Raw genomic sequence first — 70660 nt, 5'->3', positions numbered from 1 at the left:
TCTCACCCGCAGGCCCAGCTTCGCCACCCATGGCTTCGTCGCCACCGCCTTCCGTGGTCTCACCCGCGGCCTCTCCCGCGGTCGCCCCCGCGGCCTCACCCGCGGTCTCGTCGCCGCCGCCTTCTGTGGCCGCCGCCTCGTCGCCTGTGGACCCCTCTGCGGCTTCGTCTTCAACGTCGTCTGCACCCGCGGCTGTGGCTGTCGCTCCGTCTCGACGACGGCCTCGCCTCCCGCCTCTGCCACCTCATCACTCTATGGTGACGCATGCTAAGCACGGGATTCATCAGCCGAACCCACGCTACCACAACCTCAGTGTCACGGTCATCTCTCCGATACCGCGCTCGGTGCGCTCTGCATTGAGTGACCCGCACTGGCTCGCGGCCATGCGCGCTATGATGCTCTTGTCGCGAACAGGACCTGGACGTTGGTCCCTCGCCCCCCAGCGCCAACATCATCACCGGTAAATGGGTATTTCGGCATAAACTTCTACCGGATGGCACTCTGGACATGTACAAGGCTCGTTGGGTGGTTCGCGGATTTGCACAACGTGCTGGCGTTGACTTCTCAGAGACATTCTCCCTGGTTGTTAAACCCGCCACGATTCGTGTCGTTCTTCAGCTCGCCGCCTCTTGACATTGGCCAGTTCATCAGCTTGACATCAACAACGTCTTCCTCTACGGTCACCTTCAGGAGCGTGTTCTTTGTCAGCAGCTAGCTGGTTTTGTTGATCTCACTCGGCCTGATGATGTCTGCCTGCTCTCCCGGTCGGCGACTCTCCCATCTCATGGTCCTTTAAGAGGCAGCCCACCATCTCCCGCTCGAGTGCTGAAGCTGAGTACCATGCCGTTGCCAACATTGTTGCCTAGACATGTTGGCTACGTCAACTACTTGGCAAACTTCGGGTCTCGATCCCGAAAGCTACGGTGGTTTTGTGATAATGTTTCGGCCACCTATCTTGCGGCCAATCCGGTGCAGCATAAGCACATCATGCACATTGAACTTGATGTTCATTTCGTACGTGAGAAGGTTCAGTTGGGTCAGCTCCGTGTTCTTCATGTACCGACCACCCAACAGTTTGGCAACATTATGACCAAGGGGCTTCCAACTGCTGCATCCCAGGAGTTCCCTTCCAGTCTTTGTATTGCTGACGCCGACGCTTCGACTGCCGGGGGGGGGGGTGTTGAACGTGACATAATTGTATTACTATTCCTATCTTCTCTAGCCTTGTATAGTTGACTCGTAGAGATATGGTAGGACCATTTTCCTTGTCACGCAAGACATCCTGTGTATATATTGTGACCTACTCCATGAAATACAATGAGTTGCACCACATATCCTTTCTACACCTGGCATACTTCTGGATGAACAACAAGATGACTAGAGATGCTCTCGGGGTCAAGGGGGTAAGCCACGTTATGTTTTGTCAAAAATTTCTTTCAAAGTATTTGCCTAAATCTAGGGTTAAAACATTGGAAGTCTAGAAGCAGTATTGTCTGAATCACTGAGAACAATATTGATGAATATGAATTCAGCAATAGGAAACAATTGACGAGTGGGTGAGATGCAAAAAAGAACTCCCCTACACACAGGACATGCCAAGCAGCATACCGTACCATCTTAATCTCACCAAAAGAGGCTACCGTGCACTTGTGTACAGGTGCGAGCATCGAAAAGTACAAAGCATCCCCAACATAATAAAATTATCCCCATAGCCTGAAGCTTGAGGAAGTGCGGCAAAAGATGTTGAAGGCACTCCGGATTTTTTGTGTGCTTTTATAGCACGTACACAAGTTAACACCCCAGCTGCATTTATAGTACGTACATAACTTAGCCTCCTCTTGAAATCAGTACGCAAGTTAAGCCATTCACAGCTTGCACCAGGTGGGCTGAGTTGTTCGTTTATTCATCCCAAGGCCTCCAACGGCCTAAACAGTCCGGTGCAGGCAGACTGGGTTGAAAAGGTAGATAGGGCAAGGCACATACGAGGCGGCAGGCCTGAAAATCCTGCCTCAGTGCTACTTAAATTGGTGGATTCTGGGCAAGAATAATAATACTTGCGAAGCAGAAAAACCATACAAGATGAACAAACAAGAGAAGAATTCAGGAGTTTGATTCATCATGTGTTGATGTTGCGTGAGAATTGTCACTTCATACACTTGAACACTCCACCCGGAACCGGTATGAACGCGCATAGATTCACTGAAGGACATTGAGTCAATGATGGAAGAGACCTATCACCGGCTAGTACCCCTCTGTCTCATAATATAAGATTATTTTGTGATGGAAAAAGTAGTTAGAAAACAGAGTTTGTTGTCATGAGAATTCGATGACATCTCACTAGCCGAGCCTGATCAGGCGAGTGACCGTGACAATACGTACGGTAAGGCACGGCCATGCAACTGCGGATTCGATCAACCAAATACAAGGAAGCAAAAATGTAATAATCCAGAAACTGGACTAAATTGGTGATAGTTGATTTATCTCGCTGGGACAAGGATCATGCAAAGCGTGATGGTGCTTTACCATGTCTCCGTTGTTTATTTTTGCCTTAATTACGTCAGATTGGATCACCTCTGATCTCTGATCTAGTCACACGCATATATCAAATGCCATGCAAATCGTTACATCATCGGTTTTGTTTTGTTATACATGCGCGCCTTGCACGCTGACAGATACATATCCCCATTCAACTCATGTCATTGGACCCTAGAGCTGACAATATGTCATTGGACCCTAGAGCTGACAATAGGCATCTCTGCACAATCTTAAGCATGCATGGAACAAGTGGATGAATAACAATTGGGAGATATAGTTGCTTGCACGCCAGCCATCCTCGAGTCTCCTCCTGCGCGGTGTGGAAATATGAGATCCGGAGCAGTAAAAAGGATGTGCGCAAACTTCAGCTCATTTCATGCTCCCTCTTAGTGATCTAAAAGCTCTTACATTTCTTTGTAGAGGGTACATTTATTATCTATACGTTCAGCCCATTTCGTAGTTTTTTTAACGCAATACAAACATAGACGTGACACTCATACGCTGACACCGATAAACTCTACATCTATGAGCATCTATGAGATATTGAGCCGCATCACATCTTCAAATTGAAGAAGTCACACAGACCTCTCCATGGTCAAGATGAATGTCTCCTCTCACACTGAATGGACATCAGCGAAAAGACAGAAATAAAGTCAGAAAAACACGAGCACTAGTGCCAAGTGTAGGAGTTGAACTATGATGCGCTCGTTTCATCACAGAGAACCTAAACATCTGGTTCCATGTTCAAAGCTTAGATCTCGATGGAGAACCCAATCATGCTTTCTTGGTGACAACATGATCCACACCGTCAATTTTTCTTGTGACATGACAAAAAATAACTGGAGTAGGTGATCCGTCAATCACATTTCCACTCCACCTGGAATCAGGTCAAATCACTGTAATCTAGTACTCCTACATTTAAATCGACGCAGGCAGCACTTCTAGAGTTGTACTACTATTTTAGTGGTAGATACCTCCGTATCTAGACAAATCTAAGACAAGTAATTCAAAACGGAGGGAGTACATATGAACGAAGTCCGTGCCCAACTGCTACAATCTAGCACACGAAAAAGCAAGCAAGCAAGATTAACAATATGTCCGTCAAGCTTCTCCGGACGCCTACCGCCGGGCAACACCACCAGCCCCTGCTGCAGCTCGTTCCCGGCCTCCTGCTTGTGCTGCTCTCGTGCTCGGCGTCGGCGTCGACGGTGGTCACCCACCTGCCAGGATTCGATGGCCCTCTCCCCTTCTACCTCGAAACCGGGTAAGCATCATCGGCATATGCATGGTGTGCACCTACAGCGCTCTGGTCCGTCGTTGTTGGTGGTTCGACCTTGAAATGGTTTTGATCTAGGAGTTGCATGCCGTGCCTTGCAGATACGTGGGCGTGGAGGAGGAGACCGGGACGGAGCTCTTCTACTACTTCGCCGAGTCGGAGCGGAGCCCCGGCACCGACCCCGTCATCCTGTGGCTCACCGGCGGGGCTCGCTGCTCGGGCTTCACCGGCTTCGCCTTCGAAGTTGGTCAGTCCCCCAAATAGCCGCTCCCGGCTGGTCCTGTTTTCCACTGCAAGTATATATCTCTGCAGCTGCTCGATATGCATCCATGATCCATCGTCGTCTTGCGCCGCAGGTCCAGTAAAGTATGTGCTGGCGCCCTACACCGGCGGTTTGCCGCAGCTGGTACATAACCCGCTCTCATGGACCAAGGTGAGACCGACCGACGCTCATCAACCATGGCGCTCAACTGATTTTTCCCAGCGTGTTTCTTCTTCCTTCCAATATAAGTAGAGCTTTGTGGTTTACATTCGAAAAAGAAAGAGAGAGCTTTCTGGTTTACTGAAGATGGCAATCATCAGATGGCGAGCATCATTTTCCTGGATTCGCCGGCCTGCTCGGGCTTCTCATATGCTCGTGACCCCAAAGGCTGCGATGTCGGAGATTACTCCTCCTCTCTGCAAGTTCAAAGATTTCTGAATAAGGTGACGATCGAGCTGGCCCAGTGCCTTGTCAATAATTCACTACTATGTATGCACAAGAGCTTTGTGGGTTTATTACTCACCGATCAATGCCTGGTTGTCGTCTATGCGTGCAGTGGTTCACAGATCACCCACAGTACCTTTCAAATCCTTTCTATCTTGGAGGAGAGTCGTACGCTGGAAAGGTGATTCCACTTATGGCACAATACATTTCACAAGGTAATTTTCTCTTCCAAACACTACATAAACCTAATCAGTTTGTCTAATTCACATCTAGATATTTTCTAACAATGTCACATCTAACCTCTCACAAATAAGGCAGCAACAAGGATAATGAAAAAAAGCCGGGGAAAAGAAATAGACCACAAACATAGTGGAGATCAGGTTAGATGTGACATAGTTATGTCACATCTAGATGTGTCCTAGACAGACACAAAAACCTGTCTAGGACACATCTAGATGTGACATAATTATGTCACATCTAAACTGATGTTCACTCTGTTTGTGGTCTATTTTTTATTTTTTGTTGCGGCATTATCTATTTGTGGGAGCTTAGATATGACATCTTTAAAAAACATCTAGATGTGAATTAGACAAACTAAACCTAATAACACCACTTGATGCATTCTACGACCTCTTTATAAGGTTGGTAAAGTAGTAGGTACAGTTAGTTGTGCCAAGGAAACTAGAAAAGCAAATGCATTTTCACACATATTTCGAGTCACCAAGCACTCTTTCAATTTGCTTCTACGATGCTCCAGGAACTGAAAAAAGGGACCAGCCTCTCATTAATCTCAAGGCAAGCTATTTTCTAGCCTTCAAACTTTTGTTATTCTTGCAATGGCGAAATGAGGGGAAGGAGTGTAGGATCGTCATGACATGTCTCCTTCTTTCTTGTGTTAATGCACTTAATTATTTCTAGGGCTACCTGATCGGTAATCCTGTAGCAGACCCAAAGTTTGATACAAATTTCCGAGTTGAAGGGGCTCATGGCTTTGGGATAGTATCTGACCAAATATATGAGGTAATTCCAAATTCATTCGCCTCGACAAAAGTGCCGCCATAATTTTCTTTTTTGTTGTGTGTCGATCTAAAGAATTTGTACCATGTTTTCCTTTTCTTCCCGGAAGGCTGCAATGAAAAACTGCAAGGGGAATTATGTGATCCCACAGAATCAACTGTGTGCTGAGGTGCTAGAAACTGTAGACAGTGTAAGATTTATGTGCTGACATTTTTTTTCTGAACTTAACGCTATTCTCGACATGGGCTAATGTGCATCCCTTTTTTGCTGCAGCTCATCTCTGAAATCGCAGATGGACACGTCTTGTACAAAAAATGTGACTTCACCACGCCAAAGCCCATAGACGATGCTACAAGAAGAAAATTTCTGCTAGAAGAATCAATCGAGCCAAATGACGCGCCCGGCCGACCTACCGTCGATTGTTTTGTCAGTCTTTCGTTATCCTTGGAGTGTCAGTTTGATTATAAGATGGTTGTGACACTATTCTCATTCAAAAAACTCATCTGGAATGCCTTTCAAAACTGCAGACATACGGTTACTACCTGGCATACTTCTGGATGAACAACAAGATGACTAGAGATGCTCTCGGTATCAAATGGGTAAGCCACGTTATGTTTTGCCACAAATTTCTTTCAGAGTATTCGCCTAGATCTAGAGTTACAACATTGGAAGTCTAGAAGTAGTATCGTCTGAATCACTGAGAACAATATTTACGAAAACGAATTCGGCAATAGGGAACAGTTGGCGAGTGGGTGAGATGCAATAAAGAATTCCCCTACACACATGACATGCCAAGCAGCATACTGTACCATCTTAATCTCACCACGAGAGGTTACCGTGCACTCGTGTACAGGTGCGAGCATTGAAGCGACTTTTCTTATTCATAGTAGCTGGTATGGTGATTGTTTTTTCCAGACCTTGTAACCAACACCTTGTGTCTGCGTGGGCTCAGCGGAGACCATGATCTCCTGGTGCCTCAGCTCAGCACGCAGGCATGGATAAGATCCTTGAATTTCTCCATCATCGATGACTGGAGGGCATGGCATCTCGACGGCCAAGCTGCAGGGTTAATTCATCGGACTCCCTTTTTTTTGCACTTCAGCATGCACAAACAAGAGCTTCATGACATGTGCATTATCTTTTCTTATGAGCAACATACCGTTTCTATTTTGCAGATTTACCGTCGCATATGCGAACAATTTGACATTTGCAACAGTAAAGGTGATCTTGTATTCCTCTTTAGATCATTTGTTTTTGTCCACGGAACTGTTCTGTGGTAGCTGTAATAGAGCTCATAATCGCTTGTTTGTGCAGGGTGGTGGTCATACCGCTCCAGAGTACCAACCTGAAGAAAGCTTTGCCATGGCTCGAAGGTGGCTTGACAATGAGCCACTCTGATGCTTTTACCCCACATTTTTTCTCTCTTAACACAAATTCTTGTATATTTAATTTGCATCTCTCCACCTCTAATGATGCACTCAATAGTACTTGTCCACAAAAACGTCTTACATTTTGAGCCGGAGGTAGTACATCAAACGCTATTCTTTTTCTCTTCACTGCAAGAATGTTCTTGTGTGGGGAATAGATACAATTCCCTTAAGATCACTTACTTCTACTCAACCATGCCTTTATGGCAAGCCAAACGGGTGATATCGGCGTGTGAAATCATTTCGAGAGGTTGCAGGAAGTGGTATGCACGTATTTAGTGTGTAAACCCATGCTCTCGTCTCATCTCTCTGATTAGATCCAATAATGTCGATGTGCGTGTGTTATCCTTGTTGAAGGTGTTGGCTTGAAGCCTGCTTTCGGGAAGGAAATTCTCGTGTTGGCTGAACTCATCAACATCTGCACATGTGCGATAATTTTCTTCTTAAAGTCTGACTTTTTATCATTTGGTCACATTTCATAGGGTTTGTGGTAATGTTATGGAGGTTCTGCCGTTGGCAAATAATGGCACCCGATTTTTTTTCTTTATTTTCTGTAAGCAGATTCGTTGACACCCACGATTGATTTCACCTAGCATTGTTAAACTTAAATACAGTGTACTCAATAATAGTATTACTGTGTGATTTAAAAGAAGCTGAAATCATTCAAAGCTCTTCAACTAGGACGTCCAACCACTAATTAACAGATCGGATCCAATTCAAAGCGAGAAGCAAAAGCATTGTGTCTGCCTCTGCCTGGGCAGACGAGGAAGAAACTAAGAAAATGTCCTTGGAGCTTGCCCGGCACGTACCGCTGGTCAACACCACCCCTTGCCGTTGCTGCTGCTGCATCTTGTTCCCAGCCTTCTGCTGCTTCTGCCACTCTCGCGCTCGGCGTGGCCTTCAACGGTGGCCCTCTGCCCTTCTACCTCAAAAACGGGTGAGCAGCACTGCCAGCGTCGTTAAAATGGCGCGACTTTCTCAATGCCGGAGTCAAGTGGTCTAACCAACAAGGACGCACTAGAGGATCATGCAAAGCGCAACGATACTCTATCATGTCTCCGTTTTTCTTAATCTTTGTTACGTCGGTTGGATTACCTCTGATCTACTCGTCGTACGCATATATCAAATTCCATGCAAGTCGACTCAAAAAAATGACATGCATACCGCTATATCATCGGTTTTGTTATACTTATTATACATGCACGCCTTGCACGCTGACGGAGACGCATCTCTATTGAACTCATTTTTGCACTATCTTAAGCATGCGTGGAACATGGATGAGTAGCAGTTTGGGAGCGATATAGCGTGGACGTCACCCTCGTGCGCGGTGTGAAAATGTGAGCCGATCACGCATGCTTTTTTGGTGACAAAATGATCCACACCGTCATTTTTTCTTGGCCAAGTCTAGCAAGCGGCCGGCTGCTCGCTTAGCCTACGCGAGCGGCCGCCCTAAACTGGAAATTTTGTGTCCCTTTTCTAATTAATCATCCTAATTAAGAAAACTTTTCACTTGGTCCTTAAATATCTGCACAGCCATCATTTTGGTGCATGCGTTTTATTCTTTGGTGTATTTAATTCATGGTTTCAAAAACTAAAAAAAACATAACTTTTAATCCGCATGTCGGAATTAAGATCCGTTTTCACCGCTGAAATTCTCGCGACGTGCTCTTCGAAACTAGATCCCGCATGGGGATGTTTTGACGAACTAGTCCTCCTGCCAACTAAATATCAATGTGTGTGTAACTAGACTAGATTGCCGCGCCAACTGAGCATATGTGTGTGCCAAAAAAGTCATGCCAACTAAATATCAATATATGTGCAACTAGACTACATTACAAGCCAACCAAACATCAATATGTCTGCAACTAGACTATATTACAAGCTAACTAAATATCAATGTGTGTGCAACTAGACTACATTACAAGCCAACTAAATATCAATTTGTGTGCAACTAGACTACATTACAAGAGAAGGTTGCACATCGACTTTCATCGAGGCAATAGACTAGTTGCACATCAAAGTAGTCGTGGTTGCTAGGTTGCAACCTTATACGAAGGTGCAGCTCCAAACATTAGTTTTGGAAAAAAGTTGCACGATGTAGTAATAAAGTTGCACAATACAGTAATAGAGTTGCATAATGTAGTATCAAAGTTGGCATAAAAAAATTCGTCAAAACATACCCATGCGTGATCTAGTTTCAAAGATCTCGTCGCGAGGATTCCAATAGTGAAAATAGATCTAAATTCTGAAGCACGGTTTAAAAGATATGACTTTTTAAAAATTTGAAAACCCGAATATATGGACATGCGCATCCATGGAATAATGCGGTGTCTTGCCCATGTGACCAACCTAGTAGTACATGCCACGTCACGAATAAAGACAAAATTTAGACCACAAAACTACATACATGCGTGTATAAGACCGTTTCCTCTAATTAGTGCGTATGCATTTTTTAGAATTTAGGTTTTTCTTATGACATGACAACAATAAATGAGTAGGTGATCCGTCAGTCACACCCTGGTCAAATCACTGTGATCTGATACTAGTTCATTTAAATCGACGCGAGCAGCACTGCTGGAGTTGTGCTACTGAACGGGCCCGTGCCTGCAACTACTCCTTCAAGCTAGCACCCGGAAAAGCAAGCAAGCAAAAAAGAAAGAACAATATGCCTGTCAAGCTTCTCCGGACGCCTGCCGCCGGGCGACGCCACCACTTGCCGGTTCTCCACCTCGTTCCCGGCCTCTTTCTGCATCAAATTTTCGTGTTTTGACCTTTTTCTGAAACCTATTCGAGATTTGATCCTAGTTTTAAATTTTTTCAAGATCTGACTCTTTTGCTATCGTCAGAGTCCATGATGATAGGGTCTAACAGCCTACCGCCAGAGACTTTGGCGGTAGGAAACATCACTAAGGTGCTTGGCGGTAGGCACGAGCACGCACTGTGTTCAATACTTAGGAGTTTTTTGGCGGTAGGGCATGCAACCATATCGCCAGGGACCTTGGCGGTAGGCTGTTATACCCTACCGCCATGGTTCCTGACGGTAGCAAAAGGATCAGATCTCAAAAAAAATTCAAACTAGGGTCAAATCTTAAATAAGTTTTAGAAAAGGGTCAAAACATGAAATTTAGCCTCCTTCTGCTGCTGCTCTTGCTCTCCGCATCGGCGTCGGCGGTGGTCACCCACCTGCCAGGACCTTCTACCTCGAAACCGGGGAAGCATGCTCTATTGGCATGTGCATGGTGCACCCACCACGCTCTAGTGTGTCGTTGTTGGTTCGACGATCTTGAACTGGGTGCAAGAGTTTCTCATGGCCGGCCGGAATTGCATGTCGTGCGTTGCAGATACGTGGGCGTGGAGGAGGAGCCTGGGATGGAGCTCTTCTACTACTTCGTCCAGTCGGAGAGGAGCCCCGGCACGGACCCCGTGATCGTGTGGCTTACTGGCGGGCCCGGCTGCTCGGGCTTTAGCGGCATGGTTTTCGAAGTCGGTTGGCCACAACAATCTTAAAGGTTTTTTTTAAAGGAGGATAACCTCAACCTTTACATCTAGGCGATGCATGCAGACATTTTATTAATTATTCACAAAACCTTACAAAGTAACACATCAGTAAATCTGAAGCCACCATTTGACAACATCTATTGCTACTTCTATCCACTTGTTGACGGGTCCCGGTAGTCCGAGCCGAATACTCAACAGATCTCGCACCAAATCCTAGCATCTAAAGCCGGAGGGCCCCACCAAGCCGCTTGCCGGGTCTGTTGCACACACCGGCCCGACACACTATCAGAGTCCGCCGCCGCCGTCTTTCACCGTTTCATCTTCAGAGCAGATACTGACGCATCATCCATGTCAGGCTTGCCGTGGACGCCACCACGACGCCAGACAACGCCACCTCCCTATGCACATCCATCAAGACGTATCCGACACTGAGACTCTGCTGCACCATGTCGCCGAGATCCACCGCCATCGACGCGGTAGATGCCACGTTGCACCACCTCCTGATCCATATCTCAAAGTGGGGCGACGGTTTTGTTTGTTCGTCATGGATATGTTTTTCCCCTCTCGCTCGTCGGGGGCGCGGCTGGTCGGCAGGGGCGCCATGCTAGGGGTAGGGCGCGGCGGCGGAGAGTTGCACGTTGGCGCTGAGTGGCGTGGGCGTGTGGCAGATGGCGTGCTCAAGAGGCGGCGACGTGCGTCTGGATCTGGCGCGGTGGCGACGTTGGGTGTAAGGACGTAGTGAGGAAACTCAAAGGAAATTGAGAGAGAGGGACGAAGAGATAATGGGGAGAGAAAAATGAAACAGAGAATGGGAAAAGAAACAAAGAAACAGAGAGAGACAGTTTTTCATAGCCAGAGCGAAAGTCCTCCCCAGCTCAAATGAGCTCGGAATGAACACTAAAATCCAAAAAAAAAACTGAAAATAATCTGATATTTTTGGCAAACTTTAACAAATGTTTTTAGTACTTGAAAATTTTCATCGTCAAATTACATTCATGGGAGTCATGGCAAAAACAAAATCAACACTCCAAAATGTTTTAATCTGATCACCAACCTGTACGTTCACTTAATAGACAAAAGATAGCAAATTTTCACACCGGTACCATGTTTCCCTATGGAGATCAGCCCGCTGGGCAGCACCTTAAGAGTATTGTCAATCAAGTAGATAAAAGCGAAATCACTAGTTAATGAGTACTCGTTACAAAGATCATTTCCACTTCTCAGGTTGCGATAAGTGGCGTGCTGCATGTGCGCCATTTGTCGCAACCTGAGAGTTTTCTTTTTTTCATAGATTCATTTATTTAAAATGGTTTATCTTTTAAATCGTGCGTCCAAATCTTAAACCGTTTTTATCGTTGGATTCCTCCAATCGAGATTTTCAAAACTAGTACATTCAATGTTGATAGGTTTTGACGATTTTTTTTCTCGATAAAAACCAGACGAGAAAAACAGTCGAAAAAACCGACGTGGGAGCACGGGTTTTCTCCCTTTCCGAAAGAGGCACACCCGTGTCTCTCGCGGAAGGAAAAAAATAGAAAGCGTGTTTTTTTCATTTCCGAAAGGCACGGTCGTGACTCTCACGAAAGCACAACCCTGCTTCTCGCGGAAGCAAAACCGTGGCTCTCACAAAAGGAAAAAAACAGAAAACATATTTTTTTTCCTGCCAGTTCACACCCACTCGCTCTGATCTAAGTCACACGCATATATCAAATGCCATGTAAATCGCCACATCATCAGTTTTGTTATATAGAAACGTGTCTCTATTCAACTCAAGCCATTGGACCCTAGAGCTGACAATAAGCATTTTCCCACTATCTCAAGCATGCGTGGAAAAGGGACTGCGACAAGGAGATCCGCTATCTCCAATGCTCTTCATTCTGGCCATGGATCCCCTTCTGAGGATGTTTGAGTGCGCCACCAGTCGTGGCATTCTAGAGCCCATTCCTCGAAATGTCGTTAGGATGAGAACAAGCTTATATGCTGACGATGCTGCCATCTTTGCCTCTCCGGATCGCTCCCAGCTTGATGCTATCCTCAAGATTCTGGAGGTGTTCAGCTCTATCTCGGGCCTCAAAATTAACCCGGCAAAATGTGTTGTCTATCCCATTCGTTGCCAGCAAGATTCTGTGCAGAATGGCCTTGCTGGGTTCGGTGGCGCTGTTGGATCATTCCCTTGCAAATATCTTGGGCTCCCCCTCTCTTTCAAGAAGTTGAGAAGGATTGATTTATAGTCTTTCCTTGAAAAGGGGGCTGCAAGGTTAAGCTGCTGGAAGGGGAAGCTTCTGAACCGGACCGACCGCCTTGACTTGACCAACTCTGTCGTCACGACAACCATCACCTTTTTCCTCACTGTTTTTGCTCCAAATGGTTGGTTCACTAAGAAATTTGACAAGTTAAGGCACAATTTCCTTTGGAATGCTGATGAGGAGGCACATGGTGGAAAATGTCTCGTTAATTGGAGAAGGATTTGCGCGCCCAAGAATGTGGGTGGCCTAGGCATCAAAGATATTCATGCCTTCAGAAGGGCTCTTCGTCTTCGCTGGCCGGTATGAATGGGATGATGTGGATAGACCCTGGAAGGGGACTTCGGTGCCTTGCGAGCAGGCTGACCTGAATCTTTTTGCGGTATGTACTACCATCTCTGTGGGTGATGGTCGAAGCACAAGTTTTTGGAACCATAGATGGTTGAAGGGACAGGCCCCCAAGGAGATTGCTCCTGATCTGTTCAAGCTGGCCAGATCTAAGAAGCTGTCTGTTTGTGAAGCTTTGTCCAATGGCGCTTGGATGAGAGGGTTGAGGAATATAAACACTCCCATGCTAATGGACTCCTTCATTAATTTTTGGTCGACTTTGCAAGGAACCGCGTTGCAGCCTTGGCCTGACTCAATTCGCTGGAACCTAACGGCAAATGGAGTATACTCTGCAAAGTCGGCCTATCACTTTCAGTTCCTAACTCGCATCCCACAGCCTCACCTTCAGCGAGTTTGGAGTATCAAAGCGGAGGGGGAGATCAAAAATTTTACCTGGACTCTGCTCCAGAACAGATTATGGACGGCTGACAGACTTCGGGCACGTAATTGGGGTCACAATGATGCTTGCTCGTTTTGTGACCAAACCTTAGAATCTGCCATGCACCTGATCCTTGATTGCCCTTTTGCGAAAAAGGTTTGGCTCAAAGTTGGTGCCTCCTACCCTGCGGCTGCTCAGGCAGCCTTGGGTGCGACATCCATCCTAGATTGGTGGAGTAAAGTGAGAAGCCTCAAGAAGAGGGGCAATGCTACCGATGATTGCACAGCGGCAGTGTATATTGCTTGGCACCTTTGGATTGAGAGGAACAACAGAGTTTTCAAGGCCTCGTCCTGCTCTACTTTTGATGTGCTGCTACTTGCAAGAGATGCGTTTGGCCTCCTTAAGGAGGCAGGGGAATAGTAGCCTGAGAGTGGCATGGTTGGATGCCTTTGGCTTCAGCATTTTTTTTCCTTTTTTTCTTTCTTGATGTAATCCTTTCCGGCTGCTGCTCCGGCAGTCTTGTACATTCTTTCCCTCTACTATAATGAAAAGGCAAAGCTCCTCCCGTTCCGATCAAAAAAAAAAAATCTCCTCGTGGCCTCGTGCACGGTGTGAAAATATGAGACGTGGAGTAAAAAAAGATGTACGCGAACATCAGCTTATTTCGTGTGCATTCGTTATCACCGTTGGGGCCTTGGGGGCCTGTTCAGCTTCTTATTCCTTAGCCTCTTTTAACACAAACGCAGACACTCGTACCGCAAAACTGGAGGCGTTCGTAGTCGTAGGTGCTTCTACCGCAAAACTGGAGCATGCTGCAGATATTGAAGCAGCGGAAGCAGCGGCTCTAGCAGAGGACCTGAAATTAGCGGCAAATCTTGGCATTAATTCGCTCCTGGTGCAGATGGACAGTTTAACCGTGGTGGAATCTCTAAACACGAACTCTGGTCATTCTATGATAGCTGGCCATTTACTTGATATTTGTCGTAGCCTTATATGTGGAAGTTTTCGGAAAGGTCTTAATCAAGCATTGTAATAGAAAATCTAACATGGTAGTGCATGTGCTAGCCCAAGGACCGTGTTGATCCTCCTAATCTGTGGTTGGACACACCTTCTAGTTTTATTGCTAGATTTTTAGCAGATGTTGTAACTGTTATTTGAATTAATAAAGCTAGGCATGAAGACCTTTTCGTCAAAGAAAAATCGCAGACACTCGTACAAACGCACATACACACATATATGTAGCACGCGCGTACATCTATCTCTATGAGCATCTATGAGATATTGAGCCGGCATCACATCTTAAGATTAAAGAAGTCATCACAAGTGTCTTCGTAATCAACGGGGACATCTTTTCCCCTGCTAAACAAGCATCGCCAGAAAAAGTAAAATAGATTTAGAAAAATACGAGCACTAGTGTCAAATGTAGGACTTAAACCCCGGTGGGATCAGTCAATTACTGAGGACATAAATGCACGAGTGCCAAACAACAAGTGAGTAGGTGATCCGTCAATAACATTTCCACTGCACCTGGAAAGTCAATTCACTGTAATCTGTAGTACTCCTACATTTAATTCGACGCGAGCAGCACTGCTGGAGTTGTACTATAAACGAAGTCGGTGCCTTCAACTAGAAGCAAGCACACGAAAAAGCAAGCAAGCAAGCAGGAATAGCAATATGCCCGTCAAGCTTCTCCGGACGCCCACCGCCGGGCGACGCCACCACTTGCTGGTGCTGCACCTCGTTCCCGGCCTCCTGCTTGTGCTGCTCTCGTGCTCGTGCTCGGCGTCGGCGTCGGCGTCGACGGTGGTCACCCACCTGCCAGGATTCGATGGCCCTCTCCCCTTCTACCTCGAAACCGGGTAAGCATATTGGCATGTGCATGGTGCGCCCACCGCGCTCTAGTGCGTCGTTGTTGGTTCGACATCTTGAACTGGGCGCGAGAGTTTCTCATGGCCGGCCGGAGTTGCATGCCGTGCGTTGCAGATACGTTGGCGTGGAGGAGGAGACCGGGACGGAGCTCTTCTACTACTTCGTCGAGTCGGAGAGGAGCCCCGGCACGGACCCCGTCATCCTGTGGCTCACCGGCGGGCCTCGCTGCTCGGGCTTCAGCGGCTTCGCCTTCGAAGTTGGTCAGTCCACCTCTTGCCGCTCGCCGGCCGGTCCGGTTTTCCACTGCAAATTAATACTACCTCCGCGGCTGATCCATGAGACCCATCCATGAGTTGATCCATGGCCGTCTTGCACCAACCGCAGGTCCCGTGAAGTATGTGCTAGCGCCGTACACTGGAGTTTTGCCGCGGCTGGTACAGAACCCGCTGTCATGGACCAAGGTGAGACCGAACGACGCTGATTGCTGAGCCTTGTTTCTTCTTCCTCTGTTCCTCGTTTATACTCTCAGGAACAGAGGAAGCATTTTTAGCTTCGTGGTTTACTGACAGCGGCGATCATCAGATGGCGAGCATCATCTTCCTCGATTCGCCGGTCTGCTCGGGCTTCTCGTATGCTCGTGACCCCAAAGGCTGCGACGTCGGAGACTACTCGTCGTCTCTGCAAGTCCAAAGATTCCTGAACAAGGTGACGATCGAGCTCGCCCAGTGTCCTGTCTGTCAATAATTCAGTAAGAGCTTTGTGGGTTTATTACTGGCCGTTCAATGCCTGGATTTATGTGCAGTGGTTCACTCATCACCCGCAGTACCTTTCAAATCCTTTCTACCTTGGAGGAGATTCATACGCCGGAAAGGTGATTCCACTTATTGCAACATACATTTCACAAGGTAATTTTCTCTTCCCAACAGTCTACATAATCCCTAATAACACCACTTCTCTACAAGGTTTGTAAAGCAGAGCAAGGCAAGTTGTGCCAAGGAAACTAGAAAACCAAATACATTTTCACACATATTTCGAGTCACCAAGCATCTTTAAATTTGCTTGTACTATCCTCCAGGAACTGAAAAAAGGGAGCAGCCTCTCATTAATCTCAAGGCAAGATATTCTCTAGCCTTCAAACATTTGTTATATATTCTTGCAATGGCGAAAGGAGGGCAAGGAGTGTTAATGCAATTAATTATTTCCAGGGCTATTTGGTCGGCAATCCTATAACAGACCCAAAGTTCGATAGAAATTTCCGAGTACAAGGTGCTCATGGCTTTGGGATAATATCTGACCAAATATATGAGGTAATTCCAAATTCATTCGCTTTGACAAAAGTGTGGCCATAATTTTTTGTGTTGTGTGTCAATCTAAAGAATTTGTACCATGTTTTCCTTTTCTTCCCGGAAGGCTGCAATGAAAAACTGCAAAGGAAATTATGTAATCCCCGAGAATCAACTGTGTGCTGAGGTGCTAGAAACTGTAGACAGTGTAAGATTTATGTGCTGACATTTTTTTTCTGAACTTAATGCTATTCTCAACATGGGCTAATGTGCATCCCTTTTGCTGCAGCTCATCTCTGAAATCGCAGACGGGCACGTCTTGTACAAAAAATGTGTCGTCGCCACGCCAAAGCCCATAGATGATGCTACAAGAAGAAAATTTCTGCTAGAAGAATCAATCAAGCCAAATGAAGCGCCCGGTCGACCTACCGTCGATTGTTTTGTCAGTCTTTTGTTATCCCTGGACTGTCAGTTTGATTAAAAGATGGTTGTGATACTATTCTCATTCAAAAACTCATCTGGAATGCCTTTCAAAACTGCAGACATACGGTTACTACCTGGCATACTTTTGGATGAACAACAAGATGACTAGAGATGCTCTCGGTATCAAGGGGGTAAGCCACCTTATGTTTTGCCACAAATTTCTTTCAGAGCATTCGTCTAGATCTAGGGTTAAAACAATGGAAGTCTAGAAACAGTATTGTCTGAATCACCAAGAACAATATTGACGAAAACGAATTCCGCAATAGGGAACAGTTAGTGAGTGGGTGAGATGCAAAAAAGAACTCCCCTACACACAGGACATGCCAAGCAGCATACCGTATCATCTTAATCTCACCAAGAGAGGCTACCGTGCACTCGTGTACAGGTACGAGCATTTAAGCAACTTTTCTTATTCATAGTAGCTGGTATGGTAATTGTTTTTTCCAGACCTTGTAACCAATACCTTGTGTCTACGTGAGCGCAGCGGAGACCATGATCTCCAGGTGCCTCACCTCAGCACGCAGGCATGGATAAGATCCTTGAACTTCTCCATCGTCGATGATTGGAGGGCATGGCATCTAGGCGGCCAGGCTGCAGGGTTAAGTCACCTGACTCCTTTTTTGCGCTTCAGCATATGCAGAACAAGAGCTTCACGTGCATTATATTTTCTAATGAGCAACACATCATTTCTTTTTGCAGATTTACCATCTCATATGCGAACAATTTGACATTTGCAACAATAAAGGTGATCTTCGTTTCCTCTTTAGATCATGCTTTTTGTCCATGAAACCATTATATCGTAGATGTAATAGAGCTCATAATCACTCGTTTGTACAGGGTGGTGGTCATACTGCTCCAGAGTACCGGCCTGAAGAATGCTTTGCCATGGCCCGAAGGTGGCTTGACAACAAGCAACTCTAATGCTTTGACCCCACAAAAATTTCTCTCATAACACAATTCCTTTTATATTTAATTTGCTTATCTTCACCTGTAAAGATGCACTCAATAGTGATGTATATGAAAGAGTAAATTCCTCAAAAGCACCACATTTGTGGCTTGGGTACTCCTTTACCACATTTTTTGTTCAAAATCACGTGAAGGATGTTGGACATCCAGAACCCAGCACGAGTGTGCACACAAATTTTAGTGTTGGGATATCAGAAGACCTTGATCCAATTGTTGAGGAAAATCATGAAGGAACAAAAGGTATTGATGAGATAACCATTAACTATATTGATCTAGGAGAATCATACAATAGAGAGACTACAATTGTCGACATTTATTTATCCTCTAGAATTGCAGAAGGCCTCGATTTGGATTGCGAATCTAAGTCCATGACAGAGTGCATGAAGCGCTCAGACTGGTCCAGATGGAACGCATCAATTGAGGATGAATTGTGCTCGCTCATACAAAGAGGGATATTTTCTGCAGTAATACCCACTCCTCAACATGTGTTCCCTGTGGGAGCAAAATGGGTTTTCGTTCGTAAGAGGAACGAGAACAATGAGGTGGTGAGATACAATGCGAGGCTTGTAGCACAGGGATTCACGCAGAGACCCGGCATCGATTATGATGAAAGATATTCTCATGTTATGGGTGGAACAACGTTCTAATATTTAATATCACTGGAAGTGAAATGAATTTGTCTATCCAGCCGATGGATGTTGTGACTGCATATTTATATGGGTCACTGGATTCGGATATTTATATGAAAGTTCATGAGGGAATGAAGCATCCGAATCCAAAGGCTAACCGCAACATGTATTGCGTAAAGCTTCAGAAGTCATTGTATGGCTTGAAGCAGTCGGGAAGAATGTGGAATAACCGACTAAGTATATTTCTTCTTTAGAAGGGTTACTCAAATAATAATGATTGCTCATGTGTGTTTATTAAGAAATCTAAAAATGGATTTTGCATTATTTCTATGTATGTGGATGATCTGAATATCATCGGGACTACACAAGAAATACATGAGGCAAATAATCATCTTAAGACGGAGTTCGAGATGAAAGATGTAGGAAAGACTAAATTTTGTTCGGGCTTACAACTTGAACATCTTCCTTCAGGAATACTTGTTCATCAGTCTGCTTATATCCAAAAGATTCTTGAGAAATTTAATATGGATAAAGCATATTCATCGAAAACACCAATGATTTTTAGATCTTTTGATAGAGATAAAGACCCATTTAGACTAAGGGTGATGATGAAGAGGTATTAAGACCCGAGTTTCTTACCTCAGTGCTAATGTATCTAGCGAACTGCACCGGGCCTGATTTATCATTTGCGTAAAGCTTCAGAAGTCATTGTATCTAGATTCAGTGCATTACCAACAAAGAGGCATTGGGTTGGTGTGAAGAACATTTTCAGATATCTTCAAGGCACCAAGGATGTTGGTTGGTTCAATCAGAAAAATCAAGATAAGACCATGATGGGATATTGTGATGCTGGATACCTATCTGATCCCCATAATGCTAGATCATAGACTGGTTTTGTCTTCTTGAGTGGAGGTACGACTTTCCCTTGAAAGTCGGCAAAACAAACTCCGATGGCTATGTCCACAAATCATTTTGAAATTATTGCTTTGTTTGAAGCCTCATGTGAATGTGTATGGCTTCGTAGAATGATAAACTTTATTGAAAGTTCAAGTGGGATTGGATCATTGGAATCACACACTATTATCTAAGAAGATAATGAAGCATGTATTACACAGATGCAAACAGCTTATATAAAGAGTAATATTACAAAGCATATTTCTCCTAAATTATTTTATCCCCATGACTTACAAAAAACTGGGGAGATAAACATTTTGCGAACAAAGTCATGTGATGATCTTGCTGATTTGTTTACAAAAGTCATTACCAAGTTCTTTATTCCACAAGTACATCGTCAATGGAATTGGTATGAAACGACTTCGGTACTTGCAAAGTTCAGGGGGAGTGTATCCCTGAATGATAATCTTATTGTGATCATTTTTTGACGAAAAAGCAGCAGATTGCTGATTTTCATTAATGAAGCGGTAGAAGAAAACAGTTACAAGGAACTGGAAGGAAAGAAGAACAGAGTCCATGCAAGGCGCCAGCAGCCTCGCCTATAAACACTGGCAAAGATCACAACTCAAGGTGGTTCAAAAAGCTGGCCATGGGGGCTAGACCCGCCTGTACCCACACTCTGGCCTCGTCTATGATTCTAGAGTGCACTTGGGACGCCGTGCAAGCTCTAGCATTGAAGATTTGATCGTTCCACTCTTTCCAGATGCACCAGGAGAAAAACAGGCAGGTGGCCCTCCAAGTAGCCCTATTGGCACGCGGCAGCGATCTTGTCTGGCTTCTAAAGCGCGTTCGTAGGCGGGTACCAGTGGGCATCGCCAGGTCCGAGAATGGGCTTCCTAGGGATTGCGCCGTTTTTTACCAGACCTGCATAGAAAATGGGCAGGCTGCGATGAGGTGTTGCGCCTTCTTAGGTGTCGCGCGGCATAGCGAGCAGATCGGGTCGTGAGGTATCTGTCGGCGCTGAAGGTTGTCCACCGTCAGGCATTTTCCCTGCAGCAAGAATCCAAGCGAAGGATGTGGCGCGCGGTGCTGCCTTGGCCAACAAGATGATCGCCTTGTCGTTGGTCGGGATGACTCCTTGGAACATTTTGTGGTAGTCCTAGGCCGCCGTGTACTTGTCATCCGCTGTCCACCTCCAGCGCAAGTTGTCCGGCATTCCCTTGCGGAGCATGATGCCCGCAGCCACCTCCCAAAGCTTGCATAGCTGGTGGAGCACTGCTGTGTTGGGGTTTGGCTTAACATAGCTCAACCATGCATTGCCCTCAAGCGCCGTCCGGGGTGTGAGCCGGCATCCGTTGGAGTGCGTGAAGAGCTCTGGCCACCGGTCAGCCGGCTGGCATCCTTGCGCCCAGTGTGAGCGCCAGAAATTAGTCTTCCTCCCGTCGCCAATCATTATCTCCGTCAAGGCTCTGAATATACACTCGGCCGCCGGATCGTGGGGCATCACCAATTATCGCCATGGCCTGGAGTCATATGTCCAGGGTGTCCACGGCCATCGAGCGCGCAGCGCAGCTCCTTGGTGCTACAGGTCATGCACACCCAGACCGCCAAATTCTCGCGGTATGCAGACCTCCTTCCAGCTAACAAGGCACTTGCCGGCCGGAGATGACTCGTCTGCCGCCCAAAGGAATCCACGTTGTAGCTTATCGATCATTTTAAGGAACCATATTGGTGGCGTGATCGCCATGATCCGGTAGATAGCCATTGCCGACTGTCTTGACCAACTCAATTCTACCCAGTAGCACAATCAGCTTGGCCTTCCATCCCCTCAATCTCTTTGCAAGGTAGTTAAGAATCGGTTGCAAGTCCTCCCTTCGCAGTCTTGCATCAGAGAGAGGGAGCCCGAGGTATGTGATTGGGAAAACCTTGGTCAGGCAAAGCCGTTTCCACGACTGCCTCCTCGACCAGTTCCTCTGTGCATGTGATCGGTGTGGCAGCGCTCTTCGCCCAGCCTGTCCGTAGACCAGAGACCGACTGGAAGAAATCAAGAAATGTGATGGCGGCGTGCATCTCAGATCTTGAGGGGTTAATGGAGAGCACGATGTCATCGGCATACATTGAGATTCTGTACGGCATATGAATCATGCCAATGCTCTAAAGGACCTGAGCGCGACTAGCAGCCTCGATGAGTCTAGCAAGGGAGTCCATGACAATGACAAACAGTAGCGGAGAGAGGGGGTCCCCCTGACAAAGGCCTCTGTGGTGGCAGATTGTGTCAGATAGATCGTCATTGATGCCAATTTTGGTTGACGCTGTTGCAAGCAGCCCAACTATCCAGTTGGTCCATCGGCGGCCAAAACCTCTCGCTCGAAGCAGATCGAGCAAGAACTTCCAGAAAGCGGTGTCAAAAGCTTTGGCAATATCAATTTTTAGCAGGATGGCCGCTGTTTTCTTCATCTTGAGTGTTTTGATCATGGCGTGGACGTACATGAAATTGTCTAGGATAAACCTTTTCTTTATGAAGGCACTCTGACAAGGTGCAATCAATCCATCAATTACTGGTTGCAGTCGTCTAGCAAGAATTTTTGCGATCAGCTTAGCCACACTATGTATCAGACTAATTGGTTTGAACTCTGTTAGCTGCGAGGCCCCTTCCACCTTGGGCAGCAGGATCATGACATTATTGTGATCATTGGATCTTTAATATTGCACTATTTTCTTTTATAAGTTTTTTCCTAAATGGTTTCTTATGGAAGGTTTTAATGAGGCAATAATAATACAGGCATTGTGATATGTCAGTTTCTTCTTATTTTCTCATTGAATTTTTGGAAGGAGTTTTTGATGGCATATGTACATATCTTCTCATATTTTTCCTACAAGATTTTTGGAGAAGACTAATCATGATGATCATCAAGATGTCGATGATGATGTTTACAAGAATAATTAAAGTAGAGATTAAGGGAAGTGTTATGATTAATTAATTAGTTTAATTAAATAGAATCTCTGCCTGTAGAACCGACAACCGGTTTCTCTCCCGAACGATCGCATCCTAATGTAACGGACGCGTCGTTCAGACCGTGCCTCTTGTAAACATCACGCCTGTGCGACGCGTCCCTTTCAGGGATATAAATTTGTCCATCATCGACATCAATCAATAGCGATTGTTGCTGTTCATTCACACTGTTTCTTCACAGAACCAACAAGGACGCACAAGAGGATCATGCAAAACGCAACGATACTCTATCATGTCTCCATTTTTCTTAATCTTCATTACATCGGTTGGATTACCTCTGATCCAGTCGTCGTACGCATATACTTCCTCCGTTCTTAAATATTTGTCTTTCTAAAGATTTCAACAAATGACTACATATAAAGTAAAATGAGTAAATCTACGCTTTAAAATATGTCTACATACATCCGTATTTTATAATACATTTAAAATGTCTAGAAAGACAAATATTTAGGAACGGACGGAGTATCAAATTCCATGCAAATCGACTAAAAAAATGACATGCATACGGCTACACCATCCGTTTTTTTTTTTTGACCTGAGGCTACACCATCGGTTTTGTTATACTTATACATGCACGCCTTGCACGCTGACAGAGACGTATCTCTACTCAACTCATTTTTGCACTATCTTAAGCATGCGTGGAACATGCATGGATGAGTAGCGATTTGGGAGACATAGCGTGGACGTCATCTTAGAGTCTCCCCCCTCTTGCGCGGTGTGAAAATGTGGGACACGGAGGGGTAGAAAACTCGCATGCACACGCAAATTTCAGCTGATTTCCTACATTCATTATCTATACCGTTTGGGGCCTGTTGAGCCAATCACGCATGCTATCTTGGTGACAACATGATCCACACCGTCATTTTTTTCTTGTGACATGACAACAACAATGAGTAGGTGATCCGTCAATCATTCTTGCTCATCCAGTACCACTAGTTCATTTAAATCGACGCGAGCAGCACTGCTGGAGTTGTAGTACTAAACGAGGCCCGTGCCTACAACTACTCCTACAAGCTAGCTAGCACCCGGAAAAGCAAGCAAGAAAGAAAGAACAATATGCCTGTCAAGCTTCTCCGGACGCCTACCGCTGGGCGACGCCACCACTTGCCGGTGCTGCATCTCGTTCCCGGCCTCCTGCTTCTGCTGCTCTCGCGCTCGGCGTCGGCGTCGGCGTCGACGGTGGTCACCCGCCTGCCAGGATTCGACGGCCCTCTCCCCTTCTACCTCGAAACCGGGTAAGCCTGTCGCTGGTTCGATCTTGAAATGGCCAGGAGCCTCTCATGGCCGTCCGGAATTGCATGCCGTGCATGGCAGATACGTGGGCGTGGAGGAGGAGACCGGGACGGAGCTCTTCTACTACTTCGTCGAGTCGGAGAGGAGCCCCGGCACGGACCCCGTCATCCTGTGGCTCACCGGCGGGCCCGGTTGCTCGGGCTTCAGCGGCATGGTCTTCGAAGTCGGTTAGCCCCTCACAATCTCAAAGTTTTTTTTTTGAAAAAGAGGATGACCCCGACCTACAGACATTTTATTGATTATTCATAAAGAATGTACAAAGTAATACATTAGTAAGTCTGAAGACACCATCTTGACAACATCTACTACTATTCAGTTGATGAAGGACTGTCATAGTCCGAGCCGAATACCAAACAAACCTCGCATCAAAGCCTAACATCTAAAGCCGGAGGCCCCCAGCTTGCCGGGTCTGGGGCACACATCAGAGTCCACCGCCGCCGTCTTCCACCGTTTCATCTTCAGAGCAGACACTACCGCATCAACCATGTCAAGCCTGCCGTCGACGCCACCATGACACCAGACAACGCCACCTCCCTGCGTACGTCCATCGAGATGCATCCGACACTGAGACTCTGTTGCACCATGCTGTCGGGACCCGCCGTCATCGACGCGGTAGATGCCACGTTGCACCACCTCCTGGTCCATATCTAAAAGTGGAGCGACGGTTTTGTCAGTTCGCCATGGATGATGGATATGCTTATACCCTCTTGCTCATCAGGGCACGGCTGGCCGGCAGGGGCGTCGTGCTGGGGGTGGGGCGCGGTGGTGGAGAGTTGCGCGTCAGCGCTGAGTGGCGTGGGCATGTGGCGGACGGCGTGCTCAAGAGGCGGCGACGTGCATCTGGATCTGGCGCGGTGGCGACCTCGGGTGTGAGGACCCAAAGAGAAAACTTAGAGAAAATTGAGAGAGAGGGGCGGAGAGATAGTGGGGAGAGAAACAAAGAACAGACAATGGGGAGAGAAACAACAAGAGACCAATTCACAAAGCCAGAGCGAAAGTCCTCCCCAGCTCAAATGAGCTCGGAATGAACACTAAAATCTGAAAATAATGAAAATAATCTGTTTTTCTGGCAAACTTTGACAAATGTTTTTAGTGCTTGAAAATTTTCATCATGAAATTACATTCGTGGGAGTCATGGCAAAAAAAAATCAACACTACAAAATGTTTTAAAAAATTGCATTTCAGAGCGTCGACTTTGTTTTTTTGCCTCGACTTCCATGAATGTCATTCATGATAAATTTTTGCAAGCATACAAAGCATTTGTCAAAGTTTGCTAAAAAAATATTTTTTACTTTTTACTATTTTTTATTTTACTACTCATCAGAGAGCACATGCGACTCAGTCAGAGGTGGGGATGTGAACTCGGGCAACGCAGGCGCCCCCCTCGCCGGCGCGGAGCAGATGGTGCTCGCGCCAGGCCATGGTCGACAACAACAGTGGTGGCGTGCAGGGTTCTGACATCCGGTGGTGTAGTGGATCTAGGGGTAGATTTGTCGTGGCCTTGAGGGCTAGACCGGATCCGGCCCGTTGAGGCCCACCGCTCCGGCGGCCTGTCTTCTATGGCAGACCCGGGGACGATGCTAGCTGGCCTCAAGGATCCGTGCCCCCGGCCATGGTGGGACTCTCTGCACGTGGGGCAACATCGGTGATGCCTGGTCCTAACCGATGGCAGTTCCATGCTGACATTGTCCGTGTCTTGGTGCATGGTTCTCGGACGCCCTGTTGCTTCGATGGTTGTGGTGGGTCCGTCTTGGATGCCAGGATGACGACCCTGAATGTTGAGGCTGCGCGCTTGGCTCCGCGGCAAGCAGCACGTCAGTGTGGTGGGGCCTTCTCTTGGCTATAGGGGTAGTGAGGGGAGGGGTGGTGGGTGATCCTTCCTCATGGTGGCTTCGGCGGTGGCGGCTCCTTGTCTGGATCTGGAGGTCTCGTGCTGGCAATGAGGCATTTTCCTCTGGTTGGGTTGGGTCTAGGGTACCTCAGATGGCAATGGCGAGGATCCAAGCAAAAGCTCCGCGCTTTTGGCACCGATGATGGTGATGCCTCGGGTGTCAATTACCTCTTGATGGCGTCGTTGTCGGTTTCTTCTTCGTGTCAGGGTTCCGGTGAAAACCCTAGCCCGTTGTTTTTTGATCGACGGTGGTGGCGCTCTGCGCCGTTACCCACCTGGGGGCGTCATCGGGGAACTCTGGCACCTTCCAGTTGCAGTGTGTCGGTGCCTTCGGGCTTGCTTTGATCTTGATGTCAGGTTTCGTTGTCTTTGGCATGAAATTGATTCGTTGGTCTCCTATCATTTACACGTGTCCATGTAGTCACCGTACTCGGTCCTCACTATCCACTGCAAGGATCGGAGCTTCATGGCCCGAAGCAAGAGGACAGATGCTTGCCCTCTTCGGCGATAGCTTGGTGTACTCGTTGCGTTGGGGTCCGGTGGTTTCCCAAGGCGGTGTGGTTAAGTTCCCCTTTGGTAGTCTAGGTTGCCTCATGTTAGGTTTGCCGACTCCTGTTTTCTTGCTCAGTTCCAGGTAGATGGCGTCCTCGCCATCCTCTCAGTTGTCTTTTTTTTAATCTTTTGACTTGCTTGAACACCACCACACACACGCGCCCGCTGTATCGGTTCGGCGTTTGGGCTTCATATATAAAGCGGGGCGAATGCTTTGTGCAATTTTGCTGATGGCTAGATTTCCGATATGGCGATATCCATCCATTGATCCATGATGTTCCTTTTACTGTCCATGATGTTTTTTCGCAGGTCCTATAAATTTTGTGTTAGCACCTTATAATGGTAGTTTGCCGCAGCTGGTCTCTAATCCCTACTCATGGTCGAAGGTGAGATATTCAGTCATAACACTGCAGCACTGGAGATGTTTCCTTTCTCTGATTTGTTAGCCTGTCAATACGCAGATCGCAAGCATCATCTTCTTGGATTCTCCTGTCGGTTCTGGCTTCTCGTATGCTCGTGATCCCAAAGGTTATGATGTCGGGGACATCTCGTCTTCTTCGCAAGTTGTCACATTTCTGAAGAAGGTGAGAAGAAACACTTACTGTTTTTCCAATAATTGTGTGTGGCAGTTGCTTACATCCTATGCCTATTTATGTGTAGTGGTTCAGTGATCACCCACGCTATATTTCAAATCCTTTTTACCTTGGAGGAAGTTCATATGCTGGAAAGATGATTCCAGTCATCGCACAATACATCTCACAAGGTAACTCTGGATAACACTATGCATATCCTATCTTAAATATAAATAAATCATGTCTTAACAAACGACGCATTGCGGACCCCTTAAGATAAGTAGTGGACGGACGCATTTAGATGGCTGCGTGCAAACTGCAGCAAGCCTTCCACTGTACCCCATTTTTTCATTTTTGTGAAAAAGGATATGGATCTATTCTAAAAGTTCATCAAAAGTATAAAGCATCTTCAACATAATAAAAATTACACTAAGGTCTCTGAACCACGGACGACCATTAACGCCACCAAAAGCTTATGCGCCTGTGTCGCAGCTCCCCTACTAGAGCCGGCCTGACCTTGTTGAGCCAGGAAGTCGTCGTGCATGTGACCCTAAGGACCTGCCTGTGTAGCTGTAGTCGTCACCGCTGAACCCTTGAATCGATCTGTAGCATTGGACACCGTATGTTGCCGTCGTGAACGCTATGCGAGAAACCTTAATATCGTCACAGCAGGAATCTACGCTGGAGCTTCGTCGATCCTTTCTGATGAGTGAACTCAAGGAGGATCGAAGCCCGGAAGACCATCTCGAAGGTGAGATGTCGCCATCAGCCTGAACGCCGTCCCTGCAAGAAAAAACCTAACCCAACGTACTAGCCGGAACGAAGGCATTGGGATTCCCCTCCCCCATCACCGACCGTTGGAGCACTAGGCAAAGGGAAGGAGAATCCACGGGCTGGACGGTGGAGCCAGAAGGGATTAGATCTGTAGTTGCCGCAAAGTGATAGAATATCTTAAGTTATCCGTGTTGATTAGCTTAGCCCCACCTTGCTATAGGTTAGAGCATCTCCAGCCGTTGGCCCCCCAGGAGGGGCTAAAAATCGCCGCCTGGGGGCGCACCGGCGCTAAACCGCGCACTGGAGGCGTGATGTCCCCCAGTCGCGGCGCCCACGTTTTTTGAAAAAAGTCAAATACGGCGCAAATACGGCTCAAATTTAACGCAAACATCGGCGAGTTCGTTCAAATTTAAACATATTTTACAAAAAAAACTAGCACGGGCTGCCCCCGCCGTCTCCATCGTCGTCTACCTCGTCGTCTACCTCGCCGCTCGCCGCCCGCCGCCCGCCTTTGCAGTTCTACATGCCGAGGAGGCGGTAGAACCGCGTGTAGTCGCCGCCGCCGCCGTCGTCGTCTCCGCCGCCGCCGTCCCTGCTGCATCCCTCCCCCGGTTGGCGCGGCGGGTTGGACGGTCCTGGGGCGTCGTTGTCGTCGCTGTCGAGGACCACGATGCCGTGCTCGTCGTCGCGCCCACGCTTGCGGGTGGCGATCTCCTCCAGGGCCCGGCGCTGCCGGACCATCTCGTCGCGGAGCTAGTCGTCCCGCGCCCACTGCAGGGCATCCTCGTCGGAGAAGCCGCGCCGGGCTATCTCCTCGTACTCCGCGGGGAGGCCGGGCTCCTGCTTGGGCTCGACGAGGACGAAGCGGCCGGTGGGGGGGGGGGGGCAGAGTCGCCGATGCGGACGCCGGAGCTGCGGGTGCGCGCGCTGACAGGCGTGTCCTGGGGCTCCGGCTTGCCGGGACGGAGGCAGGGAGAGCCCTACGAGCGGCCGAACAAGGAGGAGGACGCCCTGGGCCGCTCCATGCGCCTCGACGTCCAGGAGCTTCCACGGCGGCGTGAGAAGGACGGGGGAGCGGGGTACTCGAGGCGCGGCGTGTTGCCGCCCTCGATGTACTCAAGGACGGCCTCCAACGTGCGGCCAGGCATGCCCCACCACCGGCGCCGGCCCTCGGAGTTGAGCCTGCCGGAGGGCACGACGCCGTTGGTGGCCTCGAGCTGCTCGGCGTGACGGCGACGGAAGTAGGGCTCTCAGAGCGGGCTGTCGGGGACGTACCGTGGCCCCTCCCTCGCCACCCGCGGCAGGGACGCGCGGATACGTGCGATCTCCGCACGCCGCGCCACCCCGGTGGGTGGTGGTGGCACCGCCACGCCGCCGGCGCTGATCCTCCGAGCCCCGGGCACCCGCATGTCCGGCAGGACCGGGTACTCGGCCTTGAAAAGGACGCGAGCCTCGTCCTCGTGAAGATGGCGGCGCCCGAAGCCATTCGCCGTCGCCTGGAAAGCGCTCGACCATTCTTCTGAACTGGAGACGGCGAGAGGAGGAAGGGGGGGAAATGGGCGCGTTGGCGGTGGAGTATCTGTGCGTGCCTCCGGCGCGCTGGTGGTCGGCATATATAGGCGGAGGCGCCGTGTGGTAGGCTTGGCCGGCGCGTTACGCGTGGCTTGATGGTGTGGCGGCCGAGGGGACGCGCGTCGCCCGGCCTTCACTGCGCCCCCCGTGAGGCATCAATGGAGGCTGACCGGCGCGGCAGCACGCGCAGCGCGGCAGCTTTGGCATTGATTCGCCGCGGGAAACGAGGCGATGAGGACGACGAAACGGCGAGAAGAGAGTCGAGTCGCTGACGCAGCTGGCCCGCGGCTCTTCGCGCCAAAAACGATTCGCCCGGCGCCCCCGAGCGACCCCCAGCGCGCCGGGTTCGGATTGGGTCCGCCGGCGCCAATTTCGACTCGAGCCGGCGAAAACTGGGCCCTTGGAGGCGCGACTGGGCCGATTTTTTTACGCCGGCGGCCGAAAAATCGCCTGGAGACCTTCTTGAAGGCTTGGCTGGAGATGCTCTTAGGAGACACCAACATATAAACATGTAGGTTCCATATCTGGATATCCTTTTTCTCCAAAGTGAGGGTGAAAATAGAAAGAGGGTTGCTACATATGGCCGACTCCGTATAGAGTTAGGTCTAAAGCGGGTATGGAACCTGGAGCTGTACATTCACTCTATTTTGAGTGGTTTTGATGAGTGCAATGCTTTTCACTAAGGCATGACACCGTGGCAACGTTTGACCGTTGGTCACCACTGCTATCTTCATAAGGAAGGAGTCAATTTATGTCGGTCAAACATTGTCTCAGTGTCTTTTTTTTCTAACACAGTAGAGACGCAAGCGCTTATATACACGCGCATACATTCACTTCTATGAACACACATACGCACTCCCTACCCATATGAGGATCTTCTGTAGGCACCTCGTCGTCGACGGGAACGTCTTCTCCCACTAAATGCGCATCGCCGGACATCCTGAAATAAATCCAGAAATAAATGCGAACACCAGGACTTGAGCCCTGATGGGTTAGGAATACCACGGTCCCTCTAACCATTCAACCACAGATTGGTTCGCAACATTGTCTTGGTGTCATGTATCGGTCCAAAGTGGCAAGGGACCAGGTTTTCCTTACTTTAGAGTTTGGGGACCAAATCTAGACATGACAATCATTGATGGATTAGAAGAATTCTAGAAGTTAAATGTTGCTCTTTCCTTCTTTTTTTTCTTCTTGGATAAATCTTTATGGTCCCCACCTTTTAACTTGGACACATGCCCGTTCATGTTTTTTTCTATAAAGGGTAATACATCACCCGACCTATGCAACAAAGGCCGTTCATAATGTTCTTTTCGATTTTGCTTTACTCCAGGAAACGAACAAAGAAGGCAACCTGAGATTAATCTCAAGGCAAGTAATCCTAGCCTTGAAATGATCACTTTGTTTTAGATAGATTGTATATATAGGTAATAACAAAATGGGTATGCAAGTAATGTGAAATCGTATATTTTCTTTTCTTTGTTCTCTTAATTCAATTTTTTACAGGGCTATCTAGTTGGCAACCCTATTACAGGCTCCGCATTTGATGATTTCAACACCAAAATACCATATGCTCATGGTGTTGGAATTATATCAGATCAACTATATGAGGTAATTCCACAATAATACATTTTGACAAAGTGCAGTGAGAAAATCATGATTTTGTTTTCCTTTTCTTTCTCAAAGGCTGCAATGGCGAGCTGTGATGGAGACTATGTAACCTCAGTGACTAAAATGTGCGCGGGGGTTCTAAATACCATTCAAAAAGTAAGATTCTATTACTAGACTATATTACATTTATTTATTTTTGAACCTCGTAACTATAGAACAATTGTTCTACGGTAATTTTCATTAATCAAATATATACAAAATGCAAAGTACAAAGTGGGAGCAAGGTCCTCATCCTACACCTGTTCTAGGAAACAAACTCTACATTATATTTATGAAATTACTTGTAGCAGCTAAATTTGATTATGGACATTGTTCTCTTGTATTGCAGCTCATTTCTGAAGTTGACGAGGGATATATCTTAGATGATAGATGTGTACGTGCTGCTCCCAAACCTGTGAAGGATGATGCTTCAAGAAGTAGGTTTCTATCAGAAGAACAGATTCAGCCAACCGAATCATCTGCTGATCCCACTATCAATTGTTTCGTAAGTTAGTATTATCCCTGGAGTGTTAAATCTATAGAAGATTTTATCGAGTATGAACTGTTGAATTAGATGACTTGTCTATCGTTCCTCTAATGTGAATTTGTCTGAATTGCTTTCTGAATGAAGTCATATCGGTACTACCTATCTAACATTTGGGCGAATTACAACAGGACTAGAGATGCTCTTAAGATCAAGAAGGTGACCACTTGATATCTTCTCTGTTTTTCTAAATAGCTGGCCGCCTGTATGGGTTTTGCTTTCAATTTTTAGTGACTTGGTTTCGTCAATGAAATCGAGATTCAACTTCATTTCATCAAAAAAGAAAAGAAAAACCTTCCTGAAAGCATGCCTACGCAATAAAGTTATACACACTTCGGTTGCTCTGAACTTAAATTGATGCCGTCATTGCTTATGAATTATTTGAAATGTTGTTGTGATGATTAATGATTGCACAACTATGGCATATAGGGAACCATTGGCAAGTGGGTAAGATGCAGCAGTGAATTCCCCTATACACACGACGTCCCAAGTAGCATAGGGTACCAGTTCAACCTCACCACCAGGGGCTACCGTGCGCTTGTATTCAGGTGAAAATACCAAAGGAGAATTCCGGAGTTGTAACACACGGTTATATTTTCTCTTGCGAGAGGATTTTCATATGCTAGTTGTATATTTTTCCATGTCTTAAAATCATGACCCGTGCGCGCAGCGGAGACCATGATCTTTTGGTACCATTTTTGGGAACACATGCGTGGATAAGATCCTTCAACTTCTCCATTGTTGATAACTGGAGAGCATGGCATGTGGATGGCCAGTCTGCAGGGTTAAGTCTCTCTCTTCTTGATTTTGCCTTCCACTTTAGACCAAGTTTAAACATTGCTAACCCTTCAATGGATTACAATCCGACTGAACATCCTCACTCGGAAAACCAGGAGTTACATCAATCAAAGCATATAAAGGACACAATGCTACAGCATGATGGAATTACCTATACACACATAGACCCTGGCAAAAGAGAAGTTCTATTGCATATAAGTTTAGCAAATTAGCGTTCCGTTGGGGAAGTGCATAACCTTGTCAGCAAAAGAATTTTGCATGCTTCATGTTTCAGCTATATGTTGGTTTTGTATTGTCTGACTAAGGAATACATTTTCTTGCGCAGATTTACAATTGCATATGCAAACCATATGATATTTGCAACAGTAAAGGTTATATCATTTTCCCTTCTATCTATTATTTCGATGCATAATACAAAACCCATCGCGTTTATTACTGACAATAGACCGATGTGACAGTATAAATCATGGTTTGCTTCTTACGTACGCAGGGTGGAGGTCATACAGCTGTAAGCTACCGGCCTAAACAAGGATTGGCCATGGCTCAGCGGTGGCTTGACAATAAGCCATTGTGATGTGTGCTTTCGTTGCACCCTTTTCTCGTGTTGTCGTCAATGTTATAAATATATTGTATGTCCTTTTTCATCCGTTGGGACTTTGAATAACAGTTTGGCTAAATCTCAGTCGACTGAAATTTAACTAAGTCTCACTTGACAAGATTAGCCATCCAATTTGACGGACATGTGCCTTACCGGTAATATGTTTGATCGTGTGTAGCCCTGTTTCTGTTTGTTTTATCGCTAAGTCTCACTCGACAAGATTAGCCATCCGAATGAGAACAATATCGCAAGACGAACTCCAGTGGGAAAATGTCATTTTTCTCTAGTTGCATGTCCATCCTTGACACGCAACTGCCCCCAACACGACCAATTGTGTGTGCCGCTAGGGGGATGGTTCGATGATGGCGTTTCTGTTTTCTTTTCTTTCACCCACCGCACTAGAACAACATCGCAAGATGATCCCCAAGGGGGGAATGTCCTTGTTTCAGTTGCATGCCCACCTTTGAGATGCAATTGTCCCCGACGATGGCCAGTTTCATGTCCGGCCTCGACATGCAACTGCCCTGCCAACGGCCAGTGTTGGAAATATGCCCTAGAGGCAATACTAAAGTTGCTATTATCACATTTCCTTGTTATTGATAAATGTTTATTCTTCATGCTATAATTGTATTAATCGAAAACTCAAATACATGTGTGGATACATAAACAAACACCGTGTCCCTATTGAGCCTTTACTAGACTAGCTCGCTGATTAAAGATGAATAAGGTTTCTTAACCATACACATGAGTTGTCATTTAATAATGGGATCACATCAGTACGAGAATGATGTGATAGACAGACCCAATCATAAGCTTAGCATCTGATCGTGCCACTTAGTTTAATTGCTACAACTTTTGTAATGTCAAGTATCTGTTCCTTGGACCATGAGCTCGTGCCACTCCCTAATACCAGAAGAATGTTGGTTATCAAATGTACTCTGTAACTGGGTGATCATAAAGGTACTCTTCAAGTATTTTTGAAGGTACTAGTTGGGTTGCATGGATCGAGACTGAGATTTGTCACTCCATGTGAAGCAGAGATATCTCTGGGCCCTCTCGGTAACACAATATCCTAAGTAGCTTGCAAGCATGTGACTAAAGTATTTAGTCACGGGGATATTGTATTATGGAACAAGTAAAGAGAACTTGCCGGTAACGAGATTGAACTAGGTATGGCGATACCGACGGTTGAAACTTGGGCAAGTAAAATATCGCGACGCAAAGGGAATTGCATACAGGATTATCTGAATCCGTGACATCGTGGTCCAGACCGATAAAAAACTTCATTGAATATGTAAGAGTCATTATTGGCGTCAACGTCCCGTTATTGATTATTGATCAGAGAGGTGTCTCGGTCATGTCTGCATGTTCTCGAACCCATAGGGTCACACTTACGTTCGATAACGCTAGGGTAGTATTGGGATATTCGTAATGGTGAGTCTGAAGGTAGTTCGGAGTCTCGGATGGGATGCGGGGCACCACGAGGAGCTTCGGAATAGTCTGGAGGTAAAATTTCATATAAGGAAAGTGGTTTTCGGGGTTCCGGGAAAAGTTTGGTCTTTTTAGATAGTTGTATCAGGGAGTTCTGAAATGTTCCGAAGGTCCACTGGTGGGTCCCACCTGTCCCGGAGGCCTACATGGGCTGAGGGGTGGCGCCCTGGCCTACCTAGGCCTACCTAGGCCAGGCGCACCAGCCCCTCAAGAAATTGCCACGTAACCTGCCAAAACAAAGAGAAAATTGCACGAATAGATGATTAACTATTATTACACATTTAAAGTTGGACGCAAGTATAAATTGGACGTCAAAATTTTTACGATGACAAATCAAACATTTTCACGGCAAATTGTGTTATCTGATCTCCCATCAAAAGAATTTGTGTTCTCTAATGATGGCAAATTTAGTTGGCGAGCATGGCAAATCCATCTCAATTCATTTTTCTGCCAGAAAATCGTTATGCGTGCAAACTAAATTTGTCATCGTCGTGCCAATCTATATCTATATCTATTTAAATACATTATAACTAAGCATCTTTCCTGCCCTCTCAGGGTGTTAACATTTGTAGCCGTCCGATCTTCACTTTCAGTCGTTTCTGGCCATCAGATTAGCCCTTAATCCCACGTCCGCTTGCATAGTTCACTAAGGAGCGCTAACGGTACTAGGCCGCTACTCTCATAACAATTTTGACCTTCTGGTGTTAAATTGGGCCCAATGGGCTTTCAGCTGTACCACTTCCCGTCTGGTGTTAAACCACTGCATCGCAACCCCTAAAAAAACCGCCGCGTCGCTCCTCCGTCCTTTCGTGAGCAAACCCCCGTATGGCGGCCGAAGCTAGGCGAGAGCGGCAGCGGCCATCCCGCATCCTTGACCTCGGGCAGCGGAGCCAACCGTGATTTGCCAGTTGGCCTTGCGGTGGCGCCTCTAGAACCAGCGTCCCTAGGAGAGCTGCCATCAGAGGGCGCCGTTCCTTCAACCTTTCACCCTCCCTTGAGATGTTTCCTTTCCTACAGTTCGTCCCTTTGTCTTATGCGGGGTCTCGCGTCCTGATCCATTGGTCTCAATCGATCGCTTCTCCTCTCTCTTCCTGTAATGCAGGTGGGTGATGTTGTTTGTTGGGGGTGCACGGCGATCAGTCATGCCGGTTGACGTTGATAGTGTGCTTACATCAATCAGTAAGTTCTTCTTAGAAACGGTATGTTTGTTTTTCATTATGTGCTACTGCCGATGGGCACTCTTCTTTTACCGTGTCACTTGCTACGGATCAGCATATCCTGACCCTCTCCTCTGCCCTCGTGTTATTCCTTTAATTTGCACATCGATCAATGCCTAAATTCAAAATTCGCATCTGATTTTAGTCTATTGTTCTTGCATTGCGGGTGATTTCTTTCTCTTTACCTTTCCTTTTACTTTATCTAGATATTATGGAACCAAAATTGCTATTCTGTGTGCCGAGCCAAAATCCTCAGTTTCTACACTTGTTAGTAGTACTACATATATTAGATCTATTGATCCAACTCTCCCCTTTAAACGTAATATTTTTCAGTCCTAAATCCCCATTTGTACTGATGTTTAATTCAAATCCCTGCTTCAATACGTACTTCCATGAAACTAAGGTGATGACTCCAAAGTATTTTACTTGCCTTAATCTGTTTCATTATTTTCTTCATGTTCCTAGCTTGTCGTTGGTGACTAGAAACCACATTTCACATTCGTACGAACATGTCTAGTTTAAAGTGTATCCTTATCTTTCGCTCGGTCACCCCCTATAAGATATGTTTGGTGCCTTCAAAATTTATTTTCCGATTTGTTTCCCCAGGATTTCAACAATCTGCTCTTGGTTAGGAATTGTATCCATCTGACCATTTTCTTCTCATGGTATGCCATTTGAACTTCCTTCAATCCAAATTAAATTCCCATGTATGCTCATTACTTTGTTGATTCCATTTTTATATTTTGTGATCCCTTTCAATTCTTTTTAAGGCGGGCCATTAGCACTTTTTCTCATAATTAAATCTCAATAGAAAATCTTTATCATAAATTTCTGTAAATTGTCATCTTCTTATATGTTTATTTATTTTCCATTTTGCTGATCAGGCAGGGATTAAATTGTTGTTCACTTCAGAAATGGCATGCCATGGTGCATCACATTGTGTTGCTAGGCTAGATCTCCTGCAAACTCCTACAAACGAACACCGTTCATGTGGGTTGACTTCTCTCGGCTTGCATTTGTATGAATTAATATGTGGCGACTGACTTTGTGTTTCATGCTTATATGCTTTCAGAGAAGGAAATCCTGAGTGACCAAGGAGAAAGCTTTTTAACCATCTACTTGACAGGTAGCAAATCTGTTATAGATGCAATATATTGATGTTATAAATCTAAAGCCAATCATGTATATTATATAATCCCAAATTCATTCAACATTCTTAAATCAAATAACATCTTTCTATACCATATCTTCAGTTTCAATGGGGTGATAAGGTACCAACAGAACAATGACTTGATTCCAGTAGCATATGCAGGAACTTAATTCCAGTGCAAGTACGTGATGTTGGATTCCTTACTTTGCAATACAAAATTTATTTCATTTGACCTCTAGGCAATGTTTTTCATGTACCTTTTGTATTTCATTTGCATTTGTCCTACCTTTTTCTTCCCCTCTTCTCTTCAGATTAAGCAACTAAAAGCAAACCAATGGATTTTTTCCTGACAGTAAAATGCAAACAATGACTATATATGCTGGAATTGGTCAATTATATTGCACAATATACAAGATTCTTATCAACATCTTAAATCCATGTTACTGTATATATCACCATGACACCATCATCCGATAGATTAATTATCTCTCTCTAAAGCATGCGATCCAATTTCAAATAAGAGTACCAAAGAGAAGATTTCTCACATTCGAGCATTGATAATTGCTAGATTTCTTAACTTTATAATTGTGCAACCTACTAACATCTTGCTTAATTGTAATATTATGTGTTTATCATGTTCTTGACATTGTAACTAACAAGACGAGAAGGCTGATCCGCAACCGGCACTCAAACTCTTAAAGGTAGAATGATAACAAATAATTGATATCCATTATCTTTTGATACTATTTATATTTCGTTTATCAATCTGATGTGAAAATAATACTGTTCTTATTAACAGGGGCTGAAGAATTATAAAAAGGATTTTGGAATCAGTAGCCTTGAGGACGAAAATCTAGGATCTTTTCACATGAGTATATCCTAATATTCAGGTTATGGAGCACATGCCCCTCTCCAAATCACAACATGGTGTAGATTCATGTGCACTTTTTATGCAGCTTTAGAATGTCTTTATTTGATGATCACTGCTAAATACTACCAACTATGGAGGATCCTCTTCTTTGCATTGTAACTTCAAAGTGATCTACCAATTATAATATCAGCTACAAGTGTTGTGTTATTCGACGGAGAAGTTGCTCGTGCTTTAAACTGATGCTCTAGAGGTAGGCCCATGGAGGTATTTAATAAGTATATTATCATGTATGTAAGCCGACACAAAAGAGGCCGAGGCAATTTCAATTCTTGTTATTGTGAACAAAACATATTTTCTCCTTTTCAATTTCTACTTACTACTGATTGAAGTATCTCTTATATCAAAACAAAAGGGAAACATGCTTGGAACAACTTATTTCACCGTATTTTAGTTTCCCGTAGTTCACATTTTGGTTTTGTTTAGCTTTTGCCTTCATATAAAACAAAAAAGGCAGCCTGGTGCACGCAGCTTTTGCCTTCATATATTTACAAGAATTCCTATCATTCTACTTTCAAAATAAACGGGCACGGCAACGCGCGTCATCAATGATCTAGTACATACTAATAAGGGTAGAATCATATATTCCATGGTTTTACAGAAACCCCCCTACCTTTTCAATTACTAATCTGTAGTCCATCTTTAAGTTACATTAAAAAGTGTTATGTTTGCATTTTTTTGAAAATCCCCTGCCTTTCTGGTAATTAACTCGCAGTCCATTTTTAAGTCAAAGAAAGAACTGATTCATTTATTTTCATTTTCACATAACCCCCCCCCCCCCCCCCCCCCCCGGATATTTGGGTTAATCAACCCACGGTCTATCTAGAATAAATGGTTTTCCAAAATATCCACATCTTTTAAGCCCCAATTCTAATTTTAACATGTTATATATAAAATTTGATTAGAAAATATGTAGAATCTGAATATGTTTATCTGTTAATTATTTTTTAAATATTATTTATGGTACAACCTTAATCAATAGTGCATGATTTGTCTTTCTTTTGTACCAGTGTCTATCCAGATTGCAAATAAACATCTCAGCAAAACCAGATTGGTGACAAAAAAAAATAGATAACACACATGCATGCCTCAGCTAAATCTCTCAATAAAAAAACAAAATATTTCTCATCTTATGCCGAGAGACGCTTTAAGATTGACCACATTCAAACACATTGTAATTATGTGAGTGTTGAGGCCACCATTGGTGAAGACGTGAAGGGGATAAGCGGTAACATAGATGGGATGTCATGTTAAAATAAAAGACATGGACCTATTGAGGTCTATAGTTGGGATGTCATGTTAAAATAAAAGACATGGACATATTGAGGTCTTGAGTCATGGCTATTGGGTTAAGGACGTATGGTATATTTTTTCTATTGCAACACACAGGACTCTTTAGCTAGTTATAATTCAAAGTACAATTTATAGAATCTTCATTACTGGTGCATGAAAATGGGCATTACAAACGCTTGAAACCTCGACTGACTAATTGTCAGAGGCTTGCTGTGCGATATGTCCTAAATTAAAGATGCGATGCGACATTGGGGATAGGTCTCCAATAAAAAATACTCACAGAGAGAGTACAAGCCTATGGAATTATGAGCTCGTGTCTTGGAAGTGTCCATTGCAAGTTCGAACATTCTGTCTATATATAACTATTTCTTACAACACTCATCCAAAACTGCTCTCTACTCATGTTTTCATACATTAAAATTACATAGTTCCTGTCAATATCTGTTTGACCCAATCGACAGAAGGAGGTATACAAACTTTCTACAATGTTTGTCAGCTTTCAAGCCCAAATAAATTAGCCAAAATTAGTTTCACCGCAACCAAAAGTCAAGCTTCATGCTATCTCGAGCACAGCTTTCTTAGTCCTAAAGTTAATTATCTCGGGCTTCTTTTGGAAGCATTTCTCGTCTCCATAACCGTAAAGGAAAACTCCAAGCTGCAAATAACAAAATGATCAGCTCTGGCTGACTAAAAGTTAAAAAAAATCTACCGTTAGAGAACATACCTCGAGGTCTTCGTGAGAAAAATTTCAACACCTCATCAATCAAAATTACCTAACGGCCAAGGAGAAGTTTAAATACATGTGTAAACGGAACATATATAGTATCCAGTTCATAACTGGCTACAGTGTAAACAAAACTTATGTAGGGGCAGAATTCCGACGTGTCCTTGCCATGTTTTAATATAGAAAGACTAGGTTCACCAGAAATTTGAACAACATGGCAACTCAAGGTAGAAAAAACACTCACAGGGAAGGATAGGTAAAGAACAACTTTCCACTCAGCCAAAGTTAATGGAGACACCTGCATAAGTAAACCACGATTATCAATAATTCTTTGGCGTTACTGTAAGCTTACTATAAAAGAACAGGTGACAATGTGACTAACTGCATGACGTGGGTCACAACTCACAACTGCACAAAAATGAAGATGAGCGACTTACTGAGAAAAGAGCTGACAGGGGTTCCGTATACAAGACTGCTATGTGAAGAAGCATCGTCAGAATGATTGACCCAACAAGCCATAGGTTACTCCATGGGTGAATGACACTGATGCAAGGGAAGTTCCAAAAATCATTTCAGGTTATGCAAATTAATTTACATACGCAGACCAAATATTACAAGCAGGACAAGTGCCACTGTGTCAGAGAAAGAAATTTCAAGATCATGCAGGAGAGATGCATGTGTATCTATCAAGATATCAAGATTTAAACCAACTGTTTCCTGCTCATTAGAAGTAGCACATTGGGGTATGGGTATTGGGTGCTGCTATATGCGCGGGGGGGGGGGGGGGGGGGGGGGGGGGGGGACGAGGCTCAAAATGAGATGAGAGATAAGGGATCTTACAGTAGAGATTGATTTTCACTTAGGTTATTCAAGGCATTAAACATCTCGACAACAACAAGAACAGTCATTGAAACAGTTGATGGATGGCGATCCTCAAAGATGCTGCAAGGATATGAAGTTTGCCTGGTTGAACATGAATCAAAATTGATCTGCAGTAGGAAAAGAAAGATATTCAGAACTTACTGAATCAGTAATGTTTGAACAAGAGCCACAATAAGAAACTTCAAGCAAAATAAAGAAGGGGAAAATAGACCATAAGGAATATTGTTAAGCAGGCATGGAGAGGGTGAGGAACCATACAAAAATTTATTGCTGATTTCACGTTCAGAACTCTCAAACATACAGAATTGAACTATTCAAGTATGCAAGTGAAATATGATTCTGTGGTGAGGAAAGGGTAAAAGTCTAAGCAATAACCAACCATGGCAGTAAGATCCAGAGGAATGTACCACCTTGAATTCAGATCAAAGTTTGATTTCTTTTAAAATTTCGATGGACCAGCAAACCAGGAGAAACAAGTCAAGCTCAAATTAGATGCTCGAATTTACAATAAAACCTGACCAGGAGAAAGGCCATTCCTAACCAGCTCCCACATGACTATGAGCCAGAACTTTTTATATGTATATGTAATCATTTTTCTTAATCCCTGGGTACATGCAAACAGCCATATGAATTGACAGCTTGAAACTCCATTACCGGCCCAGCCAATCTACCATGAGACCCAACAAAGGGATCTCTTTGTATAAGCTGATCTCAGAACAAAAGAGTTGTTTCATTAACTTAAAATGCACATCAATTATCACATGCCATGTTACTCACAGTGCTATTTGGGAAAAATCATATAGAAAGGGTTTCGACATCTTCTATATATATTGTTACAATATGCAAATTTTACACTAGGGCTTGCTACAACCGTTTTCCTTTTTGGAAAACAAATACTGCCTCTGTAAAATAACATAAGACCGTTTTCTAAAGTACTGATCTAAAAGGTCTTATATTACTTTACAGAGGGAGTATAAGATTTCTTGGCAGGACTCACTCAAGCATGTAGACCAAGATCTCCTGGAAAATCCAACCCAATGAGATAGGCAAGCAGTTGCCAACAGCAGAGGTATTTTATAATCAGTGAAAAAGAAGTATACAGTACTGCACTACAGTCTACAGGAATATCTTTTCAAGTATAAGCTTCTGGGTGGGTTGTAACCCCTGTTTATCAGGTACAGGTATTACTGCTGTGCTGTTCCAGACCTCCCAATAAACACCAAAAATTAACAGTGTAAAAAGTAGAAAGAGTTTGAATTCCCAACTTACCAATTCAGAGTATGATAATCTAGGACCATCTTCAGAATAAACAAACCACCAAACGAACCCCGCTATAGTGGCAAGACCAACGTAAGCTGCATTAACAAAACTATAAGAAACAACAATAATTCCAGAAGCAAAGCTAACAAATGTCAATACGGGCACTTTAGTGCATACCACCAATGACTAAATAGCGGAAAAAGAGCCATCCACTGACCACAGCTTCGTTCACCTGCAATTCAAATATGCAGCAGGAAAGAGCATGTTAATAAATGCGACGAACTAGAAAATTCAAATCATAGCTATTACTTGAATCGACTCACTTAGCAATTCACACTTTTTGATAAGTACCAAGCAATTACCACATAGTAGTTAAAATGAAATAAGTCAACAGTTCTCATGGACGCAACAAGGAATCCAGTGTACACATAAACATATAGCATAGTGCACAAGTAAACTAACAGAAAGGGATTTGGGCCACTGCAGCATCCAATTATCACTTAGGAATATTCATGTGCCAAACGAGTTCTAAGAGTGACAAGTGAGGTTGTCATAAGGTCATTGTGCTGTGGACTTGCTTTATCTCACAGTTGGTAGAAGATTTTAGAATTCCTGATAACGTCAGAACCGCTACATTGTCAAGTTACATGAATTTACTCACTATCCAAATACAGTCAACCGCTAAACCAATTTTAACTGAAGTCAGTATAAACATTAAAATAATAATGAGGACAACCTAAAACGTACGTTAGTTTATAAAAAATAACAAGCTACCACGTAATCACTGTTAGGTACTCTCTCCGTTCCACAAGAGTATAAGATACATGTATCACTGTTAGGTATAGATACATGAATATAGTACCATTAGCCTAGGCTGCCCTTGTATAAGTAATATATATTCCATCCAATGATGACAAGATGGAAAGTTCCCTCTCATCAGGTACAACACCCTTTTTATATTACCTTACGAGGCTTAACTGCCATGATATTGCCATCAGGCTTGTTAAAACCAATTGCAGTTGCAGGCAACCCGTCAGTAACAAGGTTTACCCAGAGTAGCTGGACCTACAAAGTGATGGAGTAGAGGTAAGCAGATTTTCCATCCAATTACAAAATTAAGAAGGTCCAGAAATATGCATGTTAAAAACATTATACAGCAGTAAGCACGGGGCAAAATATAATGACAAGATAAACATGCCACATATGACTGTACTTTTTTGCCACATTAATTCGAAAACAAAATATAAGATTGCGATACTTATTGAACTACAGATGATAGATTGTATAAGTCCACATAGTTCATCTCAAGACACATAGAAGCTAAGAAAGAGTTTCTACTCACAGGTACAAGTGTGTCAGGCATCCCAAGCACCGCTGCCACAAAAATACAAACTACCTCCCCAATATTTGATGAAATCATGTATCGAATAAACTGCTTGGTGTTATTATATATGGCCCTTCCCTCTGCAACAGCCTGTGAGCAAATGATAATAATAATAAGTTTGAGTAAACAAGAAGCATAATAAGATCCAATGGTTGTGTCTTATTTGGATGTTAATCAGTCAGATCACAATCTTACTGCAACAATTGTAGCGAAGTTGTCGTCAGCCAATACCATATCTGAAGCACTCTGAAATAGAAAGGTAAACATAAGTTGTCAAATTCGAAAAGGTCCACAAAAGCAACCAAAACATGAAGTTGAATAAAAATATTTGAAAGAAACAAAACTCTCAAGATAATGAATACCAATGTCCCTGTTTACTTCTAATCTATATAGCAGTTATACCTTAACATCGGTTTAAAAAAGTAATACCTTTGCAACAGCAGTTCCTGATCCCATAGCTATTCCTATGTCTGCTTTTTTCAAGGCAGGTGCATCATTGACTCCATCACCAGTCATTGCAACCTTGCATGAGAAACGAACATGACTATTGCGTAAAATGAATTATTGCATGAAGTGGAAAGTGAAGCATAAATCCCCATGATCAATTCCATAGCAACTAAATAAGTTCCATCACCATGAAGACTAAAGAGCTCAATGGAACTTTATCAACAGGTACAAGCTTACCACTTCATTATGTGATTGCAAGGCTTCAACAAGCATCTTCTTATGAGAAGGTTCCACTCTGCAGTAAAAATAGTCAGGTATAAAAAGGCAATCAATAGTACAAAACCAGAAGAATGGTGATTAATCCATACATCTGTCCATGTTTTAATCATTTTACCACTTTTTTGTCTGGGTTATTGTGATGTCCAATGTAGTCACTTGCCACAGGTAAGTAAGCATATATTATGTTCCATGCCACTAGGTTGTGATAGACTGGAGCTATAATTAGTGTTCAAAATTGAGATGGTGAATGCCATATTTTTCTGATGAAGTATATCTCTAGTAACAAAGCACTCAATATGGGAACAAGTCTAAGGAACCACACTAATAATAGGAAAACACAACTCCAATCTCGGCCATTGCATCAACTTACGACTGCTTATGGCAGCACTATTTGTGTATGTCACTACAGCCAGTTCATAAGCAATGAGCTGGCTGATCTCAATAGCAAAATAAAAACATTTTTAATGCAGTAGAATACTGCTCCATTATTTTGCATTCTATTAAATGCATGTAGCTCATTACAAGATAAACTGGGATATGTCATTACCCATTCAGCAAGGGGTAGCTATGCCCTAAACTTTAACAAGGTTGTAATGATATTCAAATCACCTGGAGAACAGAACCATCCTTCGCAATGCATTTGCCCTTTCCAAAGGAGGAAGCCCTTCAAATTCTGATGCTGTATATGAATACCCTGTAAAGTCATCTAAATGCTCAAACGCACCAATTTGCCGACATAGAGATTCTGCAGTGGACTAAAATAGCACATATTTATTCTCAGCAGTATCAAAAGATCTTAGAGCAAAACTAAACAAATATGTTCACCAACCTTGTTATCCCCAGTAACAACAATAACACGAATCCCTGCTGACATACAAGAATGGATAGCACTGTGAACTTCATCTCTTGGAGGGTCAAGCATCCCAACCTGAACCAGTAGCAAAAGAATTTGCATCATCAATTATTAGTGGCACTGCTATCTTACCTAACATAAATCATACCTGCCTACAAAGGCAAAGCATATTAAAATGAGCGAACAAAACGTAGGGGACTACTAAAGAAGGAACAGCAGAACCAGCAGGAGTGACAAAGCGTACCAGTCCAATAAATGTTAGATTTGCCTCATCATTATAGGAAAGACTTTGTTGGCCTTCTGGCATTCGTTTTAATGCTAATGCTAGGCACCTTAGGGTATCCTTTCCTGCAAAACTGAAACATTCGGAGATCATTGAACATATTCATCTAAAGCATTTGATGTAGGAAAAAAATTAGTAAGCATATTTAGAGAAAATAAAAAAGTCATATGCAACAATATGACATTGCCAAGTGCTAACTTAGTGGCAGAGTTTGGTCAAAATTACCGAGGTCCCTTCACGTCAGAAATAATGTCAGTTATATTGTTAAATCTGCCTATATGAACTGAATGTTTCAATGTTGTGATCACATCCATCAAGAAAATACAACCTCATGACCCAAAAGCTACAAGTAGGTTTAAAGGCTAACCTTTTTTCTATTGTTAAATCTGACTATATGAATTGAATGCTTCAATAATTTAATCACATCCATTAAGAAACATGCAACCTCATAACCCTAAAAACTACACGTGGAAAGGCTGACCTTTGAAATCTAGCTTCCAGCTCATTACGTATGTCCATAGTCAATGGTACAGAAGACCCATCATCATTGCACAATATATGTGTGCATCTTGCCATTACACTTTCAGGGGCACCTTTTGAAAACATAATCTCCTGTTGTTTTCGACTGCAAAGGACGCTCATCATTTTGCGATCTCGGGAAAAGTCTAGAACTGATATCTAAAGAATAAATCAGAAAGAAAGAAACATAAGAACATCATAATACAAATCTAGAAATAGGATTGAAATTTAAGTTAAATAAGTCACACCCAGTTAGACTATACAGCATATACAAAATGGTTTCTCCACATATAGGCAGGCAGTATAGTCAAAGTGTGAGCAATATACAGTAATAGATACTGCATATACTATCCCATCCAAGTGTCAACTGCAGTTTACCTAAATAATGACTTAAGATGAAAACCTTAACAGTTACGCAAATACATAATTAAACAATTGAAATTTTCTAGTATGTGGGAGGAACAGCTGCTGATACCACAAGAACTTTGGAAGTACTTGCATAGTTGCATAAAGTATCAGACCTGCTGTATATTTTTGAAAAACTAACAGAAGGATGATGTTTTAATGCCTACTTATATGCTAGCAGAACAAGTGCATAATCAAGGAAGTTCTTTATGAATGGGAGTAGTAGACATAAGGTAGGGGCAGGGGGTACTCTTAAAGGGAGCTGCAAATACAGGGCCACAGAATATGAGATCAACATATAAATGCCGACAAGTAGAGAAATATAACCTTTCTGAACTGATTTTCCCAATAATGATTGCAGTATGATGCACGCTCATGCTTAGTTAGCATGTTCAGAGCTGAAGGCATCGAATCAAAACCAGGAAGACCGACCTAACCAATCAACAAAATGAAAATTGAGATTGATAGTTCCCATGAAAGCTATCAAAAGTGCACTGATAAGCAGATTCCATGACTAACAACTGACCTTCTCCACCAGAACTCGCAGAGCAACTTCAGTGGACTCTCCAATTTTCTCATAACTTTTTTTATCAGGATTGTACTGTAAAGTGGATTCATTGCAAAGAGCTGAACACATGGCTATATGAAGGAGACATGGGGATTGAGGAGGAAACTCCAGCTGCAACAGATGAAAGCCGCCTGAAAAGTTAGTGCCTAAACCAAATGTCACATGTACAATGTTTTGCACACTAAGGGACATCATGGTCACTCGAAAATAACCCAAAGGGTTCTGCAGGTCGCTAATATACTGACATGGCTGGTCACACAATTAATCCATCTACGGGAGCCTAATATTTGTCTAGCTGGGTAGAGCTGTACATCTCAGTCAAAAGTTGTGTACTATTGTTGCTATGCTATGCACCATCGTACTCTGTCATTCTACTCTAATGCAAGGCATTCCCTAGTAAAGCTGAGCTTAGCAGAGTAATGGCTACAAGACTAGTGAATTGTAACAATCATGATCATGTGTCATGGGTTTGGTAATTTGGTATCATTTACACAATGTGTTCTTGTACTGCAGTCAAAAAGGAATAATTTCAGCTGTTAAGACAAATGAAAATACAGGGTTCAGGCCATTGCACTATAATGATCACCAAATTAGTGACAGCTGAGAAATACATCATTGTACCTGATTTTCACTGGCGTCATATATAAATCCATCAGGAGCAAATGTGGTTCCACTGATAGAGTACTCATCAGTTATTGGTCTCTGGTGCACAGACCGCACAACACATACCTGAGGTATTAAGATACTTGTTAGTTATGTGGTGAACATAATATGTTGACCAAGTGTAACAGACTTTAATCTTAAAGTGCATATTGTATTTTAGTCAAATCCCACTGCACACTTATGCGTGCAAAAAGGAAAATAAAATGAAAGGGCCAACTAAAAGAGAAATGATGCTGTAAACTGGAGTACTCACCTTAGACACTGACATCATGTTTGTCGTAAGAGTGCCAGTTTTGTCACTGCAAATGACCGTTGTGCATCCTAATGTCTCCACAGAGGGCAAAGATCTTACGATGGCATTCAAGCGAGCCATTCTCTTGGTACCAAGAGCTAAGCACCTAGAAGTAAACCAATGATATGTTATATTTACTTCAAGAAGGAACGAAGTAAACCACTACACTTCAATATAAAATGAACAAGAAACTTAGAACATCTAGGCTGAGGATAAGATTGGTAATGGACAGTATCATGTTTCTAGTTTCTTAACCGAGTCATGGCTGAGACAAATGCACAAGATCAATTCTCTCCCGCTCAAAAAGGGTTAGTCAAAAATGACTCCCAGCTCCCAGCTCCGCCTAGCCCACCAGCCTCGTTGCCGTCGAATCCCCGCCTGTAGCCCTCTTCCCCTTCGGGCCCTTCCCCAGCCCCCCTCCCCCTCCCCCTGGCCATGGCGCCCCCCGGCACTGACCCTGTCGAGCACCAAGCGACCCTCTCCGATGACCGCGTGTCCTCTGGTGACCGCTGGATCGACTCGGAGAGCGAGTCCTCGACGCGCTCGTACAACAACGTCGTCTGTACCATGCCGGCACCCTCTGCGCTGCTGGCGTCCCCCGCTCCACAGGCTGCGGCACCCTCCAGGCCGCCTACCTCGCTCCACGGGCTGCGGGACCCTCCATGCCGCCTACCTCGCTCCACAGGCTGCGGGACCCTCCATGTCGGCACCCTCTGCTTTGAGGTGCACCGCATCTCTGGCGGCGTTGAGGTCGATGCTGACAGCTACCAGCCCACCGCCGCTGCGCCGGCGTAGCCCTTCTCCGAAGGAGATCGCTGGGCTCTGCTTTCGTTGCTTCGACCACCGCCACCGCATGCTGGACTGCACCAACGACATCTGGTGCCACCAATACCTCATGTCCGACCACGACTCACGCTCTTGTGATCTTAGGCGCCGGGATGCCGCCAGGCAACCCCGCACCGCCACTGGCCGCCTAGGCCAGGCCCCAACCTCCGCCTCCCCCGCCCCCCCGGCGGCCGCCATGCCCGCAGCGCGTGTGCCCGAGTCGGTGAGAGTTATCATGGCGCATTCGATAGAGATGGAGGAGGCAGAGGAGGTCCTGGTCTGTAACATCCTGATTTTTTCGAGAGTTCAATTTTTTTTCTTTCTAAGCCAAGGGATGTTGCAACATAATCTTTAATTATATATTTTGGAGATTGCTCAAATTAATACCAAGTTGATTGGAATTAATTTAGCACATGTCAGGTGGAAAATATTTTCCGTAATATCCTGAGTCGATTTATTTGTTCGTAATATTTCATTTAAGTTCTTCTTGCCTATTTTTGTTACTTGGATTCCTTGGATTTTTGAAGACTTTTAAGTTGTCATTGTTTCTGTTCCTCTTGTAGCAATCCTAGTAAAAGAAATCAATATTATATTATATTGATTTTCTTTTCTTCTCTCTCCTTTCATTTCTCTTTCTTTATTGGTCCTTGAACCAATACGTGCATCCTAGCCTAGCCATTGTTGGCATATTGCACGTATGCACCAAAATTGGTCACACACATCCACGTATGCACTGGGCCATCTCTTCTCTATATATTTTTTTAATTGTCCAGCCACCAAAGAAACTTGGCCCAAGGCCCAACCAGCAGGCCAGCGGCCCAGCCGAGTGAGCGAGCGGACGGCTCGGCTCTCCTCCTTCCTCCCGCACGCACGTGCACGTACCTGTACACTCAAACAGAGAAGAAACGCCATGGCTGCTGCCTCTTCTTTTTCCTTCAAATCCCATTAATCTCTTCACCGTTCAACACAAGAATTACTCCCCACTCAACGACGAGTCTGTTCAGTCTAATGGCTCCACTCATGATGCGCTTAATCTCATGCAAGTAACTGACGAAGTTATTGGCCCAACAATGGCATTCACCTCCTGATCTCCCTCCTCCAGCTACCATCGGGCAGACCCTTCGCGTCACCACGTGCGCCAGGAGCACCTCTATAAAAGCCCCATCATCCCATCCTCCAATTCCTTTCTAATCACTCGTAATCCACCCCGCAATACAGCCCCATCTCTACTGTTCTTCGACTACCATCGCCTAAGGTGAGCATCCTAGTCCAATTCCTCCCACCAACAGAATCCCTTTAGCCAAGCCTACCTCCTAGACATCTCTTCCCGTCCGTTTGTTGTTGTTGGCCGCGCGCACAACGACGCCGTGCCGCTGCTACCTTTTTGGGCCGACGTTGTCGTCAACGGATGACCGTTTGTCGTGTCCGCCCGCGTCCCGGTGTTCCACCATCACCAAGAGTGTCACCCACCATCGTCTTTTCATCACCGGAGTTCGGACGACGACGACGACGCGCACCGGCGCTCGCTCGCTCAACACCACCGGTTCCATCTCCAACGACTACTCGGTGACCCAAAACCAATGCTAAACCCATAGGCCGTTTCGATGATGCTAGGAGCGAGTTAATTGTTTTGTTTGAGTAGATGTTTAATTGTGTTATTTTTTATCAAGTGCGTATGATGTTTTATGTAAGTAATCATGCAAAATTGTTTGTCTTATTGTCATGTCCATAGCATGCTTAGGGTTTGTCCTAATTATTGTTGAGTGATTCTAGGATATATTAGAATTGGTCATAGAATTTCTAGAACTAGTTTTACAATTATTATTTTTGATGCATGTTAGTGAAGTGCGATAATTTTTATTTGTTTATAAACATAGTATATGCATGCGTACTTTCTAGATAATATTGTCATGCGTAGCAATATTTATGTTCCAGTTTAGTTTCGGAATGATTGTAGAATTATTGTTTAAATTATTTTGATTGAGTCTAGGTGGTGTTGTGAGTCATATCATGTGCATGATTTTTGTTACAAGAGTTGATCATGCTATGACTAGATTATTGTTGATCCATTTACTTCATATATATCTAGATTATTTTAATTAGTGCTACATGATTTGTGTCTATTATGTTCTAGCATTTCTTTAGGTCGTGCTATTGTAATGTTTTGTAACCTAACTAGTTTGTTTAGGAAGTAGCTTGGTTGACTTTTAAGATGCTTGTTGTTAAATTCTATAGTTAATGTTTTAACCATTATAAATAGTAGATTTTATCTAAATATTGATTTGTGGGTAAATTTGTATTGCCATGCTATGTTGAGTCGTGTCGTTCAAATGCATAGGATAGTTATTGTTTTGTGTTTATGTCACGTCAGTTATTATTTTGTCTTTTCTTTATAGTTCGCCTAAGTATTTGTATTGGGCACTATTAAAGTTCAGTTAGCGTAATGCTATTTAGAACGATAGACATGATGGCCGAGTTTTACTTAGTCCGGATAAACCTATACCCAACCAATCCATTCAATCCCTCTACTCATCATCAATCGATCTACCTCCTTCGAAATCTCCATATCCATCCACATCTTTCTACCAATCCTTCCTTTATTGTTATTTCATTTGGATGTTATTTGGATTTTATTGCTTGTTATTTATTGTGCTTCGCCGTTACTACGAGTAGGAGGCGACGGTACGGGAGAGGAGCACTACGAGGAAGAAGGAAACTGGGGACTCGACAACAAAGGCATGCCTCCTTCTTTGATCATACTTATCCTATGGTTTGCAAAATTGCATTGAGTTTTATTGTTACTATGTGCATGCTATTTTAATTCTCGTAGCTAGCGTGTCAATTGACACATTACCTTGATCCGCTTGTCGCCTATTTACTTGACACCTGAGTAGAAGTATAAGGTTCCCGTAGAGTAGAAATGCTTAGCCATGCTTATCACCCTATAGGTGCCTTGTTGAATGACCTCTAAGTCATTGACAGTTGAAACTTAACGCTGAGCTAGGCCTGTTGGCCCTTGTTGACCTTCTCTATCCTCTTCTACTCTGGGTGAAACTTACCATCTGAATACTGGCGCGAGCGACAGCTGAATCAAGGATTGAAGGAGCGACTGGCCGCCCTTCACGAGTTGAAGGGGGCAATCAGTCGTCCGTGCCATATGAGGCCTAATAAGTCTTGGATTTGAAGATTGTGATAACAGTACAGCCACATGCTATATGGGCACTGGCTTGGTTAATTAGTTAGTTCACTCTTATTGTCGTCATCGCTGTACCGCAGATGGGATAGCTGCCTTGCGAGGAGTATCCTCGACACAAAAGGGGGGCCCGGACTGTGAACTGCAGTTACTTCCGTGTTGAAACCTAGTGGGCTTGGCACAGTAAGTGTGGTCTAATGAAAGACCTCGTCACAATCTCCCTGCCGGTATACCAAATGGTGTACTACGCCAGCGGCCACTGGTGGCAACAAGTCAGGATTGTGTCGTGTGGGTAAAGTGTACAACCTCTGCAGAGTGTAAAACTATTCGAATAGCCGTGTCCACGATCATGGACGACACATGAATCTTTCTTGACGTACAGGACCTGTCTTGCTTATTCCCTCTTTGCCCCTAATCTTGAAACCTATGAAGGACGTGAGTTGATCGAGGATCCTCACTTGATGAAAGTTATTCTGGAGATAAAACATGTTTTCATCTAAAACTGCTTTTATCCAACTACTTTATTTGTTAAACAAAATTAGCTTTACGAAAATGAGCCTTACAGCCTTCCTTTGAAGCCACATGTAGCTATTAGGTCCTTCTCCGTGGGAGGCATGTTGAGTACGTAATGTACTCATGGCAATACTTCTGTTGAACAACAGAGATCTATGAAGACGAGGGCGTCGACTATGACTATTATGATGATCCTAAGGAATGAGGACACGTTGACTACATCGACTGCCTGTGGCTGAGATGGAGTCGCTACGTATTTATATATTCCGCTGTGTTTCTGGATGTAATAAATGTCATGAGACATTTCACTATGTATGCCTTGTGGCGAGAGTTATTAAACTTATACTTTTTTTTAATGTTCTGCAATGATACCATTTCGCTGTGTTGTCAAGTTGATCCTGGATTGACAAATATACACAGGAGGGTCTGAAAATAATTTCTGGGTTCTTACATGGTCCGTGCGATGGTTGCCTCCATCACCCGCAAGGCTGCGCGTGTCCGCCGCCTAGGTCTCCGACATGCTTCTTACCACCTTCAAGCTCACCGATGGCGACTTCACATTCCACGCGCACCACCCCAAGGACTTTATGATCCTCTTCAGCTCCCACTCTGCCAAGCGTCACCTAGATGGAGACCACTTCATCAACTCGCCGCATATCTCCCCCTCCATCCGGCCATGGAGCAAGCTCGCCCACGCCGGCTCTGATGAGTTCGAGTACCGCGTCGAGCTGGAGCTTCGCGGCATTCCCACACAGGCCTGGCACCTCTCCACCACCGAACACATCCTTGCGGAGAGCTGCTCGATCGAGTGCCTCCACCCCAACACGCGCTCCAGGGCCGACCTGGCCACGTTCTGGCTGGCGGGGCGCACGCACAGTCCAGACAGCATCCGCCGTCCTAGAAATCGTCGAGTGGGTCCCCGCGCGCCTGAGCTCTGCCGCGCTGATCATCAGGACCCTCACGTACCCTATCGCCATTGTGCTGGCTCGTGTCGAGACAAGCAAAGCACCGCCTCTCCGCGCCCAGCACGGTGCGGGACAAGGAGGGGATGGCATGCGTGATGGCAACGACCAAGACCACGCTCCTGGCCCTGGGTGGGCGTGTTGGTGCTCGGAAGCGCCGCCTCCTGGTCGAGCAGACGACATGGCCATGGACTCCTCGCTCCGGCGCGCCGGCAACCGCGCATCTCCCACCGATGGGGTAGCCGTGGCGACCGACTAGCCCATTCCTCCCGACATGGCATCACCACCCGTACAACGAGAGAGATGCAGCATGGCCCCTTGGCCAGGTTAGAGGGGCCCCACCAATCTCGTCGCCATGCTAGAAAAAGAAAGCAAAAGAGCGCTTTGCACGTGGACCCGATGCGCAAAACTGTGGACAACACAGGGGCTGCCAGGGCCGTGATGACGGCGCCCGTTGGTAACACCTCTTTGGCTGCAAGGGCTTCGGTCACTGATAACGGCTCGAGCCCGGCGCCAAGTGGTAACCTCTCATTGGCGGCGATCCTCCAAAAGCATCTCGAGATTCTAATTGGGCTGCACTTCAGGTACCCGAGGACGATTGCGAGGGGGTCACATTTGGCTCATCCAATCCGATGGATTGTCAGGACCTGGCTGCTCTGAGCTAGGTGCCAGACTCGCAGCTCATGCCTCGCAGCCCGTGCCACCAGTCAGGCCAACTGCCCTGCTAGGGCAAAGCGGAGTCTCACCAACACCAGGGCCTGCAGTGGGGTCGGACGCGCCTGCTGACCAATCCTTCAACCCCAACATGTGCGCAGCAGAGGGTGGGGAAATGCGCCCTGCCTTTGGCGCGAATCCTCCCGCCAGAGAGCCTGAGCCCCACACCCCAGTGACGATTTTGCGAAGGCCTCTGGCCCAACCCAACGCCCACCACAGATCCTACCACGCCCAGGCCCACACCGGCATGCTCCCAGCATGGCTCGTGCCTACCTGCATCAGGGTGGTTCGCCTCCCCGCCGATCACGCTGCGCCGATCCCGTGGCCACGCCGCCCCGCCGCGAACCTGGACGTTGGGCAAGTTACTCGCTGCCACCACCAAGCACATCAACACGGCCTTGCTAACCCCTAGGAAGAGGTTATGCCGCCCGTTCAACTTTGCCCCCAACACAACCGCTCGGCTTCAACCACGTTCCCACCGGCGAGGCCGCCCACCACCGAGAGAAGGGCACAAGTTCAGATCCTGCGCACCCTCGGGATCGTTGGGACCAACCAAAGGATTACCTCCGCCTAAATGAAGGTGTATGATGATTTATTCGTGGTGCCCATCCCGCGAGCCCTGGTCGACCGAGAGATCCCTGTGTGCATGGCCGCTCCAATGGCTGCCCTAGCGCGCGCTGAGGTGGCATGCGCGCCATAGGCCGTATGTGCTCCCCCTCCCAAGTCGATCATGTGTTCATGAATCACAACCTTAGGATTGCGGATTGGAATGTGCGGCCTCGACGCGCGTGCCCGGCACATTACCATCCGGTCGCTGCTGGTCAGTACTTCCGCCTCCATTGTGTGCTTACCGGAAACAAAAATAGCGCTGATTTGTTTGTCAGTTGTCCTTGACGCTCTTGGCTTGGAACTTGATGACTATACAGACCTCCCAGCTCAAGGCACATGGGGCAGCATCCTGCTAGCATGGAAGAGCGGGGTCGTGACTATCACGGACCCACTGTTCACCACGAACGCTATCACGGCCAAGCATCACGGCCACCAGCACGCCCTGGTGGTTGTCAGTTGTCTACAGTCCCCAAGAAGATGCGGACAAGATCGCCTTCCTGTAAAAGCTTGGCGAGATTTGCGCGGACTGCCCCGGGCCATGGTTGTTGTGTGGCGACTTCAACTTAATCCTCTGCGACGAAGACAAGAGCAGCGACAACTTGAACCAATGCATGATGGTCAGATTCCGCCGCCTCATCAACAACCTCGCGTTGAAAGAGATATACCTCAACGAACGATGATTTACATGGTCGAATGAGCAGTCACCGCCTACCTTGGTGCACCTGGACCGCGTGCTTTGCACTTCAGATAGGGAGGACGCGCATGGCAATTGCCACCTTCGCTGCCTCTCGTCCGTCGTGTCGGACCACAGCCCCCTCCTTCTCGACTGCTCGGCCACGCATGCGGCACACCAGCGCTTCCACTATTTTTGGCTGCGATTGGATAGGTTCCACAAGACGCTGGCCACGACATGGGGTTCAGTCCACGACTCGGATCCTTTCCGCCGTCTGATGCTACGTCTCCAAGCCACAGCTCGCAAACTTACCAGCTGGAGCGCCGAATCCATAGGGAATATCCGGGACAAGATGGCTATCTCCTGGAGCTGATCTCGCACTTCGACAAGGCCCAAGAGGATCGTGCGCTCTCCCCTCCAAAGGACTTGCTGCGGAAGCAGCTCAAGATCTCCTACGTCGAGCTCGCATCCTTGGAGTGCGCCCTCATCGCCACACTCAAAGACGGCAATGCCAATACTGCCTTCTTCCACCGGCAATGCTCCTTCCGCCGATAGAAGAACCACACGTTCAGCCTTACGTTGGATGGCCATGTGATCACCGATCAGGGGGATGGCGCAGGCGGCGGTCTCGCACTTTGACGAGCTCTTTGGCTCCCCCGTCACTCGCGCCGCTCGCTAGACTTGGCGCAACTCATCGAGTTGTGCGATCTGGCATGCCTTGACGCACCATTCAGTCCGGAGGAAACATGGGATGCCGACAAACGCCTACCGGCACGCAAAGCGCCTGAGCCCGACGGGTCTACAGCAGGGTTCCTGTAGGCATGCTGGAGCATTGTTCGTTCGGCATGACTTCATGGATGTCTTCCAGCAACTGTTTGAGTTGTGTGGTCGCGACTTCAGCAAGCTCAACCAGGCCCTTCTGACCCTTCTCCCTAAGCGGGCCGACGCATGCCAGCTCCGCGACTACCGCCCGATATGTTTGATACACCTTGTGGCCAAAATCTTCGCGAAAGTGCTTTTGCTGTGCCTCGCCCCAGGTTGGGCGGCCTGGTTAGCCGCAACCAAAACGTATTCATCCTAGGGCGGAGTCTTCACAACAACTTCAGCCTCGTCAGGCAATCCCTGAAGCTGTTGCATCAGCTTGGGGCCCCAAGGATCATGCTCAAGCTCGATCTCACGCGCGCCTTTGACTCCATATCTTGGTCGTTCCACTTCGAGGTTCTTGGCCAGTATGGGTTCGGGACTCGATTCCGGGAGTTGTTGGCGATCCTGCTCTCGACCTCTAGCACTCGAGTCATGCTTAACGGTGAGCCTGGCCCGCCAATCTGGCACCGAAGCGGGTTGCGCCAAGGTGACCCCTTGTCCTCACAGCTCTTTGTGCTCATTGTGGACACCCTTGGCTGCCTGATTGCCGCGTCCACGACTTCGGCATCCTGCAGCAACTGCATCCCCTACGAGCTATTCCGGCGATCTCCCCTATACCCCGACGATGTGATGCTCTTCTGCCACACCACGCCGGACGATGTGGCGGCAATCAAGGGCATCTTAACCCTGTTCGGCAGAACTAGTGGCCTCCAGGTGAACTACACCAAAAGCTCTGCCACCATCCTTCACGGTAACCCAAGGCGGCCGAGACGATTGCCCAAGTAGGATGCCCGATGGCGGAGCTCCCCATTACTTACCTTGGCATCCCATTGACGTTGCGCCGCCCCTCCGCCACCCAACTACAGCCCCTCGGCGACTCGGTGGCTGCTAGGCTCCCGGCATGGAAGGCTTGGCTCATGAACAAGGCCGGACAACTTGCATTGGTCAAATCGGTGTTGCAATCCCGGTTCACCAAATGCTAGTGTTTACCCCCCCCCCCCTCCCTAAAGGAGACCCTTAGGCAACTTGAGAAGATCCAGCAAGGCTTCTTGTGGACTGGGCATGCCATCGCTAATGGAGGGCACTGTCATGTCAATTAGCACCACGTGTGTCGCCCGCTGGATTATGGCCGCTTAGGGATCCGAGACCTGGAGCGCGTCGGGCTCACACTACGGCTGCGATGGCTACGGTTCGCTCGCACGGACGATGATCGCGCATGGCAAGGGCTTGATCTTCAATTCTCCCAACAGGAGCACGCGCTATTCTTCGCCTCCACCACTATTGTCATCGGGAATGGCTCGACGGACCTGTTTTGGGACGATCGCTGGCTAAATGGGCAGTCTGTACGCGAATTTGCACTCATGCTATACCAGTGCATCCCAAAGCAGCGGCGCAAATCAAGAATGGTGGCAAAGGGACTCGCTTGCAACACTTGGGCCCGCGATATCCAAGGAGTCCTTGGGATACACGAGATTGGGCAATATTTGTTGCTTTGGCAGGCCGTGCAGCAAATCACCCTTGCCAATGAGCCACACCGGCTGCTCTGGAGTCTTGCTACGCCGCCACCTTCCACGGATCCACTCGATGCCCCTCATGGAAGTTGACCTGGAAGAGCTGGGCGTCGCCTCGCGTTAAGTTCTTCCACTGGCCAGCCAAGAGCGATGCTGGACTGCAGCACGGCTCGCCCGACACGGTCTACAACATCACCCCATATGCCCCCTTTGCGACCAGGCACCAGAGACAATCCAGCACCTGCTCCTGGCCTGCCCGTTCGCCTAGCAAACCTGGCACATCATCCTGGACTGGACGCGCATACCATCTCAGCCACCGGATCATGAACCTACCATTGTGGACAGGTGGCTGCGAGCGAAGAGCAGACACCTCCCACGCTTCGTAAAGCCCTGCAATCCATCACCATGCTCGTTCCCTAGATGATCTAGAAGCAGCAAAATGAATGCATCTTCAACAACACGAGACCCTCGAATGATACGTTAGTGGATAGGATCAAAGATGAGGCCAAATGTTGGGCACAAGCAGGGGCACAGGGGCTCAAGGTTGTTCTGCCCGCATCCTGGGATGTCCACTGATCGGGCGCATGGCCCTTGTAACACTCGCCTCCTAGGAGGATTGTTCTTTCCCATCTTTTCAATGCAATGAAACGCAAAGATCCTTTGCGTTTTCTCGAAAAAGAATGACTAATTTTGTCGCAAGCAACACAAATTGTTCGCACCATATACAAGGAAGCCAAGTTCAGTAACTAGCTAACGGGCCATGGGATTCATTAACTCATTGTGTTACAATGTATAAATCCCAATGCACTATTTCAAACGTCCAAAACTTCACTTTCCAAATTCCAACTGATCACACTTCCATTTTGATAAGAATCTGAATTGATTTCGTGCTTTATTAATAATTAAGAATTAACTGACTGAGAGAAACATTATAGTATTAGCAAACATTGGTAAAGTTGGAGATATTAAGTACACTTCCAAATTACAGATTTAAATCAGATAATATTTGTTGATATATCAACTGAATCACATAAAATGTTTTATTTGGCATACTGGAAAGCTACAAATTGTTTGTAAGGAAACTCACGTTGTTACTACAGCTGGGAGACCTTCTGGGATAGCTGCAACAGCAAGGGCAACTGCTACCTATCAAAAGAAAACAGTGCACATTTTCCAGAAATCAAAGTTAGGCACGATAATTAATAACGGTTGAAAGCAGCAGTATAAGGTACAAGGAAGTACAAAATTAACTAATCCCTCCAATCTTAAGTATAGCTTTGGGTACATGAAGTAAGAAGCAATACAAAATGGCATTGGCACCCTTCATTATTCACAAATATTGTCATTTTTCATTCGATATGTTAGAAAGCTTCATTATCAATGAGAACATGCGCATTTATATGAAGGGTATAACTATAACATAAAGCAATGAGTAAATAAGCTTCCAAGTTGTAGAACGGTCTATACTTAAAGAAAAGTTCTTAGGGCTAAAATGACTTGCTTGCAATGGGAGGTATTAAAGATAACAATGCCTAACCGAGGTAGATTGACAGCTCTTTATCAAATGCATGTAGGTAGGTCCACTTAATGGGCACAACTATATGAACAAGCAACCTATTTAAGATTTTAAGCCAGTCAACTTGCACGAAACGAAAATTGCTGTCATCAACCACATCTAAACAATCGAGTTCCCAGGTACAGACCATACTGTGCAATATCATAAATGGCCTGAGCATATGAGTTATAATAAATGGCTATAAACAATGTCATTCTACAGATACATGCACTATAGAGTCTGACAACAATAACCCCAGCTAATTTGTGTGAATGTAGCTTCATGAAGATACAGTCTACAAAAGAGAACCAACAATACCAAATTCTGCACTCTGGCTTAACACACAACAAGCACATCTCTGATAATCAATACAGAACCTACAATGAGCAAATACCAATAATCGTACATTCAGACAAAACAGGAATATTGATATTACCTTAAAATAATGAATGGCACCCCTAAGAAAGCCACCATGAGAAGGATCTCGGAAATGGCCAATATTTACAACCCAAACAAGAAGACAGATCCCTGCTATAACCTGAAAATAAAATTAAAAAATCTGATTAAGCCTGAAAAAAGCATTTGAACTTCAAACTATATGATTCCTGAAACAGCTACTCATGACATGTTGGAAAAGACCATGGTCAGCTACCTTTGCCAGAAATGTGCCAAATTCGTCCAGTTTTTTCTTCAGTGGAGTCGCTTCCTGGATGTGTGGGAATATCGTCAGTACGTAAAATTTTCACTATACATAAAGCAATCATAGTGCTAAGACACAAAACAATACTAGAGCAGCAAAAAGATAAAGTGAAAATATATACTTTGAATGAGAAAAGTCATTATCAAATTTTATCATAATATACACAAATGAGAAGCAAATCGAATGCTTACATCCTCTGTTCTCAGCATTGCATCACGTATACTTCCCATTGCAGTATTAGAACCAACACCAATAACGACAGCTCTTGCTCTACCAGCTACAACAACAGTACCCTGGGAAGCAAAGACATCAGGTAGCATGCAAAGTTCAGAAGAAGCAACTGGAGAATGGATGTAACGAGCAAAAGTTTTAAAGAGAAAGTGTTCTTTGAGATGTAATTTGATAATTTGAAGAAGAAAAATACCCTGGACTTCGAATTCAGCAGTTCAAGAAGATATATCTACTTTTTTAGGTTTAAAAGGGCGCTGGATGCTAGGCAGGAGTTTTGCGCCGCCTAGTGCCAGTAGCCTGAAATTTGTTCCTCTAAAATCCAGAGCAGTCTGAACATGTACCGCGATCTGGACAACAGACCTAAGTGGCGCCTAGGCGTGCCAAGACGCTTTGCATGATAGCAGCAGCTGCAGGCTTCACTGCTCAAGCGGGTAGAAATTAGAGGGGTGAAAGAGTCAAAACTGAAATGAAAAAGGAAAAATTAAGGCCCCACCAGGCCCATTTGCCCACTAAGTTGCCGCTTTAGTTATGTCATGGTTCAGATCTGCCTACAGATCATGCTGCCGCTGTCACCACTACTGCATGAGCAACATCTAATGCCATCAACCCCATCACTGATGACACGCTGCCACGGGTGGCGACCCACTACCACACTTTCTTACCTTGCTGCAGCCATTCATTTTCAATGTCCACACACCACCTACTTGTCCACCTCATCGATGTGTCGCCAATGAAAACGCCTTCGGCAGAGAACCTAGGGCCAAGGCTACATATTGCTCTCCTAGTGCTTTCGCACACCTAGGTGGGCGGCTAGACACAGCTTTTTTAACCATTTTGTGTTACAAGTTCTCAAATGTAATATTTACATTAAGGTTTCAAAAGATAATCATACAATCCTACAAAGACTTAAACATATCAAACTGCGTATTATTTTCCATCGTTTCTCGATCTTACCTAACGGCCAAACGAATATGCTTGTCAATAATCAGAGAGGACAAAAGATCGCTAGCACAGATTTCAATTATTTTGAGCGAACAAGACATGTAGGTATGAGCAGTGTTTCCACAATGGAAAAAATTGGATGGGAGAGCAGTGTTTCCACAATGGAAAAAATTGGATGGGACATATCCTGAATAACAGCCTCACATGGCTCCTACATTTTCAGGACATTCCAATCTGATTCATCATTCCTCAACCAACGGATTCGCATTGAAGTTTAGATATTTTCACTTAAAAAAGCATGTTTACTTGATTAGTTCCCTAGACTGAACGCTATAAAAAATTGATAGATCTATGTGACTACCAAGATACTGAGTTGCACATATACACCTACCGAGAAAAGAATGTTTGTTTTATCCTGGTAGACAGCATTCATTGCTGAAGTTGAATCAAGCTCTTTAGCCACTGAACAGCTTTCCCCTAGAATAAAGCACAAAATAAACAAGTGATTCAGAAAAACATATGTTAGCTGTTGATAGGTTATACCATGCACCTAGTAATGTCTCTAGCGACAATGATATGGCCAGATCAATGCATTGACCGAAAAAAAGGGCATAACATTTCTCCTGTTCTCTAAAACAAGATTGCCACGACAAACTAGTAAACTTCTAATATTAGGATGAACAGGAGGATAGCACAGGACAACACAAAAAATACCTGTCAGAATTGCCTGGTCAACACGCAACTGATGGCTTAGCATTTCAACCATTCTCATGTCAGCTGGAACTTTGCAACCAACTACCCATAAGAGACAAGGTGTAACCAAGTTAGATCAGGAACATAATCAGCATTATGCTAAATGGAAATCACTTGAATAGCCTTGGACAGTACCTCCCACTTCTACAATATCTCCAGGGACAAGTTCTGTTGCTGGAAGTATAGAAAAGCAACCTAACAAATTGAAACATTGACAAGTAACTCAATCATATGAATATAAATAAATAATTTAGAGAACATTAGTAATATTTAATAATGTTTCAAGTGAAGATATATCAAACCAATCGTAGATATCAAGATAAATACTTTGTTTTCACAAATCAACAAATACAAGGATCGTTACCCAGGTGGAAGCTGATTAAAAGGCACTTCTGGAGCAAGAAAGTATGATGTAAGTAAATGTTGCTCTTAATCAAAGCATTTTTGCTTCAATTCATAGTCTTTCAAACCAACTTTAAAGAAGCTGCAAGTGCAACCCAACTTCTACTTTAATGACACATGTACATGCATGCAAAGGACATGCACAAAACAAACAACTGACAGGGACTAAGGTTTGCACAAGACTCTGCTTCTTGACATGATGCGTCCACGATATAAGTAGGCTCAGGCAGAGTCAGATCTTTAGCAGCCTGTGACAATGTATGTAAACCCAAATCTAAAAGTGGCCTTGGCATCATCAATCTGTTCCAAGAGAATGATGCCCTTCTTATGGAACACCTTCACAAGTTCTACGATAAGCATGGCATTCCCTGGGTCCAGCTCACACAAACCAACCTGCAGTGCCAATGACATATGAGCTCATGCCTCACATGTCTGTCAAAGCAAGTTGATTTTGTTGAACTTGAATTTTTCAAGTGGAATGGTTACAGGTACATATTTCCAATTTCAAACTAAAGAGTAGATGCAACTCATGGTCATAATTAACAAAAGTTCAATCAGAAGACTGCAAATAAATAATTGTGTGAAAATATGCTTACACACTCAAAATGCCATAATCAATTCGAAAAGTTTATTACCATTGCGAAGCACCGTTGCAACATCTGCTTGATATGCTCGCAACTCCTACAGATTTTTTCATAAGCGAGTCATTGTGGATGGACAACAAGAGTTAGACATTGCAATGCCAATTGTAGTTACATAGTACAAGATGAAGTTAATAACTAGCATATGTAGTTAGATTAACAATGCGTGGAAAAGGAATAATTAGGACCAAAATCAGTACTCTTAGTATTGCTCTAAATATGTGAAACAAACTATAATGGAGTTGGAAACAAGAGAACATGACCAGGGTGAACAAGGTGCATTCGCGATTATGCATCCAAGAATTAGATAACAGCCATTTAAACATTCCAAGTTTCACCTTGAAGTAATTTGTATGATGTTTGTAGGGAAAGAGGGAAACAAGAAAACATAAGACAGCAGAAGATTTAAAGCCACACATAATATCTCACAGCACGTGCAAAAAGAAAATCATATCAAACAGCAGTAAACCAGATCTGCAGAATTAAGCATGACACTAGAGCCTTATTTAAAAGTAAGAACCTCGAGAGCTTTTTCAGCATTTGTTTCTGTGATCACACCAACTGCTGCATTTGCTGCTAATATCATAAATATAACCTATGCAATCAAAATAAAGGCCATCTTGTTAGTTATTGCCTTCATGTGGCACTTGAAAATCATCTTCCTCACATAGGACATATCCTCCAAAGTGGATCAACTTACAGATGGTTCCAAGAATGCTGTTAATCCAGTTTCACCATTCAATCGAGCCAAAAGGAATGATACCACAGCAGCTGCTATCAATATTTTGACGAGTAGATCATCAAACTGCTTCAAAACTAACTTCCAGAAGGGGGTACCTGGGTCAGAAGTTTCACGTTAATAGATGATGAATAAAGGGTAACAAAACTAACTTTGCTTAATCTATTTATCTTCCTCAAAATCCTTATTCGTTTGTTCTGGTTACGATTTTTTTTTTTGGTAAAATCCTCCTACCACATAATCAAGTTAGTTGTTATGAACTTCAACAAACTTAACTTCTATAGCTGGTGGCAAAGAGAACAACAAAGACCCAATACAATATAATTTGGTGATCATCCAACAAGGTATTTGTCTAACACGGTATTTGCAAAAGCTTGCTACGACAAGTCATCATCCAAGGTAAAGGATGTTAAGGGGCAGTATGACTAGTATGTATGTCTTAGGGTTATTTCTTGTATCTGCCGAGAAACAGCCTGACTGGGTGCATTAAACGAACCCAAAGGGCATACCTATTCAATCCAACATTAATAAATACCTATAAAATGCGTACTATTATACTACTACCCTTAACATTTTCTACTACCTTACCAAAATAAATCATTTTTACATGGGAATCACCAAACAGTAGAGCTTACACATTTCAATGATACTCTCCTTCTCATAAAACATCCAACTTTTCAAAATTGTCATTTCGCAATGCAAGTACATTGGCAAACTTGCCATATAATCATTACAATACTAATGCTTTCTACCCATATTTAAATCATATTGAGTAACTGTAGCATGCCAACTAACAGAACTCGTAGTTTCCATGCATCCTTGTCAATCCATGGTTGACTTATGTTCATTATTATTCAGAAAGAGTAGATGGACTGATGGAGTAAGACAGAGACAATGGAATACCAAGTACCAACATTTTCTGACGGCAAACACTTTGGAGAAAAGGTGTAACAGGTAATATGAAATGTGTTGCCACACGTAAATGAACGTTAGAAGTTAGAGCTGATAACTTACTTTCTTCTTGGGGCAGCACTGCAGATCATCCATGCACGAAAGCAAAGTGCAGCAATCAGTTAGAGGCCATAATAATGATAACAAGAATCAAAATGTGTGAATACCGCAATGCAACATGAGATGATAACATAAATATGTCTGCCCTCAAAATTGTGCAGGGGTCTCGACTGAAGCTTTCAAGTTTTACTGAGAAAATGGTAGGGATCTGAACTACATCAAAGTATGAAGGCTGTATCAATTCAGTTAAATCAGCATCACGGTGACTTTCAAATTTCATTCAGGGATTACGAAAGTTGATACGTGTAGGTTATGGCATTACATACGTGACAAAATGTTTTTTGTCGGATAACCTCAGCAAGTTATAAGGTGTAAGGCCTTTATTAGTATTACAAAAAGGTCACCGAGCACATTCATGCAAAGCACATCTCCTTATTTAGAAATGCTCTGGTTTTAGATGGTTCTAGTGGCTAGGACTTAACCACCAAAACAGAGGGAGGGCATATCAATGCTGACAAAATATAGAACTATAGATAGCCGCTGTGTGCGAAATAAAAAACCCTATTCTGATGAATTTGGAGAACACGTTTCGAGGTTGGTGCAAAGGAACCAAACAATTCCTCGTCTGAAAAACTTCCTCGCTCAGCAAAACCTCGTGTCCTTCTCTCCATTTGTTACTTGACACAAGCAGTTCGGCGACAATAAGCGAACGAAAACGCATTGGACAGCACGGAGTTCCTCACCGTTTTTGCCGTAAAGCGAGGCATGCTGCTCCACCTGCCCACACAAGCCAAAAACCAAATCAGCCCCACCCATTCCCCGTAACCCAGACCAAAAACCACAGCGCGGACGGCTCGGAGCAGCACCTGCGAGTCGGAGAGGCCCTTGGTCCGGTCCACGCCGAACGCTTGGAGCACCTGCGAGGAAGGGCGGCGACCAGATCCGTGAGAGGCGGCGGCGGCGAAGGGGGGGAAGGTCAAGCGATGGCGCGAGGCGGGGGGGGCTAGATGTGGCAGCGGCGGGGCGGCTTACCTCCGAGACGGACTTGGCGTAGGCGTCCTCCATGGCCGGCGGCGCCGGCGGGTGGGAGGAGGCGGGGGCGGAGGGGAGGGAGTGATCGCGGCGGTGCGGCCAGGGAGGAGCGGCCGGATTTTCTCAGCTCGGGTTTTGGCTTTGGGTGTTTTATTGGTAGCAACGGTGTGATTTGCTCGACGGAGGACAGGTGGCCGTGGGATCTCTGGTCCGGCTCGGCCGCTGGAGCACGTGGGCCATGAGGAAGAAGTGAAGTGCGAGACAAGTGATGCACGCTTTTTAGCCTAGCTTTGCTTCGCCTTCTTTTTTTTTCGAGGGTACGCAAATTGCGTACCTTAGCTTTATAAAAGGAGAGAAATGAGACTTACAACAACGTCAACCATTCGTTGCGGAGAACGAAAGTGACCAACTCCACACCCGGTTCGTACAAGGACAACCAAACACAACAACACGGCTACGACACAAGAAGCCTACCCAACACCGAGCCCCTAGCCGCGTCTCGGCCGACACTGAAGACCTCCGAAGAACAGCAACTCCAGCTTCCTTGGAGTAGCCAGCGACGACCGTACATGCCGCCGAAGGAGAAAGATCCGGGTAGCGGTGAACACCAGAGGAGTGCATCATGGGACCTCGAGTCTCCCAGCACAATGCTCCCAACAGAGTAACAACCTCAAAGACGTTGCCATCATGCCGATCCTACGAATCAAGGCTTTCGCCCCGGAGACAGCTGCCGATATGAAGTCGCAAGGAAGATGGCGTAGCACTCGACGAAGCCTCCATGAAGGTGAATGACACCCGCAGGTGCCATCAACGCCGGTCCGGCCACAACCGAACAGGATTTTCATCCGTAGCTCTGCACATCTCCAAGTCTCCAAGATCCCGGCCAGTCCCGATCAGATGCCTCGCACCGCCGCCGCCGCAACAACTTGCCATCGAACCCCCCCTCACTGCTGAGGAAACACGCCTAAAGCCATCACCTTCAACATCGACTAGGAGCCGCAGCAACCACCGAGCGGTGCAAAGCCAGTTCCGCCACGGACGCCTTCACCCACGCCAGGGGACTGCCACCAGGATGAATCCGACCCGCACCTCCGACCACCCTCCGGCACCCACACCGCCGAGGCAACGCTGCACGCCTCACATGGCAGCAACCGAACGCCCGCTGCCCGCCAAGACCCTTCCTGGCAAGGCCTCGCAGCGCCGCCGCCGCCATGGCTGCGCTCGCACCACCGCCACCGCCAGAGCCGGTGCACCACCTACATCCTCCAGCCTGCTACACTCCACGCAAGGATCCAGAGACAACCGCCGCACTCCCTGCCGTGAGCACCCCAAGGACGCCGGCCAGCGCTGAAGACGCACCAGATCCGGACCGAAAATGGATCAGCCCGCTCGGATCTGGCCATCCACGACCTCCCTCGCGGCGAGGAGCACCAACCCGCAGCCGGCCTGCGCCCTCCACAGGACTCGCCGCCGCCAGACTGCCGTGCCGCCCCGCACCACCTCCCGCCAGCACTCATCCATCCGCCGCGCCGGCCACCGAGGTTCGACGCCAGGCTGAAGAAGCGGCCCCGTCGGCCTGCGCCCGCGACGCGCCGCCACCAGACCGCCGCGACGCCCTGCACCACCTCCCGCCAGCGCACAACCCTCTGCCGCGCCGGCCACCGAGATCCGCCGCCAGGCCGAAGAGGCGGTCCCCCGCGACCACCGCTCCAGATGAGGGCCATACGAGTCCCGCCGCCGCCGGCACCACGCGGGCTTTGCCCGGCGGCGCCCGCCGGCGGCGGCGACGGGGAGGGGGAGATGGAAGGAGGCTGGTGTCGGCGGCGGGGTTAGGGCACCCGAGTCGCCCGCGGGGGGGCGACGCGGGGCGGGGGGGGAAGACTCCTAAATCAGGGTCGGTGTCGTCCTTGCTTCGCCTTCTCGCTAGCCCGTTTTCAGGAGATGGGCAGTAAGCGCGCCCCCAACAGAGCCTCCCAGACCACTTTTCCGGCACTGGCGTCGGAAAAACGGCTCAGTCGTACTTTCAGGACGCCGAAAATCGCCGGTTTGGACTTTTTTCCGCCCGGCGGTCACAGGCCGAACCCGGCGCGCTGGGGAGTAGTTGGGGGCTCCGGCGCTAGGGAAAGGCACGCCCGGCCCACACCGACAGGGGAAAAGTCAAGGTTTTCTTCCCCCGACTCGCCTCGCACCCCCCGCGCCCTCGGCCACCACTAGCTATATCCCGGCGACGGCCGCCACCCTACTCCGCTAGATAGCCATTCCCCGCCGGAAAATAGCAGCGCTTCGCCGCGGCAGCCCCTCCCACAGCAGCTGGGCGTTTCCGGCCGCCGTTTCCGGCCGCGGAGGCACGGTTTAACAGCGGGTGCACGCCCATCGAGCGCAAGGTGTTCGGCGTTTTGCCTGCCTCGGCGATTGACTCGGATGAGGAGGAAGAGCTCGTCGCGCTGCTGGAGGAGGAAGCCGCGGCCGACGTCCAGGAAGAAGAGCATCTCATGGTGCTCGCCGCCCTCGCCCAGCTGCTGGCGAGCAATGAAAAGCCGCGGCGAGGTGGCTCGGCGCTGGGGCGGGTGAAAGCAAAGAACCGGCATCGTCTCCAAGGCTACTGCATGCTCTACTCCGACTACTTCGCCGATGCTCCACTTCATGGCGAGAGAACATTTCGGCGCCGTTATCGGATGAGCCGAAAGCTCTTCCTCAGGATTGTGAATTCCATCCGGGAGTTCGACAACTACTTCAAGTGCAAGATGGATTGCACTGGCGCTCTTGGATTCACCTCCATCCAGAAGTGCATGACAGCGATGAGGATGCTTGCATATGGAGCTCCCAGTGATTCACTCGACGACTATGGGCGCATGGCCGAGCCCACCAGCATAGAGTGTTTCTACAAGTTCTGTCGGGCAGTGGTGGCAGTGTTTGGGCCACAATACTTGAGAACACCCAATGCGGAAGACAGTGCTCGGATCCTAGCCCAAAATGCAGCAAGAGGATTTCCTGGGATGCTTGGAAGCATCGACTGCATGCATTGGAAATGGAAGAATTGCCCATTTGGTTGGCAGGGGGTGTACAAAGGCGCCAAAGGCGGTTGCAGTGTGGTGCTTGAGGCGGTAGCCACACAGGACCTCTGGATTTGGCACTCCTTCTTTGGTATGCCAGGAACTCACAATGACATCAACGTGATGCAGTGCTCTACTATTTTTGCCAAGCTCGTTGAGGGCCATTCTCCTCCGGTGAACTTCGAGATCAATGGGCACCAATACAACAAGGGGTATTGTCGTGGTTTTGTCACGGCAGATGTCCTAGAGAAAGGACTTAGTCATGGAGCCATCGCGACGGGTTAGCTTGAAGGGGTTAAAGCGGACACAGGGACGCAAGAGAGTTTATACTAGTTTGGCCCCTTCGATGAAAGTAAAAGCCTACATCTAGTTGTGATGGAATTGATGGGGTTTCGATGACCAGGGAGCAAACAAGCTTCGCCTATGTCTCGAGTTGTTGTCTCTTGTCCTTGAACCGCCGCCGGAGTCGTCCCCTTATATACATGGGTGACGCCCGTCGGTTCACAGAGTCCCAATACCGGCTCATAGATGTGTCCGGTTTGGTCTCTACTTATTCCTAACTTACAATACAAGTTAAATACCAACGCCGGTTTACGGCTACAGACCTTGAACCGACCATGGGCCTTGAGCCCTCATCTGCCTTCTTGGGCTTTAACATACTTAACTACTGACGAAGTTAACACGGCCCAGATAGACCGGTTTACGCCCAGTAGTGATATCCCCAACATTAGGCCCCAGATTGATTTGAACATGTTCATGTCAATCCTTTAGCAAAAATCTTCATCTTCAATATCTTCTTGTAGTTTGTTGAACCGCCATGATGTCATCTTCTCTGGTCGTTGTAAACCGGCGTGACGTCACCTGTTATAAAGGACCTTAATAGGTCTGCGACAATTAAGGTGATATCTTCATTTCCAAACCCACGGTCCCTTGATTTTCGCGCCTGACTCCTGTCCCTTGCCTTATAAATAGGACCGAAGGGTCATTTCTTTTTCCTCTCCGTGCCCTTCTGCTTCGTCTTCCTCGCGTCGCCCAGCTTCGGAGCTTCGCCGCCACTGTCAACCTCTGCATCAACCTTGGCCGCTGCATCAACCTGGGCGCACCAGAGCACCGCGGCAACCTTCCGCGTCTTTCTCATCTCTAGTAAGTCTTCTGTTCTTTTCAACACAGATCTGCTCTAGGGTTTCATGTTCTTCTAGTGTTCATCGCCTGTTTCGTGTTCATACGATAGCTCCTAGATGCATCTGTGAATCCTTGCTCTGTGTAGCGGTAGGTTTTAGCATCCGCCTTTAGTTTCATGCCTCAAGACCATAGATCTATATGTATCTCTGCCCATTGATTCAGTACTGTTCTTTTTTGAACCTTGAATATTTTCCTTCTTTTCTGAACTTGCTTCAGATCCGTCATTGTAGAGAAGTCTTGTGAAATCTGTTTCTGTAAACTTACTCATTTGCTTCAATGTTTAGACCAGGCGGTTTAACTTTGTAGAAAAAATTGCCAAACCGGTATATACCATTAGTCCCCTTGTTGAACTGCCAGATGTTGTTGCTTCATAAAACTTTGGTTTAGATAGATCTGTCTCCGGTTTAACATTGCACATACCAATGTACCTTAATCAATGCATTTTTGAACCGGGATCATCTACCTTGTAGATTTCATCATGGCCAAGCAAGTATATGAGTGCAACTGGGTTCCTTCTCGCGTCACAGAGGCTCAACTGGACGATTTAGTCCTGATCGGCGCCTTAGGCAGCAAAGATACCATCCATTGGAGGGCTCCTGCCAAAGAATGCCCTCCCACACCTCAAGAAGGAGAGGTCGTCGTTTTCGTAGATCACTTAGCCCGGGGCTTTAAGCCGCCTGGTTCTAAATTTTACCGGGACGTTTTAGCCGATTTTCAACTCCATCCACAAGATACTGGCCCCAACTCTGTTACAAACATGTGTCACTTCCAAGTGCTCTGTGAGGCGTTCTTTCAAGAGGAGCCCACAGTGGAATTGTTCAGAGACTGTTTCCATCTAAACCGCCGTACTGAGTTTACTGATGGCTCCAATACGGAGTTGGGTGGCGTGGCGATTCAGAAAAGGAAAGAGGTCACATACCCCTCACGCCAAACTGCACAGCCACCCCAAAGAGTGGAATCAAACATGGTTCTATTGCAAAGACACCTCCCCTGCTGGTGAAAATCCCTTGCCTGGCTTTCGTCCGGAGCGGCTCAGCAATACACACCCCTTTCCGCAAAGGTTGACTG

At 45.9% G+C, this 70660-nt stretch overlaps 4 protein-coding genes across 6 annotated transcripts; 3 read left to right on the top strand and 1 right to left on the bottom strand.

Annotated features, from left to right (window-relative positions):
• The first annotated feature begins 3557 nt into the window (after positions 1-3557).
• On the top strand, positions 3558-7090 carry LOC123086993 (serine carboxypeptidase-like 13). Its single transcript, XM_044508867.1, has 14 exons — positions 3558-3799; positions 3913-4058; positions 4168-4244; positions 4394-4516; positions 4630-4732; positions 5275-5312; positions 5436-5537; positions 5644-5724; positions 5808-5960; positions 6062-6133; positions 6269-6387; positions 6487-6600; positions 6710-6755; positions 6849-7090. Exons 1-14 carry the CDS (start codon positions 3630-3632, stop codon positions 6930-6932), a joined length of 1428 nt encoding a protein of 475 aa, XP_044364802.1. The 5' UTR covers positions 3558-3629; the 3' UTR covers positions 6933-7090.
• Positions 7091-15075: 7985 nt separating this feature from the next.
• LOC123086992 (serine carboxypeptidase-like 7) lies at positions 15076-18143 on the top strand. Its single transcript, XM_044508866.1, has 14 exons — positions 15076-15327; positions 15452-15597; positions 15722-15798; positions 15920-16042; positions 16140-16242; positions 16413-16450; positions 16543-16644; positions 16748-16828; positions 16910-17062; positions 17163-17234; positions 17370-17488; positions 17588-17701; positions 17803-17848; positions 17941-18143. Exons 1-14 carry the CDS (start codon positions 15143-15145, stop codon positions 18022-18024), a joined length of 1443 nt encoding a protein of 480 aa, XP_044364801.1. The 5' UTR covers positions 15076-15142; the 3' UTR covers positions 18025-18143.
• Positions 18144-23556: 5413 nt separating this feature from the next.
• LOC123086990 (serine carboxypeptidase-like 7) lies at positions 23557-32983 on the top strand. 3 transcript variants are annotated; one of them, XM_044508865.1, is made up of 14 exons: positions 23580-23840; positions 23920-24065; positions 26651-26727; positions 26803-26925; positions 27002-27104; positions 30593-30630; positions 30766-30870; positions 30946-31026; positions 31259-31414; positions 31541-31612; positions 31883-32001; positions 32124-32237; positions 32577-32622; positions 32742-32983. In XM_044508865.1, the coding sequence occupies exons 1-14, from the start codon at positions 23662-23664 to the stop codon at positions 32823-32825; spliced, it is 1443 nt and encodes a 480-aa protein (XP_044364800.1). In that variant the 5' UTR covers positions 23580-23661; the 3' UTR covers positions 32826-32983. The 3 variants fall into 3 exon arrangements, 2 of the variants coding, with proteins under 2 accessions (XP_044364799.1, XP_044364800.1); XR_006441197.1 differs by having other exon boundaries at positions 23557-23840; positions 32124-32622; XM_044508864.1 differs by lacking the exon at positions 32742-32983 and having other exon boundaries at positions 23557-23840; positions 32124-32723.
• Positions 32984-39213: 6230 nt separating this feature from the next.
• On the bottom strand, positions 39214-65552 carry LOC123086989 (calcium-transporting ATPase 3, endoplasmic reticulum-type). Its single transcript, XM_044508863.1, has 34 exons — positions 65358-65552; positions 65192-65242; positions 65069-65102; positions 64329-64346; positions 63276-63412; positions 63096-63170; positions 62570-62615; positions 61668-61727; positions 61494-61574; positions 61171-61256; positions 59798-59899; positions 59559-59612; positions 59343-59444; positions 58439-58497; positions 47449-47593; positions 47154-47261; positions 46491-46643; positions 46292-46396; positions 45522-45718; positions 45002-45113; positions 44734-44832; positions 44514-44659; positions 43863-43920; positions 43608-43700; positions 43374-43424; positions 43137-43268; positions 42758-42859; positions 41972-42026; positions 41804-41889; positions 40493-40641; positions 40090-40195; positions 39897-39950; positions 39653-39701; positions 39214-39583 (listed from the first exon to the last, which is right to left on the bottom strand). Exons 1-34 carry the CDS (start codon positions 65388-65390, stop codon positions 39519-39521), a joined length of 3003 nt encoding a protein of 1000 aa, XP_044364798.1. The 5' UTR covers positions 65391-65552; the 3' UTR covers positions 39214-39518.
• Positions 65553-70660: the final 5108 nt, after the last annotated feature.

Source organism: Triticum aestivum, chromosome 4A (assembly GCF_018294505.1).
Source record: "Triticum aestivum cultivar Chinese Spring chromosome 4A, IWGSC CS RefSeq v2.1, whole genome shotgun sequence".
NCBI classification, from domain to species: Eukaryota; Viridiplantae; Streptophyta; class Magnoliopsida; order Poales; family Poaceae; genus Triticum; species Triticum aestivum.
Note: the sequence above shows the minus strand (reverse complement) of the source record. Positions and strands in the feature narration are given on the sequence as shown.

Bases quoted from the DNA above. Each gene is read 5' to 3' on its own strand.
- LOC123086993 (XM_044508867.1), top strand. From the start codon at position 3,630: ATGTCCGTCAAGCTTCTCCGGACGCCTACCGCCGGGCAACACCACCAG. The intron at 6,388-6,486 runs GTGCGAGCATTG...GCGTGGGCTCAG, and splicing joins TACCGTGCACTCGTGTACAG to CGGAGACCATGATCTCCTGG. The intron at 6,601-6,709 runs GTTAATTCATCG...TCTATTTTGCAG, and splicing joins CTCGACGGCCAAGCTGCAGG to ATTTACCGTCGCATATGCGA.
- LOC123086992 (XM_044508866.1), top strand. From the start codon at position 15,143: ATGCCCGTCAAGCTTCTCCGGACGCCCACCGCCGGGCGACGCCACCAC. The intron at 15,328-15,451 runs GTAAGCATATTG...CGTGCGTTGCAG, and splicing joins CCCTTCTACCTCGAAACCGG to ATACGTTGGCGTGGAGGAGG. The intron at 16,243-16,412 runs GTAATTTTCTCT...ACTATCCTCCAG, and splicing joins TGCAACATACATTTCACAAG to GAACTGAAAAAAGGGAGCAG.
- LOC123086990 (XM_044508864.1), top strand. From the start codon at position 23,662: ATGCCTGTCAAGCTTCTCCGGACGCCTACCGCTGGGCGACGCCACCAC. The intron at 30,871-30,945 runs GTAATTCCACAA...TCTTTCTCAAAG, and splicing joins TATCAGATCAACTATATGAG to GCTGCAATGGCGAGCTGTGA. The intron at 32,002-32,123 runs GTGAAAATACCA...CCGTGCGCGCAG, and splicing joins TACCGTGCGCTTGTATTCAG to CGGAGACCATGATCTTTTGG.
- LOC123086989 (XM_044508863.1), bottom strand. From the start codon at position 65,390: ATGGAGGACGCCTACGCCAAGTCCGTCTCGGAG. The intron at 47,594-58,438 runs GTGAGTTTCCTT...GTTTACTTCTAG, and splicing joins CTCCCAGCTGTAGTAACAAC to GTGCTTAGCTCTTGGTACCA. The intron at 46,397-46,490 runs GTCAGTTGTTAG...TTGATTGGTTAG, and splicing joins TGCGAGTTCTGGTGGAGAAG to GTCGGTCTTCCTGGTTTTGA.